Source organism: Panthera tigris, chromosome B1, assembly GCF_018350195.1.
Source record: "Panthera tigris isolate Pti1 chromosome B1, P.tigris_Pti1_mat1.1, whole genome shotgun sequence".
NCBI lineage: Eukaryota > Metazoa > Chordata > Mammalia > Carnivora > Felidae > Panthera > Panthera tigris.
In genome coordinates, this window is record NC_056663.1 from 57,235,086 (window position 1) to 57,307,174 (window position 72,089).

The window sequence follows — 72,089 nt, forward strand, 5'->3', positions numbered from 1 at the left end:
GATATTTAAAAATGAATCTAATTGGTCTGTCTTCTAAACTAACATATTATTGTTATTATATAAAAATATAGCCACAAAATATCTAATTATTCCTTTAGGTTGTGGAAAATTAAAGGTGCTGTTTGTTTTTGAGTTGGCACTAGATTAAATTTCATTGTGGGTAAACTCACTGAATTCAAATCCCCACAATGTGGAGACATAGAATCCCCCTGGATATTTTAGTACTTCTTAGACATGGGCAATTGTACCACACACTGATAGGGAATTTTTGCTTTCACTTCCCCTAGAAACATCTCAGTATTCATATTCAGTGAAAATTAGATCTTTATTCATTTGTCTAATAGACTACTATGACATGAAAGGATAATAAAATTTCTCTTAATTTCCAATAAGGCTAAATCATTACAGCCAGAGTAATTCCCTAGTGGTAAAAGCTCTCCTTAACAGATTTTAGTCAGCCTCCTCTGAGCCCTCTTCTTTATTTTTAATGTTTATTTATTTTTGAGAGAGAGAAACAGAGACAGAGAAAGAGAGAATGAGCAGGGCAGGGGCAGAGAGAGAGAGAGAGGAAGAGAAGATCTGAAGCAGACTCCATGCTGACAGCAGAGAGCCTGATGTGGGGCTCCAACTCATGAGATGTGAGATCATGATCTGGGCCAAAGTCGGACGCTTAAGGGGCTGAGCCACCCAGACATCCCTGAGCCTTCTTCTTGATGAGCCTGCATCTTGACCTGCTGTCCTGCACATGGTCTGTCCAGTTTTTAGCAAAGAATTCTGCTGATCTGGATTAGTAAAAACATCCCCACGTTTGATATCAGGTCAAATTCCATATCCCTTACCCTTGATATATAAATTCTTAGACTACCGTTAGCAAGAAACCTGTCATTTTAGTGAAAATTTCCCTACCCTTGATATCTGATCAAGTTCCTATTAGTAACTTTCTGTCCACTGACCTCCTCACTCTGCTTGTTGTCATGCTGTCTTTGCTTAAGTCAGAGTTGAGCTCAGTTATATAAAGTTTCTTTTACCTAATGCAGTATTTTTAAATAAATCTGCTTTGGAATTTTTAAAAAATAAACTGTTTAACATTTTATTTTATTATTGTTTTTATTTTAGAGAGGGGCGGGGAGAGGGAGACAGAGAGAGAATGTATGCATGTGTGCACCGGGAAGGGACAGAGGGAGAGAGAGAAAGAGAGAGGGAGGGAGAGAGAGAGAGAGAAAATGAATCTTAAGCAGGCTCCAAGCTAAGTGTGGAGCCCAATGTAGGGTTCTATCCCACGACTCTTGGATCTTGACCTGAGCTGAAATCGAGTCTGATGTTCAACCGACTGAGCCACCCAGGTGCCCTCATTTTGGTATTTTTAACAAATATCTGGTGCAAAAAAAATGTATTACACTAGGTTAATCTACTGAGGTACTAGGAAGAATACAGTGCTATCCCCCTTGGGATTTATATTTCAAAAGAGATAAAGTCCAGACTTGGATACATCTTCAGCTTAAAAAAGTGGAAGACACCTAGAGTTTATTTATGTAGGCCTTAAAATGCATATTTGTATCCCAAAATGTTAGGTGAGAACCCAGAATTCTTTCCATCCCATGTCAAAGGAGCAGAGTTTTTTCACTTTTCTCTCCAGAAGAAAAGGGAGACAGTGGTTTCACTCCTGTATATAAATGGTGGTTGGTACTTTTGAAAAGACTAGAGAGCATAATTCTACCCCTTTAGGCCGTATCTTATTGAAATAGATGAGGAGCATAATCAACCAACCCCCTGGCTATTCAGAACCTAATTAAGCTGATCAGCTAATTTTCTTAATAATTTGGCCAGATAGTAAGAATTAAATTAGAGGTAGGTCCTATTCAAGAAAAGGGATAGTCAAGAGAGGATGGAGCAGAGAGGGACAGAGAGACACCGAGAGGGAATGGAAGGGGTAGAGTAGACGTGAGAAGCAAAAAGTAACACAGAGACGATATATATATATGACACATGAACTGTGAGATCATGACTGGAGCTGCAATCAAGAGTCAGGCACTTAACCAACTGAGCCACCTGGACACCCCATTTGAAAGAAAATTCTTAAAATCTTCCCCAACCTAAATTAGCTTCTTCACTTGCTTTTACCTTTAGAAAACTGATCTCTGCACTTATAAAATGGTAAGTAGAAGAGATGCCTTTGATTAAGAATATGTTTCTTTTAGCAGAGTTTTCCTTCCCTTTGCTATAAATTCTGTTTTTGCCTTTTCATGATAATGGATTCCAAGGATTTTATTGATAATGTTTAATACTGGGTCCATTCTTCAGATCATTGATTCATAAATCTTCCTCAATAACAAAATCACCAAGACAACTTTTTTTAAAATATAATTTATTATCAAATTGGCTAACATACAGTGTGTACAATGTGGTCTTGGTTTTAGGGGTAGATTCCCATGGTTCATCACTTACATGCAACACCCAGTGCTTATCCCAACAAGTACCCTCCTCAATGCCCATTACCCATTTTCCCCTCTCCACCAGCCCCCATCAACTGTGTTTGTTCTCTGTATTTAAGAGTCTCTTATGGTTTGCCTCCCTCCCTTTCTGTTTGTAACTATTTTTCCCCTTCCCTTCCCCCATGGTCTTCTGTTAAGTTTCTCAAGTTCCACATATGAGTGAAAACATATGTTATCTTTCTCTGGCTGACTTATTTCACTTAGCATAATACCTTCCAGTTCCATCCACGTTGCTGCAAATGGCATGATTTCATTCTTTCTCATTGCCAAGTAGTATTCCATTATATATATAAACCACATCTTCTTTATCCATTCATCAGTTGATGGATAGGCTCTTTCCATAATTGGGCTATTGTTGAAAGTGCTGCTCTAAACATTGGGGTACATGTGCCCCTATGAATCAGCACTCCTGTATCCTTTGGATAAACTTCTAGTAATGCTATTGCTGGGTTGTTAGGGTAGTTCTATTTTTAATTTTTTTGAGGAAATTTCTCACTGTTTTCCAGAGTGGCTGCACCAGTTTGTGTTCCCACCCACAGTGCAAGAGGGTTCTGTTTCTCCACATCCTCTCCAGCATCTCCTGTTTCCTGAGTTGTTAATTTCAGCCACTCTGACTGGTATGAGGTGGTATCTCAGTGTGGTTTTGAGTTGTATTTCCCTGTTGAGGAGTGACGTTGAGCATCTTTTCATGTGTCTGTTGGCCATCTGAATGTCTTCTTTGGAAAAGTATCTATTCATGTCTTCTGCCCATTTCTTCACTGGATTATTTGATTTTCGGGCATTGAGTTTGGTAAGTTCTTTATAGATTTTGGATACTAACCCTTTATCCCATATGTCACTTGCAAATATCTTTTCCCATTCCATCGGTTGCCTTTTAGTTTTGTTGATTGTTTCATTTGCAGTGCAGAAGCTTTTTATCTTGATGAGGTCCCAATAGTTTATTTTTGCTTTTAATTCCCTTGTCTTTGGAGATGTGTCATGCAAGAAATTGCTGCGGCTGAGGTCAAAGACATTGTTGCCTACTTTCTTCTCTAGGGTTTTGATGGTTTCCTGTCTCACATTCAGGTCCTTCATCCATTTTGAGTTTATTTTTGTGTATGATGTAAGAAAGTGGTCTAGTTTCATTCTTCTGCATGTTGCTGTCCAGTTTTCCCAGCACCATTTGCTAAAAAGAGTACCTTTTTTTCCATTGGATACTCTTTCCTGCTTTGCCAAAGATTAGTTGGCCATACATTTGTGGGTCCAGTTCTGGGTCCTCTATTCTCTTCCATTGGTCTATGTGTCTGTTTTTGTGCCAATACCATACTGTCTTGATGATTACAGCTTTGTAGTAGAGGCTAAAGTCTGGGATTGTGATGCCTCTGCTTTGGTTTTCCTTATGAATATTACTTTGGCTATTCAGGCTCTCTTGTGGTTACATACAAATTTTAGGATTATTTGTTCTAGCTTTGAGAAGAATGCCAGTACAATTTTGACTGAAGAAATTGAATCAGTTATCAAAAATCTCCGAACAAATAGGAGACATGGGACAGATGGCTTCCCAGGGGAATTCTACCAGACATTTAAATCAGAGTTAATATCTATCCTTCTCAAGCTGTTCCAAAAAATAGAAACAGAAGGAAAGCTTCCGGACTCATTCTATGAAGCCAGCATGACCTTGATTCCCAAACCAGACAGTGGTCCCACAAAAAAAGAGAAGTACAGGCCAATTCCCTGATGAACATGGATGCAAAAATCTCAACAAGATACTAGGAAATGGAATTCAACAGCATATAAAAAAAATTATTCATCATGATCAAGTGGGATTCATTCCTGGGCTGTGGAGCTGGTTCAATATTCACCAATCAATGCGATACATCACATTAATAAAAGAAAGGGTAAGAACTATATGATCCTGTCAATAGATGCAGAAAAAGCATTTGGCAAAATATGGCATCATTTCTTAATAAAAACTCTAAGAAAATTGGGATAGAGGGAACATACCTAAACATAAAAGCCATATATGAAAAGCTCAGAGATATTATCCTCAATGTGGAAAAACTGAGAGCTTTCCCCCTGAGATCAGGAACACAATAGGGATGTCCACTCTCACCACTGTCGTTTAACATAGTGTTGGAAGTCCTAGCATCAGCAATCAGACAACAAAATGAAATAAAAGGCATCAAACTTGGCAAAGAAGAAGTCAAACTTTCACTTTTTACATGATGCTCTCCAAGGATAGCTTTTAAAATACATATTATTGAGTCTCATTCCAGTCCAACTAAATCAGTAACTCTGGGGATGGGTTTGGCAATTTTCTATTTTATTTAAATGACTCCAGAATATTCTAGTGAAAAGTTATGTTTCCAGCCACTGTTATACTTTTCATAATAAGATATGTAGTGGTAATACTTGAACACATTAAAGGCAGCAAACAAAACCTGATGGCCAAATCCTACCCCCAGGTATTTTGAGTTAAATGGTCTGGAGTAGAGCCTGGGTACTGGTATTTTTTCAAAGCTCCCCAGGTGATTCTAATGTGCAGCCAGATTTAAGAATCTGTACTCAGGTATGCCGCGGGAGCTCTCATGCTTAGAATGAGCCTTTCTTTGAACTGGAGGATTTTGTTACATTATTATCATCAGAGCTCTATCTCTGTTGTAATCTTTGCACCATTCAGAAGCTTCTGGCACAGGGAAATATCTCAATCAAAATCTCACAGCATCCAGTTACAGAGGCACTCAACTTGGCCCTTGAAAAACGGAGAAGGCCTGTGTGGTGCAGGAATTAATGAATCTTTTTATCAACATATTGTTAAAGGTTCAATATTGTTGAAGGTTCAACATGTGCCTAGTGAATTTATTTGTTCATCAATTAACTCATCCCATAACTATTTATTGAGCATCTATTATATATCATATACTATAATAGATAGTGGGGATATATATTTGAAACTGGTTAGAAAAAAGAGTCATTAAACAATTCCAATAAAAGCTACAAATGAAGAAGGGCAGGTTGACATGAGAGTCTATGTTGAGGATAAATAGCCAAAATTAGGGAATTGAGGACAATTTTCTTGAGTAACTTACATATAAGGATTTGAAGAATGAATTTTCCAGGTGTAGGTAGAAAAACTGGTTTTGATGGCCCAGAGCCAAGGAAAAGAGAATTTATCTTTAGGGTTGAATTGAAACCAGTATGATTCAACATAGTGAGCAAAGGAGAAAAATATATTAGGGAAGAGAGATGGGCAGAGTCAAATTTCAGAGCTGGATAGGTCTTTTTAAGATTTTTTTTTTTACTTCATTCTAACTTTATTTTGAGTTAATTGAGTAGTATAAAACAAGGATGTGAGAACCTATGGTAATTTGGGCCAGGATTATGTCAGTTAAAATGGAAATAGCTGACAAGTTCAAGATAAATTTGATAGGATGGGAAGAACTAGATGATTTGATGGGATGTAGAGAAAATAAGAGGTAGAGGTGTCAGCTGTGAATTCTGGCTGTTGTATGTGGCTAATGGGGCATCACTGTTGACTTGCAGAGGAATTTAAGGTTTGGGAAGGCTCATTAGTTCCATTATGGTTAAGTTTCTATATACATGCATGTGAGAAATTCAGATGGAGATGTTTAGTAGGCCATTTGATGTGTTACCCTAGAGATCAGAAGAGTAACAGTAGCCTAGATACATTTTAAGAAGAGACATTGCATCCCTGGAAGTAGATGACCTGTCAAAGGTAGAAGAGATTATAATAAGAGACAAACCTCAGAAACTTCAACATTGAAAGGTCAAGGAAAAGAGAGACCTCTGGAGACATACAAAGAAAACATCAAACTGGAATTATGGCACTCAAAGGAACAAAGTGTTCTAAGGAGGAAGGAGTAGGTAGAGGCAGAAAATTGTCATGTATGGACTTTCTGAAAAGAGCTGTGAATCCAGGTATGATGGAAGCAGTAAGAGAAATCATTTGACATCCCATGTACCTGTATGAGAAGTGAGGAAAATTTTGCTTTGTTTTGTTTTTAATATCCCAAAGAATACTCTATATATGAGAGGGAAGACAGTTATGAAACAGTGGGTTGAACATAATATCCAGTTTGTTACAGTTGGTCATTTTCATACTCTTTACCAGCTGGTGTAACTTGGGAAATTATCAATCACTAACCTACTATACAACATTGTGCCTATAACTAAGAATATTGTATTGTACAATTAAAATCTGTTAAGGGGCACCTGGGTGGCGTTAGACTCTTGATTTCAGCTCCGGTCATGATCTCCCGCTTCCGGGCCTGAGCTGTCAGTATGAAGTTCACTTGGGATTTTCTTTCCCTCTCTATCCTTCCCCTGCTCATGTGCATGCACATGTGTGCTCTCTCTCACTCTCTCTCTCTCTCTCTCTCTCTCTCTCTCAAAAATAAATAAATATTTAAAAAATCTGTTCAGAGGATAGATCTCTTGCTGTATTCATAACACAAGAAAAAAATAAAATAAAATAAAAATATTTTTTGATCATTGCAATCATATTCTATAGGCCTCATTGTCCTAGGCCTTATATATAAATATGGCTATCATTAATTTAAAAAAATATATTACACAGTGGTATGAAAGATAGAACAAGGCAAAATTCCTTGATGACATGGTCAAATTACTTTAAACATTGCTAAATGAAATGGAAAATGATTAGTTCTGAGATGGACTGTTAAGTGTCCTATGAGGAGATAAATTTTAAGTTGAATTTTAAAGGAAATGATGGATATTTTTTTATGTTTTTAAAAATATTTTGAATGAAAAATCTAACTGCTGCATATAAATTATGTCTGAAAGATTAACTGTGTAGTTACTAATGAATTCACTGATTCAGTGAATTAAGTCACTAGACATCCTAAAATAAAAATAAACTTCATGATTTACAGTTCCAAGATACTATGTGAGTTAAATTATAAGTATCCAAAATAATTGTGTTGATACAAACAACTAAATGTATACAGTCAAGTGTTTATCCTTTCATAGTTTTCCATGTTTAAAAAGAAAAACATAATCTTAAAATGTTTGTTATTTTCATTCCTAGTACCACCAACAAATACTTTGTCAAATTCAAATGAAGCTTTATTAAAAGTATTATATTCTTTATAGATAATTAAAGTAGTAGGTTATAGACTATATTGTATTTTTTTTCTGTAAAAGACATGAAGAATAACATAAATGTTATGGATATTTACCATTGCTTTTTTTTTTTTTTTTAACGTTTATTTATTTTTGAGACAGAGAGAGACAGAGCATGAACAGGGGAGGGTCAGAGAGAGAGGGAGACACAGAATCTGAAACGGGCTCCGGGCTCCGAGCTGTCGGCACAGAGCCCGATGCGGGGCTCGAACTCACAGACCGTGAGATTATGACCCGAGCCGAAGTGGGCCGCTCAACCGACTGAGCCACCCAGGCGCCCCTACCATTACTTTTTCTTGAATAAATTTGGGATGTTGTGGTTTCTCTCAATTTTACTGGCCACCTGCAAATACATTGTTTTCTATTGTACCATGCTTTAGAATTATGTATTAAAACTGAACATTTTTACTACCACTGGTTCAACATTTTCTGGAAGAAAAAAAAAAAGATAATTAATCCAGAAACTACATTTGATCTCAGTGAAGTATAAGTATTAGCTGGGTTTTATTTTTACTTTTACTATTTTTCATAACATTTTCCTCTTTTAAAAAAAAAAAAGTTTGTTTATTTTGAGAGAGCAAGAGCATGTGTGCAGGAGAGGGAATCCCAAGTAGACTCAGAGCACAGTGCAGAGCCAGAGATGGGGCTCAGACTCAATAATTCAACCACCAGAAATAAAAAAATCCATCATCCAACTGATTGAGCCACCTAGGCAACCCTGGGTTTTATTTTAATAGAGATTTTTTAAAAATCCTATTCCATTTCTAATAATTGGATATACCCCATTAACTTATTTGAGTAACTCCTTTGTTTTTAATAATTGAGTCCATTCTTTATATTTCATTTGAAATTTACCACTATTTACTTGAATTTAATAGCAGTTGCCCTTTTTCTTTTCCTGATAGTGTAATTATTTTCCTGAGAAATTCCTAATTTTTACTAAATTCCATTTCCTTCCTAATGAATGTAGTTATCAAATGTGAGTTTTAATGCCATCTTGTGACTAAAATGCAGAAATGTTCGTCATATTGCAGGAAGCCAAGGAAAGTCAGAGAAAGAATAACTTGAAAAATGGAAGGAAATATTCACGTAAGTAAAAGCCTATGATTCTATCACCAACTTAATGGTATATTCCTTAAAAAATCAAAATATTATTATTGAAAAATGTCAGTCCTTCATACAACATATTCTCTAAAATATGCTGTATCAGTTGTCAGAAATTACACAGAATTCCTACATTGCTCTAGCTTTGCCCAGAGTTAAAAATTAATGAACTATAGGGCACGTGGGTGGCTCCGTCAGTTGAGTGCGGGACTCATGATTTCGGCTCAGGCCACTATCTCTCTCAAAATAAATAAACTTAAAAAAAGGATCATTGTGTTAAAAAAAAAAAAGCTAATGAACTATGAAAATGCTATCATATACATTAAGATGGCCATGGAGAATTACTTTATATTTAGACAATCTTTATGTCCTATGATAAGTTTAATCTTATAAAACCAATTCCATGAAAACCTGCGCTGAACTTTAATTTTACTGAGAAAGGTTTGTGGCAGAGATTGACTTTTTGGTCATCTATTTCATTGACACAGAAGTAGACAGCATTTCTTTCCTACCTTTCAGATAGATTTTGCCTAACTAGATGTACTTAGTTAAAATGTGTACAGAAGTGATAGGTTTTAGACCTGGTTCTGAGCAGTAAAATTCACCCATGTGTAAACTTTCTTATCTTTCCTCCTCTGCTGGCCTGATATAGAGGATGGCAAACTTGAGAGTCACATTCTGGAAATGACAGTTCTATAAGATGAAAAAAGGAGTCTGGGTTCATGAAATCTTTCCTAGAGAAAAGACTTGCCTAGTGTCAGGATATCTTATTTAGTCAGATTTTTCTACTAAATTAAAAATTTTGATTTTTAATATAATAATATAATATATATAATATAGAATACAATTAAAATAAAATTTTAATAATAATTTCATAATGAATTGATCTGTAATGAATAAAAATCACTGAATTTTCTATTAAGAATAAAATTTTTGGTAAGCCATTGAAACTTTTGGTTTTATTTGTTAAGGGTAGTCAGTATTATCTTTTAAAACATTTCTTTATTTGGGATTATTGAGTGGCTCAGTCAGTTAAGCACCCGAGTTCAACTCAGGTTATGATCTCACCGCTCATGAGTTCAAGCCCTGTGTTGGGCCCTGTGCTGAGCCTGGAGCTTGCTTCAGAGTCTGTGTCTCCCCTCTCTTTGCCCCTCTCCCACTTACAGCTGTCTCTTTCTCTAAAAAATAAACACTAAAAAAGCTTTTTAAACATTTCTTCATTTTATAAAGTAAGAAAATTTAACATGAGATCTACTCTCTTAATATATTTTAAGTGTATGTAACAGTGGGCACCATATTGTACATGAGATCTTTAGATCTTGTGTGTTTTATTAGCTAACTTGACTAGACTAGGGGATGCATAGATAGCTGGCGATATTACTTTTGGGTATATCTGTGAGGGTGTCTCTAATAAAGAATAGCATCTGAATTAGTAGACTGATGAGCCTCAGCAATGCAGGTGGCATCTCCAATCTGATGAGGGCCTGAATAGCCCAAAAGGTGAAGGAAGGGAGAATTCACTCTCTGCTTCAACTGAGGAATCAAACTTAAGCCCTCAGACATCGATCCTCCTGGTTCTTGGACTTTTGGTCTCAGACCAAGACTTACTGGATTGGCCCCCAGATTCTCAGGCCTTTGTAATTAGGCTGAATTTCACCTCCAGCTTTTATAGCTCTCCAGCTTCAAGATTGCAGACTGTGGGACGTCTGGGCCTCCATAACCGTGTGAGCCAATTCCTGTAATAAATCTGTTATCACTATACCTATATCAAAATAAATTGTCTATATATCCATATCTCTTTTTATATATCTATATTTATCTATCTATTCATCCACACTATTGGTTCTATTTCTGTGGAGAATCCTGACTAACACATCTTATATAACTAAAATTTTATGCCCATTAATTAGCAATTTACCATTTCTTCTTCCTCTTATAACCTCCTTTCTATTCACTGAATCTATGAGTTTTACTACTTTAAGTATCTTATATAAGTAGAATCAGGCAGTATTTGTACTTCTGGAACTGGTTTATTTTATTTAGCATAATGTACTCAGGTACATTCATGTTGTGGCATATTGCAGAATCTCCTTCTTTTTAAAGGATGAGTAAAATTTCATTGTATGTATATACCATGTTTTGTTTATCCCTTCATCTATCAAAGGATATTTGGGTATTTCCATATCTTGGCTATTGTGACTAGTATTGTAATGAATATAGGCATGCTAATATTTCTTTGACTCTGATTTAAATTCTTTTGGATAAATGCCTGCAAGTGGGATTGCTGGATCATATGGTACTTGTATTTCTAATTTTTTAAAGAAACCTCTATACTATTTTCTATAGTAACTGTACCATTTTGCATTCCTACCCACAGTGTACAAGGGTTCCATTTTCTCCAGATCCTTGACAACATTTTTTGTCTTTTTTTTTTAAATAATAGCCTTCCTAGATTTTTTAAACTTTCATTGTAAATCTTGGTCTTTTTAAAGAACATTGTGATTTTCTTGAATTATAGAACAGAATTTAATATGACTAAAAGCGTATAAATGTCCAAATAATGTACAAAAATACCAGATAAAATGCTGTATCATACTTCCTATGTAATTAATTTCAAATAATGTTTATTTCAAAATTTGAAAATGTTCTCAAAAAGCAGACAATTAATTTGTGCTTTTATTACATATTTTTATTATGTTGGTAAAGCCATTAACAACTCACCTCTTTGGTTACTGACCAATTCTCTGATTTGCTAAAATTATAATCATGGTGAATTTGACTTCTTAGTTTCCAAGCTTATAACTCTTATAGATTGGCATTTTATAAAAGTAAATAATATTATTCATAAATACTTTTTAATTGATGTTTATATTTTTTAGAAGTGGTATTCTACTCATCATACTCTATTGCCTCATTATTTAGCCTGAAACTCACTGAAGATAGTGAAGCCTGATCATCCTTATTACCAGCATCTAGTATATTAAATGAATGAATGAATTCCACTATCCAATGATTTTTGGTGAAAAATGTGAAATAGGCTTTATATAAAAATTCTCAAAAGGCAATATTACGCTCTTTTAATCCTCATGTTTTATAGTGAATATAATAAGAACATGCTGAAATAATAACATCAAGCTTTAAAGACTTGATTTTCCAATGTGGCAATATTTCTGGGTAGACTATGTTTCATCTACAGATTGCTACTTCATTGTTTTGATAAGCCCATTGCAGTTTTTCCTTCCCTGTGGCTGCTGGATTCTTTATTTTTTACTTTTGCAAAAGTCCATTCCCAGAAAGAAGACCATATACATGATAACAGAAACTCAGAAAAGACTTTGGAGTAAACAACTAACAGGTATCTACAACATTTTGTAATTCTCAGCTATTCCCAGCTTATTGGTCTCCAAATCTTTTTGATAGTACTCCATCAGGAAACAATATACACTGCCACATAAGATGTTTTAATTTATAAACTATGTTCATACATTAGTATATTAATATAACACTTAATGTTGAGTACCTCAAAATGTAAGTTTAAATGACACAAGACATTTACTACTTTTTTCTTTGTGCACCCACAAATGAACTTTATGGTGCACTTTTTGGAGTGTGCAAACCTCACTTTAAACTTCACCACACAACTGCTTTTATGTTAGTTTTACTTTTAGGTGAATCCTAGATAGCTGGGGGAAAGGGTGAGAGAGAGAGACAGACTGAGAGACTGATTTTCAGTGTGGGGTGAGTCCTCTAAAGCATTAGCTAACTTTTCTTTTATTAGGCAAACTTTTAGCCCTATAATTCTGCAGAATAGATAATATATTGTTTACTGCCTGATGAGTTATTATTAGTAAGGAAAAAGAATGTGTCAAACATATTATGATGTTTATATTATCCAAATTTGTTGTGTTGGGCTTTGGACTTTTATGTACTGCTTATTCATTAATTCTATTATGTTTTAATGACATCAAATGCACTCAGTCAGGACCAGTTCCAGCTTCCTGCAATGGCAGCCATAAAAAATGCATTAAGAAATAAATTGGTATGTCTGTCTGCACCATCTTCAAGATTCATTATGATGTCTGGTTGTTAAAATATAGAGAAACCATTTAATTATATGATATGCTAGTAGCCTGGTGTTAGCCCACAGTAAGATAGCAATATAAAGATTTACCAGCTCATCTAACTAAAGCCAGGAGCCATCATCTAAGAATCCCCAAAGGTCTTAAGTTTAGGAAGACCTCAATTATCTAGAGACTGACTTTTTGGCAATATGCTCCATTCAGAGTGCACAGGACTGACATATAATAGTGATAAAATATCAGGAAGAGAGACAAATGAGAAGCAAAGGAAGACAGCAAAGCATAGGAGATCGAGAGGAATGCAGTGCAGAAGAGTAGAAAAACTGTTCAGAGCTAGGCCAGTTAGCAAGAAGGACCATGAAAGTAGAATATAGAAAGGGCCAAAGTGGGTGTAAAGAAGATAAATATCTCCATAGGACCATGATGCTAACAACCGTCTAACATCTACCCATGATAAACATTCCCCAAAGTACATTAGCAGTAGAAGGGTGATGAATTCTGCTTTCTGCTGGGGCATTTGGGAGAACAACCTAAGCTATTCAATAATAATGAATACGGTATTTAATAATTTTAACGCTTCCTATCTGCAACATGTTATTCTAATGTATGAATGTGTAAAGCAATAATTCCTCTCAACTCTATGAGATAGAAACTACTATGATCATCACTTTAGTGATGAGGAAATGGATACATAGAGAGGTTAAATACCTGACCCATAGATACTGATACTGCAAAACAGCAGAGCAAATTTTGAACGTAAAAGCTAAGCTCCAGAGAACATTGGTCCAAAAAAATATTTGATCAACTTTAATCATGTGCTAGGCACTATTCTATGCATTTTAATACATAAGTGAACAAAAAAGATCCCTGCCATCATGGAGTTCTCTATACTATACTGTCTCAACAGTGTAGAAGTCATTACAGTATTCTAGAATGACATCGATAGTCTCACTAAAATTAGTGCCTAGCAGAAATTAACAATGTGCAATTTTTGTCTCTAATGCAATAGTATATTCCTATATTTTTAGACAAGAATTATTACACTAATGTGTAATTAGTAATAATTAGTAATTTGTAATTATTATTACATTAATGTAATGTATAATGAGCAAAGTCTTAATAGCTCACAAATAATTTTTTAGTCCAAGGACTAAAAAATGCATTTCAGATCATCTCCTCTAACTAGATAACATTCACCTCTATATCATAGCATAAATAATAACTTTTAATGTGAGCAAAATACTAACCTGATTTTCAAACTTATGACCTTGAGGACTGCAATTTTAGTTGATTTCGGTTATATTTTATTTTTTTCAGTTATATTTTATTAAGAAACTTCAGAACTCATTATATTTAATAACATCTAGATGCAGTAAAATGTTAGACTTCAGTTAACAGGAAAAACTAATTATCTGGGAAAGGTCATTCTCCAGTGATATTAAGAGAAACCAGAAATAAGTCCCATTTCCTGAGAGAGGTAAGCATTTTTCTTGACTTCACATATTCACATTGAAGGAAATAAGAAAATCAATCTTTAGAATTAAAATTTTGTCTGACACATAGGTCTTAAATAACTGGGTTTAATGGATCTATACATTAGAACTGAACTTTGAATCTTCCCATTTGTTGCATTCCCTCTAAGCTTACTACCTTAGTCATTATTCATTGAAAAGAAGCACCTTCCTAATTTAACATGTGCTCTCTTTCTTCAGATTCTTCCTAAAACCTGCAGTTGGGGGAAGTGTTGGCAATACTTGCATTGAGGTTTTCTTGCTAAGTGAGCTTCAATTCCTTGTGTTTTATGGCACTTTATTAAATGAAGTTGTAATTTTCCATATATAACCTAAATAATTTATTAGTAAAATAATAAATAGGCATTTAGAGAAGTAGTCCTCAGATTAATGGATATTTTGCTTTCATTCCTTCTTTGCAAAAAATATTTCGGAAACATAGCTTGGCAAAAACAGAGACACACAGCAAATTTTATGACATGAAAATAATTTTAAAATAGTCAAGGAGAGCAAACAACAGATGAAGCGAACTTTGGAATATTTGTTCGGTTTACAGTAAGAATATCATGGTTCCAAAGAGCTTCTAGTCAACTTCTCTATGAAGTGAAATATCTTGCTTTGTTTCAAAGTATATTAATGTATCAATACCAAAAAAGGCACTAACAATTTTACAGCATATAACAACAAAAAGTCAGTTCATGTTGATTTGAGGAGCACATTTCATTAGAGCTAAGAAATACAACGTGCTCCATCCCTACATTCCAGCTTTCAAGCATACATACAGATAATACAGATATGATTTAAAAAAAAAAGAAAACAACTCCTAATAACTCAAAGCAATAAAAAAATGACAGTAATAAGAAACTCTTAATCCCTTTGTATCAAGCAGAAATATTTGCATCCCTTTGAACAGTTTCCAAAGAGTTACCAATTTCCAACACTTAAATAATTCAACCAAGTAATAAAAGTCAGGATACAATCCAGGTGTTTCTAACTCCTGGCCCAGTATTCTTTACTGTCAGCCACGCACTGAATGTGATGAGTGATGTAAAAAGTGAACTCTTTTTGGAAGATTATGAAAGTTAAGAGTCAAACCACTTTTGAGAACTGAGATGGTCCCTGTGAAGGCTTAATTAAAAATCAAGTTACATAGCCAAACACAATGAACACACATCCAACAACAATATGATAGTCTCTCAACAAATATGTATCTTTGTTTCAACAATAAATTATTTCAATTAAGTCAAAGTATATTGTTGTCTTTATCATCCCTTTAAAGTCTCCTTTGCCACCTCAGAAAAAGTTTAGCACCTCCCCTCTTTTCCCAGAATAACTCAAATTCTCTTGGTTCTGTTCCCTCTGGAATACTGTAGCATACTGTACATTAATTATCCACCTGGTTTCTTTATTTTTAATGCTCATTTTGTCGTGGGTAATTGTATTGATTTGCTAGGACTACCATAACAAAATACCACAAAATGAGGCCATACTGGAGTAGGATGACCCCTATTCTAATGTTTATTTATTTTTGAGAGAGAGAGAGAGACAGAGACAGAGAGAGACAGAGTGTAAGAGGGGGAGGGGCAGAGAGAGAGACACACAGAATCCAGGTTCTGAGCTGTAAGCACAGAGTCCGATGCGGGGCTCAAACAACAACCACAAGATCATGACCTGAGCCTAAGCCAGATGCCCAACTGACTGAACCAGCCAGGTGCCCCAGGATGGCCCCTATTCTAATGCTAATTGTACCCTTATAAAAAAGAGGAAATGTTGACATAGATACATAAATATCTGCAACTACCCTATTTCCAAATAAGGTCACTTTCTCAGGTACTGGGGGTTAAGAATTTAATATATGAATTTTGGGAGGACACAGTTCAACCCTTAGCAGTAATATATACTTAAGAAAAAAAATCAAATCATTAAAAATAGTACTCAATGTCAAGGGAGTATTTCCTCCCCGCCAATCTTACACCAGCCGTTTCCTTTCCAAAGACTACGAGTAACACTTTTCTTTCCAGAGATAGTCTACATAAAACTAAGTATGATTATATAAATATTTATGTGCTGGCTTGATGTCAGGTCACTGTTCTTTAATCTCCTCATTTTAAAGTAATTAAGATTTATTTTGAGAAAGAATAATACATGCAACTTTGTGGAAAGTGAAAACATTGAAAATCACCACATTGTCACAACTAATGCTCCAATCTCTTCCTTACAGATACTACCACCTGCATTCTGTACACCATGTTGACCATGGAATACTAATAAACCATTTCACATATAACTAAATGTTTTCTTGTTCTTTTCTTAACCTACTGTAACTATTGACAGTTTGGGACAAAGTTGCATGTGGAAGGGCTGAGTCATCCATTTCAGGGCTAAGTATTTAATTCCTGGTGTGAGACATGACAGTTCTCTCTTTCTCTGCAGTAACTACCAACAGTGCCTGGGATGATGGCTGCGTTATCAGTCCTCACCTAATCCACATCACATGTGAAGTTCGAAGAAAAAGTAAGCCATTATTTTTCAGGCTACAGGAATTTGGGGATTGTTTTGTACACAGCAAAACACACAGCCCAGCCTGTTTTGGCTTAATACACATAATGTGTATTTTTTTTTCATTAAAAAAAAAAATCCAGTTAGCTGAATGGCACTCTCTTCAAGTCTATTCTCTCCAACTTTCTTTTAATTAGTGTTAACATGATGTTTCTTTATCCACTCTTTTACTTTTAACCTATTTTGAAAAAAAAAATTATGTGATTTTCTCACAAGAAACATATAACAAACCTCCCCCCCCCAACTAACAATCCCTTCTTTTTTTTTGTTTATTTATTTATTTTGAGAGGGGAACAGAAGGAGCATAGAGAGAGACAGAGAGAGAGAGAGAGAGAGAGAGAGAGAGAGAGAGAGAGAGAGAGAGAGAAACCCCAAGCAGTCTCCACATTATCAGCATGGAGCCCGACTCGGGGATTAATCCCACAAACCATGAGATCATGACCTGAGCCAATACCAAGAGTGGGACGTTTAACTGATTGAGCCACCCAGGCACCCAACTATCCCTTCTTTTTAATTGGGATAATTACATTTATATTTAGTTTGGTTATTAATATGTTCAAGTTTAAATCTACCAGTTTTCTCTTTGATTCCTATTTTTCTTATATGTTCTTTTTCTCACTCATTCTTTTTCTACCTCCTTTTTTTAAAACTGAATATATATTTTTTATGCAATTGATATTTGTTTTCCATCTACTACATATATTCTGTAATTCCAGTTTTCCTTCTTTGTGAGCTTCATAGTTTGAACTCATTTTTTTTTTAAAGTTTAATTTATTTATTTTGAGAGGGAGGGGAAGGAGCAGAGAGTGTTGTTTCAGGATTTATCAGATCCCATAATATAGCATAGTACTGTTTGATTTATTACACTCTACCTCCGAGTAATATTATGCCACCTCACATATAGTGCAAGAACCTTACAATGGTATATTTGTTTCCTCTTTTGTGACCTTTTTGATATTATCGCCATGCCTTTGCCTGTAATTACTCTTACATATGTTATATATCCCAGAGCACATTTCTTTTTTACAAAGTCCATTATTTTTTAAACATTAATAACATTTCATTTTTACTATTTTCAGGAATCTTCATTCCATTGAGCAGATCTATATTTCCTTTTGGTATCATCTCCTGTTGTCTGAACAACTAGATTTCTCACACTGCAGGATTGGTGTAATCAATTCTTTCAAATTTTACATGGATGGAAGAATTTTACTTTTGCCTTAATATTTGAAATATATTTTCAACAAACAATTTTAGGCTGATGGATTTTCTTTCATTACTTTAGAAATGTTACTCCCCCGTCTTCTGCCATGTGTGGTTTATAAGAAGCCAGCTATTAGCATTTTATTTGCTCCTTTATACTCAATATGCATTTTTCTGTGACTGTGTCTGTGACTTATCATTAATTTTGAGAAATTTGATTATAGTATGCATTTTATTTAAAAAAAATTGGTGTTTATTATTTTTTTTTTTTTTGAGAGAGAGACAGACAGACAGAACACGAGCAGGGCAGAGAAAGGGAGACACAGAATCAGAAGCAGGTTCCAGGCTCCAAGCTGTCAGCACAGAGCCTCATATGGGGGCCGAACTCATGAACTGTGAGATCATGACCTGAGCCAAAGTCAGTGGCTTAACTGACTGAGCCACCCAGGCAGTGTATAGTATGCATGTTATAGTTTTCTTCACGTTTGTTTTGGGTTTCATTGAACTTCTTGGATCTGTGAGTTTGTAGCTTTCATCAAATGTGATACAATTGCCATTATTTTTCAAAAAATTTTAAATCTACCCATTCTTTATATTTGCTTTGGGACTCAAATTTCTCATATTTTAGGCCACTTGAGGTTGTTTCACAGCTCACTTATGTTCTATTTTTACTTTATTTTTTTTCTCATTGTGTTTCATTTTGTGCAGTTTCTATTTCCATGCCTCAAATTTTTACATCTTTACTTCTGCTTATGTATTATTTGCCATTAATCTCATACTCACCCCTGACAATGACTCTTTCTTTGACCAAATCTAGGGGGGGCTTCTCTCAGCCCTCTTCTCAACTGGGCCTCCACCTTGACCTATAGAAACTGCAGACTCTCAGCACAAATGATTTTGTTAATCCCTCTCCCCCCCACCCCCAAGCACACCCATTAAAAGACTTCAACAAATTCTAACATAGTTTCTAACAGCTCAAGGCCACATTCATAGGATGTTCCTTCCTCACCTTAAAGTGACTGCCTGAGAAAACTCAAGGCTTCCAGAGAAATTTACTGTTTATTGCAGCCAACACCTGAAGGTAGGGCCCTGTCTCCCATTCTCTGTGAGAGGGTAGGAGGAGCCTAACTTTGATAAGTACCACTTAGCAAACTCAAATGGATTTTACTTGGACCAACACTTCCTTTCCATTTTTATAAATTTCCCGACTCTGCTTAAGCCCCCACAGTTCCCATTCTCTCTTTAAAATGCCTAGTCACTTTTGTACAAATCCAAGCTGAGTTCAGTCCACATTGGACCCTCTTACCTATTTCAATAGTATATTACTATATATTACTATACTACTAAAATCTCTTCTGTTTTAACTAGTGTCCACTTTTTATTTTTGACACCATGTTCAGTCTTTCCTCCAGCTTCATGAACATGTGGAGTACATTTAAATCACTCTTTTATTGTCCTCTGTGGTAATTCTTGCTTAAGTATTTGCTGTGTGGGCCATAACAGTCTTAAGATAGGGCTAACTTTTGCACCACTACTTAGGCAATGACATTCTGTTTAATCTAGGCCATTTGAATTAGGTGTTTCCACTCTATTTGATGGGAACACAAACTATTCCCAGTTGTGTCTTAGCCCAAAGGCTTTTTGCCTCTGCTTGTTTTCCCAAGAAATGCTCTCCCCAGCCTTGGATGGTTTCCTCACAGAGATACACTGATTCCTTATTCACCTGGAGCTTTGGCAAAAGACAATGGGCAAAACAAGAGCTCCCTCTCTTCAGCTTTGTCCTACCTGACACCTTGCCTAGTGAGTTCTAGTATCTGCAGAATCCAGATTTATCACCTCACCTCTGGGAGAACTTCAGGCTCCACCTGGATTTCACCTACCTGTGACACCACAGAGATACTAGCTCGAGAAGGTAAGATGGGGGCTATTATATGCTTCCCTTCATTTGTTTCCCTATTTCATGATTCAAGGTCCTGCACTGTATTTTTTCTAAGTCTGGTAAACTATTATATCAATTTTGTGCAATTCTTTTTTATATGCCAGAAGGTAAACATGGTACCTATTTTTCTATCTTACCTAGAAGCAAAAGTACCCCTCAACCCAATCTGAATTGAAATTGAAGCTTGTAATTTCCCTTTATTATATCCCCAACCCCCAAAATATTTGACAATAAACCCTCTAAAATACTTACTGAATCAATTAATAAATGAATCAAGGAATAAATAAATGTCCCATATGGAGAAAGATGAGATCATATTTCCCCCAAGTTTGTACACATGTAAATGTGCTGCTCTGCTGAAATCTTCAGTCTCCAAAGATGCTCCCATTGTCACACATACACATAGACAATTTGTTTCTAATTCATACACATTGTTCTTTTCCCTTACTGCGGGAGTTTTGTGATCATAAATTACATTCACCCTCTCATAAGTTGCACAATCTACTGTGGACTGGATTCTGGTTGTTTTCTGTCCCCAATCATTTGGCCGATTTTATTCTATTTTATGTAAGACATGACTTCCTAATTGTTGAATCAAATACCTATTTTAATGCTTGTTCATGCTGATGTTGTTTGAGAAATCTGAAACTGTGAATCACCCCTCACCCCCCTTTTTTAGGTTTTTATTTTAATCACCTGGTGCTCATCACAACAGGTGCTCTCTTTATCCCCTTCACCTCTTTCACCTATTCCCAGCTGCCCTCGCTTCAGGTAACCATCAGTTCTCTATAATTAAGAGTCTGTTTTTTTGTTTCTCTCTTTTTCCCTTTGTTTGTTTGTTTTGTTGCTTAAATGTCACATATTAGTGAAGTCATGTGGTATTTGTCTTTCTCTGACTTATTTCACTTAGCATTATACTCTCTAGCTCCCGCCATGAATCATTACCTGCTTGATAAAAAAATTCTGTTTCTTTGGCTCTTAATTTTCAGTGCTACCCTTTGTACAATGCTGACACACCACTCATTGGAATTGACTTTGCATTCTAATATGCTAAAAAAGCTAAAGCATGATTTTACTTCTCAATTTTCTTATTCTGTCCTCTTACCAATCTTTGTAGTGCTCTAAGATATAGTTCACAGATCTTATTTTCTAAGTTTTTTTTTTTTTATCTATAATTACTCTTTCTAGGTAACTCCATATAAATCTAATGGCTTTTAGGAATGATAATTGATACAATGATAATTCTGAAATTTAGATCTACATATTCCACCTTCTCAGTGAGTTCTGGAATTTTTTTATCTGATTTCCCACTAGACATTAAGAATTGGCCATCTAGTACACAGTAAAAAATACAGTATGTCAATTCTTCTCCAGTGCACATGGAACATTCTCCAGAATAGACCACATACTGGGGCACATATCAGCCCTCAGCAAATACAAAAATATCGAGATCATACCATGCATAGTTTCAGACCACAATGCTATGAAACTCGAAATCAACCACAAGAAAAAATTTGGAAAGGTAAAAAATACTTGCAGACTAAAGAACCTCCTACTAAAGAATGAATGGGCCAACCAAGAAGTTAAGGAGGAAATTACAAAGTATATGGAAGTCAATGAAGATGATAATACCACAACCCAAAACCTCTGGGACACAACAAAGGCAGTCATAAGAGGAAAGTATATAGCAATCCGGGCCTTCCTAAAGAAGGAAGAAAGATCTCAGATACAAACCTAACCTTATGCCTTAAAGAACTGGAAAAAGAATAACAAATAAAACCCAAAACCAGCAGAAGTCAGGAAATAATAAAGATTAGAGCAAGAATTAATGCTATTGAAACCAAACAGTAGAACAGATCAATGAAACCAGAAGCTAGTTCTTTGAAAGAATTAACAAAATTGATAAACCACTATCCAGTTTGATCAAAAAGAAAAAAGAAAGGACTCAAATAAATCAAGAATGAAAGAGGAGAGCAGAAACACAGCAGAAACAAAACAATAAGAACATATTATGAGAAATTATATGCCAATAAAACAATAAAAACAATAATAAGAGAATATTATGAATAGTTATATGCCAATAAAATGGGTAATCTGGAAGAAATGGGCAAATTCCTAGAAACATATACACTACCAAAACTGAAATGGGAAGAAATAGAAAATTTGAACAGACCCATAAACAGTAAAGAAATTGAAATAGTAATCAAAAATCTGCCAAAAAGCAAGAGCCCAGGGCCAGATGACTTTCCAGGGGAATTCTACCAAACATTTAAGGAAGAGTTAACACCTATTCCTTTGAAGCTGTTCCAAAAAATAGAAATGGAAGGAAAACTTCCAAACTTTCCTCAACTTTCTATGATGACAGCATTACCTGGATTCCAAAACCAGAGACCCCACTAAAAAGGAGAACTATAGCCCAGTTTCCCTGATGAACATGGATGCAAAAATCCTCAACAAGATATTAGCCAACTGGATCCAACAATACATTAAAAAAATTATTCACCACGACCAAGTGGGATTTGTACCTGGGATGCAGGCCTGGTTCAATATCCGAAAAACAATTAACGTGATTCATCAAGTCAATAAAAGAAAGGACAAGAACCATATGATCCTCTCAATAGATGCAGAGAAAGTATTTGACAAAATACAGCATCCTTTCATGACAAAAACCCTCAAGAAAGTAGGGATAGAAGGATCATACCTCGACATCATAAAAGCCATATATGAATGACCCAATGCTAATATCATCCTCAATGGGAAAAAAACTTAGAGCTTTTCCCTTAAGGTCGGGAACAAGACAGGAATGTCCACTCTCGCCGCTGTTATTCAACATAGTATTGGAAGTCTTAGCCTCTGCAATCAGACAACACAAATAAATAAAAGGCATCCAAATCATCCAGGAGAGGGTCAAACACTCACTCTTCGCAGATGGCATGATACTCTAAATGGAATACCTAAAAGATCCCACCAAAAAAACTGCTAGAGCTGATTCATGAATTCAGCAAAGTTGTAGGATATAAAATCAATGCATAGAAATCGGTTGCATTCCTATTCACCAATAATGAAACAACAGAAGGAGAAATCAAGGAATTCATCCCTTTTACAGTTGCATAACAAACCATAAAATACCTAGGAATAAATCTAACCAATGAGGTAAAATATCTGTACACTGAAAACTATAGAGGATTATGAAAGAAATTGAAGAAGACATTAAAAAATGGATAAAAGATTCCATGCTTCTGGATAGGAAGAACAAATATTGTTAAAATGTCAATACTACCCAAAGCAATCTACATATTCAATGCAATCCCTATCAAAATAACACCAGCATTCTTCACAGAGCTAGAACAAATAATCCTACAATTTGTATGGAACCAGAAAAGACCCCAAATAGCCAAAGCAATCCTGAAAAAGAAAAACAAAGCAGGAGGCATCACAATCCCAGACTTCAAGCTATAGTACAAAGCTGCAATCATCTAGACAGTATGGTACTGGCACAAGAACAGACACTCAGATCAATGGGACAGAATAGAGAACCCAGAAATGGACCCACAAACGTATGGCGAACTAACCTTTGACAAAGCCGGAAAGAATATCCAGTGCAATAAAGACAGTCTTTTCAGCAAGTGGTGCTGGGAAACCTGGAAAGCGACATGAAGAATGAACCTGGACCACTTTCTTACACCATACACAAAATAAACTCAAAATGGATGAAGGACCTAAATGTAAGACAGGAAGCCATCAAAATCCTCGAGGAGAAAGCAGGCAAAAACCTCTTTGATCTTGGCCACAGCAACTTCTTACTCAACACGTCTCTGGAGGCAAGGGAAACAAAAGCAAAAATGAACTACTGGGACCTCATCAAAATAAAAAGCTTCTGCGCAGCAAAGGAAACAATCAGCAAAACTAAAAGGCAACCATCAGAATGGGGAAGATATTTGCAAACGACATATCAGATAAAGGGTTAGTATCCAAAATCTATAAAGAACTTATCAAACTCAACACCCAAAAAACAAATAATCCAGTGAAGAAATGGGCAAAAGACAGAAATAGACACTTCTCCAAAGAAGACATCCAGATGGCCAACCAACACATGAAAAAATGCTCAACATCACTCATCATCAGGGAAATACAAATCAAAACCACAATGAGATACCACCTTACACCTCTCAGAATGGCTAACACTAACAACTCAGACAACAACAGATGTTGGTGAGGATGTGGAGAAAGAGGATCTCTTTTGCATTGTTGGTGGGAATGCAAGCTGGTGCAGCCACTCTGGAAAACAGTATGGAGGTTCCTCAAAAAATGAAGAATAGAACTACCCAATGACCCAGCAATTGCAGTACTAGGTATTTATCCATGGGATACAGGTGTGCTGTTTCGAAGGGACACATGCACCCCCATGTTTATAGCAGCACTATCAACAATAGCCAAAGTATGGAAAGAGCCCAAATGTCCATCGATGGATGAATGGATAAAGAAGATGTGGTATATACATACAATGGAGTATTATTGGCAATCAAAAAGAATGAAATCTTTCCATTTGCAACTACGTGGATGGAACTGGAGATTATTATGCCAAGCAAAATTAGTCAAAGAAAGACAAATATCATATGACTTCAGTCATATGAGGAATTTAAGATACTAAACAGATGAATGTAAGGGAAGGGAAACAAAAAGAATATAAAAACACGGAGGGGGACAAAACAAAAGAGACTCTTGAATTTGGAGAACAAACAGAGGGTTACTAGAAGGGTTGTGGGAGGGGGGGATTGGCTAAATGGGTAAGGGGCAGTAAGGAATCTATTCCTGAAATCATTTTTGCACTATATGCTAGCTAATTTTGATGTAAATTAAAAAAAAATGTAAAAAGAATAAAAAAATATTGGAAAACAAAAAGACAGTATCAGATTCCATCCATCTGTAAATTTAAAAAATTTACTAACCCAGTAAAATTTTTGAACAAAGTATAGCTTTTATTTTTATGAATCCTTTTATTTCATAGCTCATATTCTATTAATAAACAAGGTTTAAAAATAAATTTCAGCAGCACCTGGGTGGCTTAGTGAGGTTAAACATCTAACTTCAGCTGAGGTCATGATCTCTTGGTTCATGGATTCGAGCCCTGCATCTGGCTCTGTTCTGACAGCTCAGAGTCTGGAGCCTGCTTTGGATCCTCTGTCTCCCTCTCTCTCTGCCCTTCCCCTGCTCATGCCTTTTCTCTCTCTCTCTCTCTCAAAAAAAAAACAACATTAGAAAATAATAAAATAAATAAATTTCAAATCTGTCCACTTCTCAGAATCTGAAATCTAACACTCTTCCAGGAAATCATTTTCCACCTAGATTATCACAACTCCTCTCTAATGATTCTTTTCCTTTTATTCCTAATTTATGCTTTTTAAAAATATCCTCTACATAGCAAAGAGTAATGAACCTTGTATTTAACTTCTAAATTGGGGGTGCTTGGGTGGTTCAGTCTGTTAAGTGTCCAACTTCAGCTCACGTCATAATCTCATGGTTAATGGGTTCAAGCCCCACATCAAGCTCAGTGCTGACAGCTCAGAGCCTGAAGCCTGCTTCAGATTCTGTGTCTCCCTCTCTGCTCCTTTCCCGCTCAGTCTGTCTCTCTCTCAAAAATAAAATAAGCATTAAAAAATTACCTTGTAAATTGGATTATATTACTCTCCTTCTCAAAATCATCCAATAGATTTTTTATTGCATATTTGATTTAGTTTTTGTAGAGTGTATTAGTTTTCTAGCACTTTGGTAAGAAATTACCGCAAACTCCATAGCTTAAACAACAGAAATGCATCGCCTCATATTTCTGGAAGCTAGAAGACTGAAATTAAGGTGTTAGCAGGGTTGGTTCCTTCTGAAAGCTCTGAGGGAAGAATAGGTTCCAGGCCTCTTTCCTTGGCTTATTCATTGATGGCCATCTTCTCCCTGTATCCCTTCACATCATCTTCCTTAGATGTGTCCAAATTCCTTTTTTATAAGGACAACAGTCATGTTGAAATAATTAGGGCCCACCTTAATGAATCAACTTCAACTTGATTACCTTTGTAATGACCTATCTCCAAATAAGGTCACCTTCTGAGGTGACCATATATATATATGGTATTACACAAACTTTTCCTTGCCTATCTCACTAAATTCTTGCTCTTCCTTTCTCTCCCCTTCTTACTCTGTTTTAGACATAATGAACTTTGTTGCTGCTGCCTCTATTGTTTTTCATACCAGGCAGTTCATTTCCATTTCATTATCTTACATACAATATTTACTTTTCCAGGAATACTTGATTCCCATATCTTTACTTTGTTATTGCAGTTAGGTTCCTGACCAAACATCTCTTCTTCAGGTATACCTCTCATGATGCTGTAACCTAAGGAGTTCCCTTATCATTTTCTATCTCCCTTCACTACTTTATTCATTGTTAGGGTTGTTATGTCTATCTGATATGACATGTGTTATTTATTTATGTTTCTCTTAACCCACTAAAACATAACTCCATGGTAAAAGGTCTGTACATTTTATGTGTTTTGTATTGTACTTTTTATAATCCCAGAGATGAAAACAGCTCCTGGTACATGTATGTGGCATTCGTTCATTCACTTATTTATTCTCAAGAAATTCAAAACACAAAAAACTTTGTTCTCAGTTTTAATAATAAGTTGGCTTCAGATCTGAAATTGAGATACCATTTTTATTACACCAAATTGGCAATATTAATGGTAATTCTCAGTGCTGGCGATAGTTTTGTAAATGGGAACTCTACTGGACTTTATGCTAAGGTGGACATTTTGGTGATATAGTCCCTCCCCACCGTATTCATGACGGATATATTCCAAGACCCCCAGTGGATATCTGAAACTACACAGATTACCAAACCCTATTTATACTATGTTTTTCCTATACATACATACCTATGATAAAGTTAAATTTATAAATTAGGTATAGTGAGATATTAATAATAGTTAATAATAAAATAGAACAGGATAGCAACATTCTATAATAAAAGTTACATATATGTGAGGGATCTCTCTCTTGGTTGGCGCATTTAGTCCATTTACATTCAGTGTTATTATAGAAAGATATGGGTTTAGAGGCATTGTGATGTCCATAGGTTTCATGCTTGTAGCGATGTCTCTGGTACTTTGTCTCACAGGTTCCCCCTTAGGATCTCTTGTAGGGCTGGTTTAGTGGTCACGAATTCCTTCAGTTTTTGTTTGTTTGGGAAGACCTTTATCTCTCCTTCCATTCTAAATGACAGACTTGCTGGATAGAGGATTCTTGGCTGCATATTTTTTTCTGTTCATCATATTGAAGATCTCCTGCCATTCCTTTCTGGCCTGCCAAGTTTCAGTAGAGAGATCGGTCAAGAGTCTTATAGGTCTCCCTTTATATGTTAGAGCACATTTATCTCTAGCTGCTTTCAGAATTTTCTCTTTATCCTTGTATTTTGCCAGTTTCACTATGATATGTCATGCAGAAGATCGATTTAAGTTACCTCTGAAGGGAGTTCTCTGTGCCTCTTGGATTTCAATGCCTGTTTCCTTCCCCAGATCAGGGAAGTTCTCAGCTATTATTTCTTCAAGTACACCTTCAGCACCTTTCCCTCTCTCTTCCTCCTCTGGAATACCAATTATGTGTAGATTATTTCTCTTTAGTGCATCACTTAGTTCTCTAATTTTCCCCTCATACTCCTGGATTTTTTTTTATCTCTCTTTTTCTCAGCTTCTTCTTTTTCCATAATTTTATCTTCTAGTTCACCTATTCTCTCCTCTGCCTCTTCAATCTGAGCCGTAGTTGTCTCCATTTTATTTTGCAACTCGTTGATAGCATTTTTAGCTCCTCCTGGCTGTTCCTTAGTCCCTTGATCTCTGTAGCAAGAGATTCTCTGCTGTCCTTTATACTGTTTTCAAGCCCAGCGATTAATTTTATGACTATTATTCTAAATTCACTTTCTGTTATATTGTTTAAATCATTTTTGATCAGTTCGTTAGCTGTTGTTATTTCCTGGACGTTTTTCTGAGGGGAATTCTTCTGCTTCGTCATTTTGGATAGTCCCTGGAGTGCTGCGGAACTGCAGGGCACTTCCCCTGTGCTGTCTTGAATAACTTGAGTTGGTGGGCGGGGCCACAGTCAGACCTGATGTCTGCCCCCAGCCCACCGCTGGGGCCACAGTCAGACTGGTGTGTGCCTTCTCTTCCCCTCTCCTAGGGGCGGGATTCACTGTGGGGTGGCGTGGCCCATCTGGGCTACTTGCACACTGCCAGGCTTGTGGTGCTGGGGATCTGGTGTATTAGCTGGGGTGGATCAGCAAGGTGCACGGGGGGGTGGGGGGGGTGGGGAGGGGGGGTGGGGGGGTGGGGGGGCGGGCAGAGGGGCAGGCTCAGCTCGCTTTTCCTTCAGAGATCTGCTTCGGGAGGGGCCCTGCGGCACCAGGAGGGAGTCAGACCCGCTGGAGGGACGGATCCACAGAAGCACAGTGTTGGGTGTTTGCGTGGTGCAAGCAAGTTCCCTGGCAGGAACCGGTTCCCTTTGGGATTTTGGATGGGGGATGGGCGAGGGAGATGGCGCTGGAGAGCGCCTTTGTTCCCTGCCAAGCTGAGCTCTGTCGTCCAGGGCTCAACAACTCTCCCTCCCGTTGTCCTCCAGCCCTCCTGTTCTCTGAGCAGAGCTGTTTGCTTATAACCTTCCAGATGTCAAGTCCCGCTTGCTGTCTGAACACACTCCCTCCGGCCCCTCCACTTTTGCAAGCCAGACTGGGGGCTCTGCTTGGCTGGCAGGCCGCCCCTCCGCCCCGGCTCCCTCCCGCCAGTCCATGGAGCACGGACCGCCTCTCTGCCCTTCCTACCCTCTTCCTTGGGCCTCTCGTCTGTGCTTGGCTCCTGAGACTCCATTCTCCTAGTCTTCTGGTGGTTTTCTGGGTTATTTAGGCAGGTGTAGGTAGAATCTAAGTGATCAGCAGGACCCACGTTGAGCCCAGCATCCTCCTACCCCGCCATCTTCCCAGGATCCGATCTCTCTCTTAACATTCCTTATTACATTGTGGCCACCCTTCTTGTGATGATGTGAGATGACAAAATGTCTTCATGATGAAGTGAGGTGAATGACATAGCACTGTGACATAATCTTAGACTACTACTGATCTATTGACCATACATCAGAAGGAGGATCATTTGCTTCTGGACTGTACGTGACTGTGGGTAACTGAAACTGCAGATAAGGAGGGACCACTGTGCCCATTTAGAAACATGAGAATGTTTACAGCTTTGCACTTAGTCATTTTAGAGTTAATCATATATCATGAGTAAATAACAAAGTCTGCAGAAACAGATGTAGGTCCACAATTAATTCAACACTTTTAATTCTAGTCATAACAAAGCTTGAAACAAATCTAAAAGACTAAAGGGTTTCAATTATAACTGTATACAGTTGTATACAATAAACACCCCTTCTGCATTGCCATAAGCAAGTGGAAACTTAATTTTTCTAACTTAACTAGACGTCCAAAGGGAAGCACTTCAACAATCTCATAAGGGACCAAAGCTACTTGTGTATTCCTGCTATTCCATCCTTAGTACCTTGACTATCATTATTATGTTAGTTACAACATGTTTGCTAATGGCTGTCTCCCCCAGGAGTTGAATCATTGTTATAGGAAAGAAAAGAAAGCAAGAAAGAAAAGCTTTTTCCATCAAGAAAGCAAAGATTTCTCAGAAACCTTCAGTTTACTCAGTATTTTGTCATATATCCACACCTAGAATGTCTGGGAAACACTAGAGGCACACAACTTTGAGAAATTCATAGGGTATATGCATGGATACTTTATGGGCAATGATCATTTTTTTGGTTGACACTGAGAAACAGATTTTGAAAAGTGGAATTGTGTACAAGAAACAGTGATACTGCCTTCAGGTTTGATATCTGTATGGATAGAGTGGTGAGAAAGCAGAACTGAGAGGGTTTTATTTTTTGAACTGTGGTGCAGTCATAACAGAGGTATGAGTTTGTTCTATACTCAGTTCTAGAGCTGGCATAATCCCTTTGAATTGTGCCATATCAAGGGGCTGGTACTTATACTCCATATTAGACAGTCATTAGATGAAAACTGCCCCCAGGAAAATTGAATTTTGATGAAGCAAGTCTCTTGAGTTGAAGGTACCATCCAGACAGGAGCACAGCTAAGAGCATTCAGTCATTAACATGGGCAGATATGGGGAACTAAGTGCTTAGTCATGAGGGAGTGGTCTGTTTGGGACACCACAGATCTACTTTGCTAAACAGATTATGAATATTCAAATAGGAAAATGCAGACTTCAATACAATATTTTTGAAGAATTTTAAATGGCATAGAGAAATGCACAAAAAAGTAAAGACACTCTTATAAAACTATATGTGGTATGATTACCAGTGTACATTATGTTTGTGTATCTGTGTGCTTGAGAATAAGAGATTGAACACTGCCAATATCCATGCTCTGAAATCTTTACCAATATGCATGTTTATCCACATTTAACAACAGTGATTTGAAATTCACACATATAAGTACTTTGGTTGCCATAAAATGGAATTTCATTGGCTCCAGAAGAGACTTGTATATATTTGATATACTTTATTATCTCCCTGCTCTTTGTCTTTTTTAAAATATTTATTTATTTTTGAGAAAGAGAAAGAGACAGAGAGAGAGAGAATGAGCAGGGGGAGGGCAGAGAGAGAGGGGGACAGAGGATCCTAACCAGGCTCCATGCTTTCAGCAGAGAGCCCAATGTGGGGCTCAAATTCACAAACCGTGAGATCATGACCTGAGCCAAAGTCAGACACTTAACCAACGGAGCCACCCAGGCACCCCTGGATTCAGTGTCTTTATAATTGCAATGACATATGAATGATTCCTGGTTTAAAAATCATTATCTTTCGCAGAGAAGAACCAAAATAAATATCTAATTTTCATTGTACTATTATATAATATATAATATCATTTGACTGTTTTAACCTGTTCCTTTTTTACTATATACTTCTAGTTGAGAATACTTAAAAAATATTTCTGTGATATAGAATTTTGTAATCCTCAATTATGTACTTATTTTAGCAGCCTGGCCCTACATGCCTGTTTAACTCTTCATTGTTTGTTCATGGTGGTGAGATCCTTTTATCTCCTGTAAGCATTTAATAAACAAACAAAAGCCCATTGCAGAACTTTCTGGAGTATCCATATTGATTTATTCTTCTCGTTGGGACCAATTATGACTGCATTGCCAGAATATATTTCGAAGTCCTCCTAGCTCTACTAAACTGTTTTATGTATTTATTTTTGTAATCTCTGATCATATATATGTTCCAAATGTTGGTACATGCCTATATCGTTATCATTGCTGCATATCTTTTCTTTTCTCTGGAGCAAAAGACCCTTCTCCATGGTTCTACTTTCAAAGATATTCATTTTGAATAATGGATTTTCCTTCTGTTATGTGAGGTTATCTTCCTATATTCCCTATTCTATTGATCAAACTGTATCCTTTCTTTAAGTTATATATTTCTAATACCCTTTCTACCAAACATTGGTGCGAGATCTATTATATTAAACCGTGTGATTTATTGCTCACTAACCCATACTTGTGCATTACAGGTAGATAGGAAGACTTTAAAGAGGTCTCATGCTCTTCCCACTAATTTTATAAACTACAAGAAACTTCAATTATTTAATTTTGTCAAAGAAATTGAATTAGTTGGGATTCAGTTTGGCTTCAATGACTACTAGAAAGCTATGGAGTAACAGTGGCTCAGATAAGATACAAGTTTATTTCTTTCCATTCTAAAAGAACCATAAGGTAGGCAGTAAGGAATGTGGTTATCTTGCCATTGTTCTAGTCTTGGTACCATGCTGTTGTCCTATGTGAGAGCTCAAGTAAGTCATCTCCACTTTCCAGGGAGGTAACATGAAGGTAGAAGGATGAAAAAAATCTATCTTTCTATTAAATTCTAGTTTAAATCAGTATGGTACAGATCCAGAAAGCTGCATGGATCAAATATATCATTAGTGGGGGCACCTGGGTGGCTCAGTCGGGTGAGCGTCCAACTTTGTCTCAGGTCATGATCTCAGGGCTCATGGGTTCAAGCCCCGCCTCAGGCTCCATGCTGACAGCTCAGAGCCTGGAGCCTTCTTCAGATTCTGTGTCTCCCTGTCTCTCTGCCCCTCCCCCACTCACATTCTGTCTCTATCTCTCAAAAATAAATAAACATTAAAAATATATACATATAGGGGCACCTGGGTGGCTCAGTTGGTTAAGCGTCCGACTTCGGCTCAGGGCATGATCTCACAGTTGGTGGGATTGAGCCTGGCGTCAGGCTCTGTGCTGACAGCTCAGAGCTTAGAGCCTGCTTCTAATTCTGTGTCTCCTCCTCTGTCTGCCCCTCCCATGCTCATGCTCTGTCTCTCTCTGTCTCTCAATAATAAATAGACGTTAAAAATTAAAAAAAAAAATATATATATATATATATATACATACATACATATATCATTAATGAACTGCCATAAGACATTGTAACTACAAGCTAAATTAAGAGATGTAATCTTGCCAACACCACAGAAGCCCTTTCCTTGAAAACTCTAAATCATAACTCTCTCTCCCTTTCTAAGAGTGATCACATCTGAATTTTATTGTAAAACTTCCTTATTTTTCCATAGAGGTTTATCACTTAAATGAATACTGCTAAGCTAAGCTCATCATAATTTACTTTTTCATAATGTCATATTAGTTTCTTTTAACCTGTGTAATTTATTCCATTCTTATTTTTAATGTTTTGCTTGCAATGTGTTTGTTGAAGAGCCCTGATGACGTCTTGTAATGTATCTTATACATATAATTTTGCCAATTGCATTTAACTTATATAGTTTAACATGTTCATCTGTCCTGAGTTACATATAAATTGTTATTTTAATCTAGAGACTGAGTCTGATTCAGAAATGATGGTTTACCACAATTGGCAAGGAGGTGATGCGTTCCTTAGGAAGCACACAGTGGTCATTGATGCTTGAAGCATATGGTTAAATTAACTTATTAGGAGTTGCAAATGGTGATATTACAATTCCATTATTTTACCTTTATTTATTTTCTGGAATACTTGTATAAAGAGAAATTGTATCTCATCCACTATTTGATTATTCAGAGGTAAAATCCGAATCTAAGAGACAAGATAAATGCTAAATAATTTTATTTACTAGTCTTAAAAAATGTTTGTTTATGTAGCATAATACAGAGGTAACAATCTGGTATTATTTTGAGGGTTGAGTGGGTATCAATGTTAACTAATGAATTAAAACATATTTGACTTGTTTTTGATGCTCACATTTTCTACTCTTTGGCCCATGGGAACTCTTACAGTTGCTTCTCAAATCCTGTGGGCCTTTAGCAAATGTTACATGATAGTTTCCATTCTTTTTTTTTTTTAATTGTTTACATTTCTTTATTTTTGAGGGAGAGAGAGAGACACAGCACAAGTGGGGGAGGGGAACAGAGAGAAGGAGACAGAATCCAAAGCAGGCTCCAGGCTCCAGGCTCCAAGCTGTCAGCACAGAGCCCAATGTAGGGCTTGAACTCACAAACTGTGAGATCATGACCTGAGCCGAAGTCGGACGCTTAACCGACTGAGCCACCCAGGCACCCCTAGTTTCCATTCTATTCCCAAATGATTCAGAGTGTCTTGTATATCCCTTGCTTTATTCTTAAAATCAGTCATTTTCCCCCAAGAAACCCTGATTTTCTTTAGTGGAAGTTGAATTACAATATCGGTATAAGGCTTCTATGGATTGATGTCTACTGGATTGTTTACAATTCTAGGCCTTTGTAGTGGAATCTCATGAAAACAAAATTTTATGTTCATTTAAAGTTCATTACTATAGGGTATTTCCTTAATTTCTTAAATCTTCAATCTGTATATATATTGTTTTAATTACAAACAGAGTATCTGGTTTTGAAAGAACATTATAGAGGTAATTGGAATACCACATAATTACTCTTAGGTTTTATATCATATTGCAGGCAAATGATTTTCAGATAGCAATACTTTCATAAACATCAATAATTTGATTACTGACCTATATTCTTCTCATTGTCACTTCAGTTTCTTAGTTCTACATTGTCAGAGGAGATAGCTAAATATACCCTTCCTAGTATAACTCAGGTAATCTTAGTTCTATGTGTAAATGTATATATTTGATGTTCACCACCAGTCTTTTTTTTTTTTTTTAAGGTTTATTCATTTATTTTGAGAGGGAGGGCAGAAAGAGAGGAAAGAGAGCATCCCAAGCAGGCTTCATGCTCTCAGCACAGAGCCAGATGTGGGGCTCAGTTCCACAAACCGTGAGATCATGACCTGAGCTGAAATCAAGGGTCAGTGTCTTAACCAACTGAGCAACCCAGGCGCCCCTACCACCAGTCTTTATGTTAATGTATTTTCAGTTGTTCTGAATGTCTGATGTCCAGTATGAAAACATTTGTATTATAAAACTAAATTCATAGACACAATATTTCCTGGGTTCTTGCCCAATGAAAATTGACCTTTAGACTTTAGACTTCAAAATCTGTTTGACTGTTTTAAATCCTTGATTTTTAAATCTTTCCTTGATTATCTTAAATGCGTTATGTCATATTCTTCTGACCAAAAGCTTTGTTTACAAAGGGATTAATGGCAAACTGATTTTATGTCCTTTATTAGTGACTTGGTTTTCCTATCTGTATAATGAAAGGATTTAGGATTTATTCTTATACTCTTCAATACTAAACAATTTTGCCAGAATTAATTTCAGTATTGAGTACTTCAGGAAGATTTCCCCCTTTAACATAGTGCACCCTTTCAAAATGTGGTATATGTAATATGTATGCATATATGTATGTATCTATTTATGTGTAAGCTATCCCTGAATTGTAGTTTATAGTGTTCCTTTTCATTTGCTTCATTATTTAAAAAATAATCTGGTTATATATCTATTAAAACTTTTTTGTTTATCATCTTCTGTCACTCTTGAAGCTTCTATTTAAAATTCACCTACTGGGGGCCCGGGGTGGCTCAGCTGGTTAAGCATCTGACTCTTGATCTCAGCTCAGGTCATGATGTTATAGTTCATGAGATGGAGCCCTGCATCAGGCTCTGTACTGATGTGGAGCCTGCTTGGGATTCTCTCCCTCCCCCTCTCTCTGCCCTTCTCCCAGCCCCCTCTTTCAAAATAAATATATAAACTTTAGAAAATAAAATAAAATTCACCTACTTTTCACCTTCTGTTAATCTGCATAATTATCATTTCGGAAATGATTTTTTTCCTGTATTTCTAATTGTTTCCTGAAATTTAATAAAACATTTTTGGTGTTTCTTTTCATTTTATTTTTTGTAATATTTTCTTAATACTTTAAATCTCACTTTGAGGTACTAGATTATTATTTCCATCTATTTTATGCACATATTTTTCTGGATTATTTCATTTTATTTTTTTTTAAGTTTTGTTTATTTATTTTTGAAAGAGAGAGAGAGAGAATGAACTTGCAGGAGAGGGGAAGAGAGAAAGGTGGATAGAAAGAGGATCCCAAGCAGGTTCTGCACTCTCAGCACAGAGCCAGAAGTGGGGCTTGAGGTCATTAGCCATGAGATCATGACCTGAGCCAAAATCCAGAGTCAGACACTTAACTGAACCAGCCAGGCACCCTTGGAATGGTTCATTTTATATAGGAATTCTATTATAATGTTTTCTTCTTATGAGTACTTTGTGTGGGAGTTTTACTTGATAGTTTTGTTTCTTCATTGTTTTTGAACTAAGTTTTTCTGAATAAGGACTTTCATCCCTCCCTCCCTCCTTCTTCACTCCCTCCCTTCCTTCCTTCCTTTCTTTCGTTTCCCCTTCCTTCCTTCCTTCCTTCCTTCCCTCCTTCCTTCCTTCTTTCCTCCAGAGTTCCTTCTTCTGTGTCTTTTGTAAAGTCCAAAAGTATGGTGGTGACTTCTAATTTCAGTTTGAACATGTAAAGTATTTGGGTGCCATTATTCCTGATACTCCCATTTTTGCCATAAGAAAAAGGAACAAACTAAATTTCAGTGACTTTTTTTGGATATGTCAAAGTACTGAGGTCATAGGGCAAAATTTCAGCATGAAATCTGGGGAAACAGGTGCATCCAGAAATCTGCTAACCTAGGTCAGGAGTAACTAGAGCCATAAAATGGTAGAAACATTTATATTGTTTATCAACAATAACAAAATTATGGAAAGAGCCATCAACTGGACAATATCTACTGGATAAATATCCATTGTCCATCAACTGATGAATGGATAAAGAAGAGGTGGGGGGCGCCTGGGTGGCTCAGTCGTTTAAGCGGCCGACTTCGGCTCAGGTCATGATCTCGCGGTCCGTGAGTTCGAGCCCCGCGTCGGGCTCCGTGCTGACAGCTCAGAGCCTGGAGCCTGCTTCAGATTCTGTGTCTCCCTCTCTCTGACCCTCCCCCATTCATGCTCTGTCTCTCTCTGTCTCAAAAATAAATAAAAAACGTTAAAAAAAAAAAAAAAGGAGAGGTGGAATACTACTTAGTGATCAAAAAGAATGAAATCTTGCCACTTGCAACAACATGGATGGAACCAGGGTATTATGCTAAAGAGAAGTAAAGTCAGACAGAGAAAAAAATACCATATGGTTTCACTCATCTGTGGAATTTAAGAAACAAAATGGATGAACATAGGGGAAGGGAAGCAAGATAAAAGACAGAGAGGGAGGCAAACCATACGAGACTCTTAAATACAGAGAACAAATGAAGGTTGCTGGAGGTGAGATAGGTTGGGGGATGGGTTTAATGGGTGATGGGCATTGAGGAAAGTACTTTTGGCATGAGCACTGGGTGTCATATGTAAGAGATGAATCACTGGACTCTACACCTGAAACCAAGACTACTCTGTATATTAACTAACTTGAATTTAAATAAAAAAAAAAATGGTAGAAACTTAAGTACTCATGTTGGTGAATTGATGAAGGCTGAGTGAACCTAGTATGGTAACTAGGATGAGAACAAGAGACGCTTGGGAGCTGCAATGTTAGCTACAGACCCTATAGTTTCACGAACTTTCCCTCCAAGACATTCATCAAGTTTTCATGATGGGGATCTGAGAAAGATTCCCTCCTGTCTCTGGCGTGGGGAAAGAGTAGCCATAATACAATACTCCTGGAGTATTCTCCATTAAAAAAAAAAAAAAAAGCCTTATTCTGGAGAGTAAAGGATTTGACAGAGCCTTATCTATTGATAAGTGAAACCCTCCCCACTGTAGCCCTCCTCACACTGTCTGACTTACCTAAGAGAAAAATTGAAAAACAACACCACAGTCACCAGAGGTCAAGGCTTTAAGGTTTGGAAATGCTATAGCCAGGGAAGGGAATAGGAGGCAGGAAGAAAAACTGGTTGCTTGGTTTAGATCTTCTATATCCTTTCTCCAGAAAATTCTCCTGCTTCAATCAGGCTTTCTCTACTGTGAGTTGGCCAACTCTAGGCTGGTATTGCTAAAGGGTCAGACCTTTCTTCCTCTTTTGAAAGCTGGTTGGTCAGAACAAAGCATGGCATCTCCATTGCTCTCCTCTAAGCAGTAAATTTGACACAGCATGCTCAGATCCTTAGAGTAAGGCAGGTGGACTGCAGTTTTTTGGCTCTAACATTAAAGTTCCCAATGTCTAGTTATTTGTATTAATCCATAAAACATAAATAAAGAATCAAACTTGGAGAAGCAAATTAGAAGCAGGATAAAGAAGCTTCTTGCATGGTCAGGATGAGAAACATTAAATTTTTTTGTCCCTTTGCTGCATATTATGTAATACAAATATCTATAAAGCATCCATGTATACCACTTGATTTTTTAAAATTTTTTTCAATGTTTATTTATTTTTGAGAGACACAGAGACAGAGCTTGAGCAGGGGAGGGGTAGAGAGAGAGGGAGACACAGAATCTGAAGCAGGCTCCAGACTGAGCTGTCAGCACAGAGCCTGACGCGGGGCTCGAACCCACGAACTGTAAGATCATGACCTGAGCTGAAGTTGGACGCCCAACCAACTAAGCCACCCAGGCACTCCTATACCACTTGATTTTTAACTTTCATGGCCTTGTGACTCAAAAAAATTGAGGTCCTAAAGTCCACGATAAGGAGCCATAACAAAGACAGGATTCAAATATAGGAAAAAGACTTCCTGTATCCAAGAATTTTAGACATTACAAAGTTGAACATTGTTTGCTACTATTATTGAATTTCTCACTATACTTGCCAGAGGGGTCTTTAAATGGATAAATTATATACCATATATCATATGCTTAAATACCATACATACGATAGAGCATAAGTATGTATGGTACAAGGTTCTAATTTGACATTTAAATATATGTAGTATTACTAGGGTGCCCTAATTATGTTGTTTTTCTTTTTTAATGTTGTTTTGAGTAGCCATCAGAGAACACTAGGGAATAGTGGAGGGAATAACCTTGAATTCATGTGGTTTTCCAAATTTATACTGAATTTAGCACTCAGTGCAAGAAAAATGATTTTCAGTTGAAACAGAAATTGAAAGTTTTTTGTATAACAACAACAAAAAAAACACTTTTTCTAGGATTTTTCCCCTTATTTTTTCCTAATTTCTCTATTTCCCTTTATTTATAATACTGGTTTCAATGCTAGACAACTAGCATTGAATGGCACCCTAGTGAAAATAAACAAAATATTTTGCCCTCATTTATCTTTGAAGTTTTGCAAAAGCCTTTGGTGGCATTAGCAACTAAGTTTATAAAAACATAACTTCACTGAATAAAAATTCTAAGGTTTGGGGTTTGCTTATTTTCTAAAGTTCATCACTGACGGTTTCTAGTATTTGATATTGTATGTACCCTAATAATTATTTGGAATCTTTAAAATGGAGGTCTATTTGAGACTTAACATTGAATTAATGCAAAGTTAGCTATCCATAAAGAACAACAGGCAAACCCATGGTCGTCCTCACTGCAGTAATCCTAATTCTAACCATATATTCAGAATTTCTCCAACTAAAAAACTGAGTAAAACAAGGGAGCAAAAGAGACCAAGGTCTTTTTTACTCACAAAGGAAAAGTTTTGATCTCAGAATTTACTTTCTTTGTTAGTGAGACTTTAACTTGCAAAGGATTTTGCTTCTTAGGTTTTTTTTTTCTTTTTTTTCAATTTTTTAAATGTGTATTTAATGTTGAGAGAGAGTGAGACAGAGCATGAGCAGGGGAGAGGAAGAGAGAGAGAGGGAGACAGAATCCGAAGCAGGTTCCAGGCTCTGAGCTGTCAGCACAGAGCCCAAAGCAGGGCTGGAACTCATGAACTGTGAGAACATGACCTGAGTTGAAGTTAGCCTCTTAACCCACTGAGCCACCCAGGCACCCTTGCTTCATAGGTTTTAATCTTATTCTAGGATCTGGGGGCATTTTGTAGCTGCTGTAGTAGTTCTACAGTGTCAATGTGCATTTTCATTAGATGGTCCTTATTGTAGCATTTGATATTGTAAAACCTATCATGAACATATTGTATCATATGGCATATCATAATATGAACTGAAAAATATAACAGGAAATGAAGTTACAGGTTTGGAAATGGTGTAGTCTTCAGGTTAATAGGATTAATATTTTGTCCAGATGCATTTCAGAGATTTTTAAGGCAAAATCTAATGCGGTTGATGGAATCTCAGTACTATATAAAAACAAGTTATTGTTTTACCAGTGTGGATTTAAAAGGGTAGGACTAGGACTAATGCCTCTGCTTCCAGACAGAGCCATAACCCTGGTTAATCACAGGTTTCACGTTTAATCTCAATAGATAATTGAGACAAACAAAAAGTAGGGAACTTAGAAAAATAATTTTTCTTCATTCCTAATATTATTTTTTATGTTGAACAAACTCAATAATGCCTGGCCTCTCTTTACCCTTTTACTAAATTGGACCAATTTATTTGATTGATAAGTTTGGGAAAAATAAGCGGTACATGACTTGTATCTCTTCCAAGTAGACTGACCATAAGGTCAAGGACCTTTTCCAAGGAACTTCTCTGTAGGCATTCCTGCCCTAGTCCATAAAATATTTAAATTGGTAAATAAGAAATAATTCTGGCTTTTATGGAAAGAATCCCAAGTCTTTGCAAATTCTACATCTCATCCCAAAACTATGACTGCCGTGTCCAAGTTATGAGTTGTATGTGTGTATGTGTGTTTCTTGAGAAACGACTAAAAATCGCCAAGATCAGAAAATTAGAAAATCATAATTAGGGCAAGGAAGATCAGCAGTGTAATTATTATAAAAGTGACATTTGGAAAAGCAAGAGGAGTTGGGCCATTACCCTATTGCCTATGTAAATAGAACTGTGAGCAACAGATTTTCTTCCCAGTTTGATTCCTAAGAATTTTTATTTAAATGAAGTCATTGAACTTCTTACTCTGGTAGGATGAAGCTATGGTAGTACTTAGACGGAAAATTATAGCACTAAGGATTAGGTAGAAAAAAGAAGCAGCCAATGGTCTCAATTCTCAGCTTAATTTCTTTAGAACAAATTAAATGCAAAGCATAAAGATATGAGAAAAAAATGAAATAGAAAACATAGGAGAAAATCAATTGTGGATTAGGTTGTTAGTTAGGTTCTAACAGGCTACCTGGAAGCCAGCAAAGAGGAAGTCATGGCCAGTTATCAGGAAAGTTGGAGGCCTGTCCTGGCAGCCGGATCTAACCAGACAGGCCCAAGATGGTGAAACCCCTGACCAAATATGAAAGAAAGGAATCTTTCACCCCCTTGTTAATAACTGCCTACAAAAGACAGAAACCCAAACCCCAGGGTGTGAAGCTCTCTTTTTTTCTCTTGACCTTGTCAGCTCTCACATCTCCAGAGTATACTTTTGCTTTAGTAAACTTTGCCACTTGTGTTGCTGTTGTCCACTGTGTTGTATCTGTTCCTGAATTCTTTCTCCTGATGAGACCAAGAACCTTTGGTGATATCTTTGGGATGGGCTGAATCAAGATCTCAGGGCCCAGGGTCTCCCCAGTTCACCAGCAACACAATGAAATCGAAAGCTCGTTCTTAATGTAACCATGTAACCAAATATTAATCAACAAATAATGTATAGTTAAAAAACTACTCAGAAAGAATCCTCCAGATCACGATGGCTTTATTGATGAACTTTCCAAAAACAAAACAAAACAAAACAAAAACCCCCAAAAAACAAAACAAAACAAAAAACAAAAAAAACTGGATTAAATAAAATATTATCAAACTCTTGAGAAAAATTTAAGCAGAGTAAATCTGCCCAACTCATCTCTGAAAAAACAAAAGTAGACAAAAATATTAATGAAAAAAACCAGTATAGACCAATATCCCTCATGAACATAAATAAAAACACTCTTTGTAACATCTCATAATATTTAAAATACTTAGAATATCCAAAAATATGTGAAAAATACTGTATTCTGACCAAATGGAGTTGTCATCAGCAAATGCAAGAATGACTTAAATTTTATAAAAACAATAGATAGGGAAGCCTGGGTGGCTCAGTCAGTTAAGCCTCTGACTTCAGAAGGTTTGTGAGTTTAAGGTCTGCATCAGGCTCTCTGCTGTCAATACAGAACCTGCTTAGTGTCCTCTGTCCCCCTCTCTCTTTGCCTCTGCCCTAGCTTGTGCTTTCTCTCAAACACAAATATTAAAACAAAAACAAAAACACACAATAAATATATTTCATCATTAACAGACTGAAAAAATAAAATTATGGGATTATTTCAAAGATGATGGTGAAAACACTGTTTCACAAAATCCAACAACTATTCCTGATTAAAACTCTTTTCAAACGAAAAATAGAATGAACCATCTTCAACCTGATAAAGGCATACACACAAAATCTACAGCTGACACATTTAGTGGCAAAATACTGTATGCTTTTTCCCTAAGATCAGGAACAAGGCAAAAATCTCTGCTCTCCCCACTTCGATTCAACATTATGCCAGGGTTGTATTCAGTGCACTAGGCAAGAATAAGAAATAAAGGATATCCAGATTATAGTTTTATTGTATCTTAATATATCTTTATTTTGCATTACTTCTTGAAGAATATGTGCTTGATACAGAGTATTATGTTGACAGATTTACTTTTACCACCTCAGAAAGTAGTTCTGTTGATTTCTGGCTTCTAAAGTTCTTGATAAGAAATTAGCAAATACCGAAATTATTGTTTTCCTGTTGTGTTCTATTTCTGCTTTTTAAGATCTTATCCTTTGTTTTCATTAGTTTGAGTATTATGACACAAAGCATGGATGTCTTCATATGTTTTTTGTTCTGGGAATTTGATGACCTTCATAAATATGTAAATTTCTTTTTTCATTAAATTAGGAAAATTCTGACATTGTTCTTCCAAGTTTTCTTCTGCGGTGTTCTCACTCTAGAATTCAAAGTGTGTGCGTGTTCACTGTTTTGATACTGTTTAATAATTCCCTGTGTGGTTGTTTACTTTTCTAGATTCCTTAAATAGTATAATTTCTATTGGTCTTTCATCAAATTTATTAAGTCTCTTCTCTGTTATCGCCATTCATTTATTGTACATCCCAATGCTATTTTTTTTTTGCTATTTTTTAAATTTGAAAAATTTGCTACTTTTTAAAATTTGCTATTTTTAAAATTATCTCTAGAATTTCCACTGGATTCTTTTTCATAGTTACTGTTTCTCCCCTGAGACTTCCTACTCTTTAAGAACTGAGAACATGGGGCGCCTGGGTGGCTCAGTCGGTTAAGCGTCCGACTTCAGCTCAGGTCACCATCTCACGGTCCGTGAGTTCGAGCCCCGTGTCGGGCTCTGGGCTGGTGGCTCAGAGCCTGGAGCCTGCTTCCGGTTCTGTGTCTCCCTCTCTCTCTGCCCCTTCCCCGTTCATGCTCTGTCTCTCTCTGTCTCAAAAATAAATAAAACGTTAAAAAAAAAATTAAAAAAAAAAAAAAGAACTGAGAACATATTTTTCTTTACTTCATCAAAAATACATATTATACTTGCTTTAAAATCCTTGTATGCTAATTGCTAATTTCAATATTGAGCTTTTGATTTTATTTTCTGTTGACAATGGGTTCCTTTCTTTAGTTCTTGAAATGTTGATTAATTTGGGATTTTTATCTTCCCTCTGGTTAAAAGGAATAAACAAGTTTCTGTATTTTGTTCAGAATAGTTATTAACTGCATGAGGATTACTCTGAAGCTTACCCCAGCATACTAGAAGAAAAATGACCATATATTTGTATTTACTCATTCTGTTTTTATTATTATTATTTCTTTAAATACACAAAGTATTTACCATTACATGCACATTTAACTTTGTTATTTTTCATTCCTTCTTGAATCTACAAGTTCTCTTCTGGAAATATTTTTCTTCTGAATATAATATTATGATATTTTCTTTAATGTAAATTTGCTGGTAACAATTTCTCTCCATTTTTGCTTTTCTGACCATGTCTTTTTTTTTTTTTTCCATCTTAATGCTTGTTGGTTGTTTTAGCTAGCTATACATTCTATGTTAAAACTTAGTTTTTTGAGTACATTAGCAATAATATTTCATTGTCTTCAGACATAACATTGTTTTAGTTGAGAAAAACATTGTCAGTCTTATTGACCCTTTGAAAATAAAATTTCTGTTAAAGTTTTACTCTTGCATATATATATTTAAATATATTGTCTAACTCTGATATGTTTAGGTATGCTTTTCTTTGTTTCTATTTTTCTTTTACCTGCTTGGTGTATGTAGGAGTGTCTTAAATCTGTGCTTTGTTATCTTTTGCAATTTTGGAAGCCATGGCCTTTTCAATTATTTTAATCCATCTCTCCAGTCCTCGTCTGTGATTTCCTTTACACATCACTTTGACTTTTATGTTATAATCCTTATGTCCCTTAGGTTATTTTCTATATTTTATATTTTCTCTATATCTGGACTTTTAAATATTTTTTCCTCATCTGTCTTCCATCTTATTACTTTTGTTTTTTTGCCATGGCTAGGCCCTATCTCCATCCTTTGAATTTACAATTTTTTTAATTTTTTAGTTCTAGAGTTCCGTTTTTTTATATATTCTGCTTATTTGCCAATGTTATTGTGGGATCCAAGGAATTTAACAAAAATCCCCTACCCCTGGACAAGCAGAGCAAGACTGACTCCATTTTGTGCTACACCCACCATCTCACGTATAACCCCCACATGACCTACTTATTGCTTAAGACACTCGCCCCCCCCCCCCCCCCCCCCGCAGTCAAGCTGCTGAGCACACCCTTACCAGAAACCGGCTCATATAGGAATACGGAACCCCTAACCGCCAAAGAATGTAAACCCCGCCTTTTGCCCGCCAAACTTGAGCGCCAATTCTGACCAGAGTGATAGGCTAGTTCAAACAGTTACTATAGGGTAAACTGTAATTCAATTGGCCACGTGCGTGTGGACTGACATGAATGTGCAACTTTCTGTGTGTGTTACAATCTCACTGGCCACTGGCCCCTATAAAACTGCTACACCTCTTAACCTAGGGGTCCAAGTCCCTGCTCCACTGTGTCGGGTATACTTGGGCCCAAGCTCGAGCTTGCAAATAAACCCTCGTGCGTTTGGATTGGTATCGGCTCCTTGGTGGTCTCTTGGATTCGAAATCGGGGGCATTACATTATCAGACTTGTTTTATAGGTCCATGCATATTTTAAGGTCTATTCTAAATACCTCAATTTACTGGGTACACTTTGTGTCTGTTTTTGATTATTTTTGTCTCTTTTGATCATGTTTTCATGTTTCCTCATATGCCTGTTTTTGTTTTTTGTTTTTTGTAAAGCAACCTTAATATTATATGTGAAAAAATATATATAGACATAATTCAGGGGCTAATATAGTATTATTTATCATTAAAGAATTTATCTTTGCTATACATAGGGAGCTGGAGCTAGTAACAATTCCAGAATGCTTTAATCCAGTCAGGCCTTCCGTCTTTACAAGGGCTGATTTATTTATTGTTCATTCTTACTCCTCTTTTATAGCCTTTCTGGGTCACAAAACAAAGTCGGAGGGTGGGAGTGCTTTCCAAGTTTTTTTTTGAAGGTGGGCCCTGGATTTCAATTTACCTTCTTGGTCCTGTGAGGTTTTTTTTTTTGTTTTTTTTTTTAATGTTTATTTATTTTTGAGACAGAGAGAGGCAACGGGAAAGGGAGACAGAGGGTCTAAAGGGAGCTCTGTGCTGACAACAGAAAGCCACATGTGGGGCTGGAACTCATGAACTGTGAGATCATGTCCTGAGCTGAAGTCAGACCTTACCTGACTAAGCCACCCAGACACTCTAATCCTGTGAGATTTTTTTTTTAACGTTTATTTATTTTTGAGAGAGAGAGAGAGAGAGAGAGACACCAGGAGAGGGGCAGAGAGAGAGGGAGACACAGAATCTGAAGCAGGCTCCAGGCTCTGAGCTGTCAGAACAGAGCCCCATGCAGGGCTCGAACTCATGAACTGCAAGATTATGACCCCAGCTGACGTTGGACGCCTAACTGACTGAGCCACCCAGGCTCCCCCCAGTCCTGTGGTATTTTGGATATGTATTTTAAGTTTTTCAATTCTTTAGCCACCTCTGGAGGAATATGCCTTTGGCTTTAGCACATATGACACCAAATGTGAGATTTACCATTTTATGCTTCCTTCTTTCTTTTGGTTCTTGCTTCATAGATTTTCACTGCTTTATCAGTTCTCCAGTGCCTCAGACATATTTTTTTTTAATATTTAAAACAGCTTTTCCAATTATTTTCAATAGTACAGATTTTGAATTGCCTTGCCTACCGATACCAAAGGCAGGACATATAGTAAGTTGAAAAAAAAAAAAAAAAGTTGAATTTACTGTTTGACACATGATTCATTGATACATTTCTTGCCACCAAATTCCTGTTCTTTTTTATAATTATTTTTAAGTTTATTTTTTTTGAGAAAGGGAAAGAGATAGAGCAAGTGGGGGAAGGAGAGAGAATCCCAAGCAGGCTCCACACTGTCAGCATGGGAGCTGGATCTCACAAACCAGGAGATCATGACCTGAGCTGAAATCAAGACATGCTTAACCAACTGAGCCATGTAGGTGCCCCCCAAATTCATGTTCTCATACTTTCAGGTATCTTCAATTAGGAACGTTTTCTATGACAATTACCTACTGATTAACTTCAACTCAGCAGCTGGGACATATGGAGTGTTTAGGAAAATGCTTAATATATTGCTCTCACTCTCTCTCTCCCCATATATATTATATATACATGTATATATGTGCATTTATTATATATATGTATATATATATTTATACATATATATATATTATGTTCATATATACACATACGTAAATTTAGGTTGCTAATCCAGACTTCAAATTAGCCAGACTGAGTTTATCACCTGCTAATTTTTTGACATTGAACAATTTACCTAATATCTCTATGCCTTAGATTTTTCAGCTGTTGAATGCCAAAAATAATATATTCTTAGAAAATTTCAGTGAGTTAAATATGAAAGCAATAACAACCTTGAGTATTAATATGGTCCAAATATTCCTTCATCAGTTTAAGGTCATTTCATTTATTTTTTAGCCTTATATATTTTGTCCTTTCCAGTGATTTTCTTGAATAACAGTAGCCTTTATCACTGTCAGTCAAGAATTTCACATACATATATATATATTTTTTTTTAATTTTTGCCAATAGTCTCATGTCAGATATGAATAAATTGACCATCAGATAGGTTTCGGGATATAAAGTTATATAGTCAGTGTTTTTTATTTTTTCTTCTCTTCAATAAATGCCTATGAAAATAGGGCACAGGGTGTGCACAGATAAAACCCAAACATAGGCAAAAATCAGCAGCTTTGACTGAATACAATAAATATCTCAGAGGATAAATAAAAACAGACCACAGATGTCACCAATAAAAGGTAGAAAGAATACTAAGAGAGGAAGAAGTACAAGAATACAGAGCCAATTTAGTTAATAAAGTTGACCTTTTTCACCAGTCTGTGAAATAGTAATTATCTATCTGTAATAATAGTAATAAGTACATATAAACCACTTACTATGTCCAGATGTTCTATGTACTCTGATATAATGATTCATAACTTTCCCAATTCCCCCTTTTTCTTCAGCAACTTATCCCCACTAGTATCATCCAGAAAGTATATTAAGTAGCATGAAAATACATGCTCCTTAGTATTCACCAGCCACATTTGGATAACTGCTATATACAGCCTAAATTTTCTTAGTCTTTGGCTGTAAAAGAAGTTCAATGAGGACCCCTCATTGACAAATCAATCACAGTGCTATGTCCTTTCTCCCCCTGAAATATCTCCCATAAACACACATCACCATTCATCATTTCTCTGTGGATTATAAGCATCACTCACAAGGAATAAAGCAACAGAATTGTGTATGCTCTCCTTGCCTTCAATCTTGTTTTTTAAAATAGATCTTCACAAAGAAGCCAGAGTGAAATATTTAATAAGGATTAATAACTTCATTCTCTTGCTTAAAAGAAATCAATGCCTTTTCATAAGTATCAGAATAGATACAAACTCATGCCATAACTTGTGAGAATCCCTTCTAAGAGACTTCCATTACCAGTATTTCTAGCTTCAACTTAGGCTATTCTTGACCTCACCCTTTTTATTCCTGAGATATTTGACTTTTGCCAGTCCATTTTATCTCTCAGGCTTATACTTAGATGAGGCGTATGCTAATTCTTCTGCCTGGAATACCCTTCACCAACCTTCCTACCTCCCTCTGACCATGTCTGTCTTCTAACCAGCTACAGGTTTCATTTTACACATGAGGCCTTTCCTGGATAATTTCTCAGGAAATAAGTGACTTCTGCATCCGTATTTACTTTCCTGCTGTAACACAATGTTGCATAACATAATCTGTCTTTCTGATTCACTTTCATACCAGCAAGTGTTGCAGTGGTTAGCATACAGATGATAATTAAAATTAGATTATTGGTGGGGTGTCTGGGTGGCTCAGTCGGTTAAGCATCTGACTTCAGCTCAGGTCATGATCTCACGGTTTGTGAGTTTGAGCCCCATGTCAGGCTCTGTGCTGTCAACTCAGAGCCTGGAGCCTGCTTCAGGTTCTGTGTCTCCCTCTCTCTCTTCCCCTCCTCGGCTTGCACTCTGTCTCTCTCTCCCTCAAAATAAATAAATTAAAAAAAATTTTAATTAGATTATTGTTGAAATGATTTTTAATATAGACTCTGAAGTCACTCATAAACTCCATGTATTTGACCTGCAACTAAGAGGATACTTACTTCTTTACTTACCCTTCAGTGTTCAGTTACACCAGAACATGTTGCCATTGTAATTATAAATATATCTTAATATATTTTAATATAAGTAAATTTAATATAAATGTATTTAATATAAACAAATAAATAATATAAATTTAATATAAATTTATTTTATATTTATAATTATAAATATATTTCTTCCTTTCTTTGGTAGTTGATTAACAATATCAGGCATTAGTGCAATCAGGGAGTTTGGGGACCTCAATTTGAGGAGAAGAATGAGATATCAGGAATGTCCCTCACTTCAACTTATACTGTGCAATATCAAGATAACATTCATAGGGCATTCTAAGAACCAGTGTATTGTATCTGGAAAAAAAGAGCAAGGGAAAAATAGATATGGTACCTCTGTTCAAAGAGCTCACCTACTAGACAGAGAAATTGACATTAAACCAATAACTACACTAATGAATCTACACATACAAACTGAGATGTCCTGAAAATATGAATCATGGTCTTATGGGAGCTTAGGACAAGGGCTATGATGTAAACTACTGTTAGGAAAGAAAGCTTAGGATAAAATTAGAAGGACATAAAATTTAATTGAAGAATAGGTGGATAGTATTCCAGATGGAGTAACAGAATATGCAAAGACTCTGAATCAGGGAGAATCACTGCACAGTAGTGGTGCTAAAAGAACATCAATGAGGGGAAATGCAGAATCAAAGAGCTTATCAGCATCGGGAGAGATTTTATTTAACCTTTATCCTAAGAGCATATGAAACCCATTGGTACATTAAAAAAGTTTTTTAATGTTTACTTATTATTTTTGAGAGAGAGAGAGACAGAGCATGAGTGGGGGAGGAGCAAAGAGAGAAGGCGACAAAGAATCCAAAGCAGACTCCAGGCTCTGAACTGTCAGCACAGAGCCTGACATGGGGCTTGAACTCACAAACTGTGAGATCATGACCTGAGTCAAAGTCAGACACTGAACAGACTGAGTCACCCAGGTGCCCCCATTAGTATATTTTAAAGATAAATATGGCATAATCAGATTTGGATTTTGAGGCAAATCATTTATTTTTAGGTGTGACTTGATATCTCAAAAAAAAAATCACTTTTTCTTTTAGCTCCTTACCCCTTCTCATTCTAGTTTGGGGAGACACATTAAATTACTGGAAGAACAAATAGAAGCATCATATTCTATTAAATCCTCCGGTGCTGAGTTGACTGGAAAGAAACATTAAAAAATTAAAATAAATTCTCCCCTCATAGGCTTCACACACTGTCCCTTTGACACTCAGTTTCGTGTTGTTGTTGTTGTTTTAAGTTATGAATCCTTTGAGAATAGAATAGAATCTTTACAACTAGGCATACACACAAGTATGATATTTGAAGGAGGAAATCCTAATTTAATATAATAGGAAGAAACAAGTTTCAAGACATCTTTAATTAAAAAAAAAAAAAAAAAAGAGTCAGAGGTCAGTGTTTTGTGTCAGAATTCAAAACAACTGTAATAACCAGAAACTAGATAGCAGTAGAAACACTATTCCTTGGGGAAAGTATACACACTGAAAATAGAAATGCTTGGATATAAACATAACATTTAAACAGGATTACAGAAACAATATGATCAACTGTATACAGTGTTTTAGTTTAAAGCAAAATCTTTTAGCATTTGCATTCTGCCTTCTATACTTCAAAGTACTGTCATGATATTACCAGTCTCTTAAGATTTTAAATCACACAAAATCATCTGGATGTTTAAAAAGCAAATACAGAAAAACAAATTTAATGTTCCTTATCTCAAATAAATGAGTCCGACCTAAAAAAGAATGTAATTTATGGATTTTCTGAGAATAAAAAACAAAGAGCTTAAGTATAGTCTAATGTTTGTAAAGTTTAGTAATTATTTCCTACATGTTATATTTTGTAGTTTATTTATAATTGTGAAATTTTGTAAGTCATGTATTTCAGAGCAATAATAAGGTGAAATCTAAATGTAATAACATGATATACTTCATGTTGCTGGTAAGGAAGAAAATCTATTGTTTCATCACACTTGTTAAATAGGAAGAATACAGGCTATAGAATTAGAATTAACACTGAGTTCAATTTCTGTTACCTTGGAAATGTTTTTTCACCTCTCTAGTTCTAAGTTCCTTCAGTGCTAATCATACTTCCTTTAAAGTTTTACAATGAATATTAAATTATATATATAGATGAATAAGATATGTTTTACTCATAGGAAGAGTATGAGTACTCCCAACTTGGGTAACTTGAAGAGAGGTTTTATGAAGAATTATTGGCAAAGAATTGGCTAGGATTTAGGAAAACCACATGACATAGGGCAGTAATCCACTGCTAGCACCCACAAGAGAAAGAAAGAATAGGTTGAAAGGCCCATGTAATAGGAGACTTGACCTTCAGTGGAGGATGTAGCCCACTGGAGGAATCTTGCATGAAGGGAGTCATCTATTAATATACTGACTTCGCTCTCCTATTTTTTTCTTCCTCTCTGGATCTTCTGTCAAGGCTTTCCTTTGACTTTAAAGCTTCTTCCTTTGACACATTGTTGGAAGCAGAGAGACAAAGAATTCACTGATACAACCTTTGTAGTTTAGCCTTCTGGGACACAGAGTAAGGTTGGGTACAGAAAACAATGGAAGCATATGAAAGAAATCAGCTTAGGGGCGCCTGGGTGGCTCGGTCGGTTAAGTGTCCGACTTCGGCTCAGGTCAGGTCATGATCTCAAGGTCCGTGAGTTCGAGCCCCGCATCGGGCTCTGTGCTGACAGCTCAGAGCCTGGAGCCTGTTTCAGATTCTGTGTCTCCCTCTCTCTCTGCCCCTCCCCTGTTCATGCTCTGTCTCTGTCTCAAAAATAAATAAATGTTAAAAAAAAAAATTAAAAAAAAAGAAATCAGCTTAGTAAATATTAATAGATTTTTTAAAGGAAATTTTCTGGTTACTAGAAATAAGTCATAAAAGCATATATTTGATAAGTTTTCACAGAGTGAATATCAATTAATTCAAGAAACAAAGGGACACCTGAGTGGCTCAGTCGGTTGAGCATCCAACTTTTGGTTTTGGCTCAGGTCATGATCTCACAGTTCATGAGTTTGAGCCCCACACTGGGCTTTTTCTTTTAGCTCTTTACCCCTTCTCATTCTAGTTTGAGGACACAAATTAAATTACTGGAAGAACAAATAGAAGGATCATATTCTATGAGATCCTCCAGTGCTGAGTTGACTGGAAAGAGACATTAAAAAATTAAAATAAATTCTCCCCTCAAAGGGGGAGAACATTGCAGTGACAGTGTGGAGCCTGCTGGAGATTCTCTCTCTCCTCTCTCTCTGTACCAACCTCACTTGTGATTTCTCTCTCTCAAAATAAATAAAATTTAAAAAATTAAAAAAAAGAAACAAATTCAGAAAACAAATGTATCAGCAATGAGAATATTGGGCAATGTGTAGATCAAAAACATTGGAAGTTATTTTTCTTGAGCTGTGACCAGCCATCGAGCCTCTCAAAACTGAAAGTAATTGCACCTTGTTTACTGATGTGGAGCCCCCTTTCTCCTTCAGTGCCTCCTTATCCCTTTTACCACTTACCTTGAATTCAGCTGCTTTAAGGAGAAAGGTCATTAGGAATGGGGCTGAGGTCGATCCATGTTCAAGGATAATTAAAGGACGTATGTACTTGTCCAAATATACAGGAATTTGTGAGAGAGAAGAAATTCAAACTTTTATGACTCCATTGGATATAGTAACTCAAATTGCTATTGTATCCAGTCTCAGGAGGGAGGTCATCTGAATTCAACCTATGGGGCTTGCTCAAGGTTCACAATGAGGAAAGCAGTTAAGATAACTTAATGGGTGGAGTTCTTTGGGCCAGTTCAATGTACTTCTGTTATTACTTCTATGTGTAAATATATAATAGAAATTAATGCCTTACAAGCTTGTTCTTGATCCCAAAAGGCACAGATAGGATATGCTGAATTGGTTAGATTCACAGGTTGAGAAGTACTCCTAGGATGTGTAAATCAATACTAATGCTTCCTCCTATTCCCTCCCAGAGAGTCTAACAGGAACAATTTGGGAAGATGGGGAATCACAGCTCTAATTAAAAACTTAAAGACAGAAGAGTCAAGAAGAGATATCTCCATGCAATAGCCACGTATGCCATTTTAAAAGAGCAACAGGAGCTGTAGGTTTGCAGAGATCATCACCAACTGTCCCAGCTGTTCCAGATATTGAGTGTAACTGAATGCACTATGCAGACTACTGATACTTGGTATGCTCTCTTAGACAATGCTCCGGCCATATTTTCTATACCACTGGTATCCAAGAACCAAGACTAATATATATTTCTGTGGCATGGAATTCCAATGTTTTTAGTCCTCTCCAAGAGGTATCTAAACATCCCTGCCATTTGCCGCCAGTGCATTGGTCAGAATATAGGACACCTCTCATGTCCAATGTTTTTACTATATAGATAATGTCCTGACTGACAAGCCAGAACTTCAGTCTGAAGGTCCTGATGTGATATTAGCACACATCTACTAGCAGGAGTGGCTTATAAACCCTGACAGAATTCAGGAGTTTGCTTGCCAAATAAAATATCTTGGGACTGTGTCTGTGGATTCCAAATGTTAGGGCCTTTCAGCAGTCCAGGAAAAAAACTCTGTGACCCCCACCACCAAAAAGGAGACCTACCTGATTGAACTATTTGAGAATTGGAGGCTTCATTCAGCATTCTTCTTAGTCTTCTCTATTGGCTGACCTGTAAATTAGCATCCTTTGAGTGGACCCAGGCCTAGAGCCTTCATTGGAAGCTGTCCAGCAAGCCGTGGCATGCACACTCTACCTTTGTAGCCCCTGTAAATTAAGTAACACTTTGGGCTAAAAGTCTGTAGCTTTCTCTTCAATCTAGGATTACTCCACTGAAAATGTGGCTGCTATCCCAGCCCGTTTTTTACTAATACACCAATTCCAAAAGGCTCTGACTTTGTTGTATCAACTAAGTACTATGGAGTACCCTCTGGCAAAAAGCTACAAGGTTGCTGGAGGGAAGTTAACTAAATCAAGTTAGTTAACATACAATGTAGTGCTGATTTTAGGGGTAGAACCCAGTGGTTCATCACTTACTTATAACACTCAGTGCTCATCCAACAAGTGCCCTCCTTAATGCCCATCACCCATTTACCCCATCCCCCTACTCACCTCCCCTCTAGCAATCTCAGTTTGTTCTCTGTATTTAAGAGTCTCTTATGGTTTGCCTCACTCTCTGATTTTATCTTATTTTTCTTTCCCTTCCCCTATGTTCATCTGTTCAGTTTCTTAAATTCCACATGTGAGTGAAATATAGTATTTGTCTTTCTCTGCCTGACTTATTTCACTTAGCAAAATACATTCTAGCTCCATCTAAGTTGTTGCAAATGGCAAGATTGCATTCTTTTTGATCGCCCATTTGTATTCCTATATATCTATATCTATATCTATATCTATATCTATATCTATATCTATATCTATATCTATATATATCTCACATCTAGTTTATCCATTCACCAGTCTATGGCAATACCTCCCTGAAAGCACTTGATCTCATCTGATCTTTATAAAGTATTTTTTAAAGAGAAATGGGTAAAATATCAATTAAGAAAAAAATAGTAGTTGGGCACCTGGGTGGCTCAGTCTAAGCATTCAATTTCACTCAGGTCATGATCTCACAGTTCATGGGTTCAGGCCCCGTGTCAGGCTCTGTGCTGACAGCTCGGAGCCTGGAGCCTGCTTCAGATTCTGTGCCTCCCTCTCTCTCTGCCTCTTCCCTGCTCACACTCTGTGTCTCACTCTCTCAAAAATAAATAAACATTAAAAAACATTAGAAATAAAGAAAGAAAGAAAGAAAGAAAGAAAGAAAGAAAGAAAGAAAGAAAGAAAGAACAGTAGATAATTCCCCAACCATGTCGTAAAATGTTTTTTGGAGCAATAGTAAGTAAATAAAGTAGTTTATAGTGCAAAATGAGAGTCAGATTAATCACATGGATTTTAAGGTATTTGGTATATAAGTGACATTTCAACTGAAAAAAAGGAATCAAAAGATAATTAATTTTTTCTTAATTAGAAAAATGTAAATGTCAACAAACTCTTTTTATCTATTGGTCAACTAAAATAGTTAAATCCCTGTATATTTTAGGATGTGAAAAAATATATTCTCATACATTACTTACAGGTTTTAAAAATATATAAAATTTTACACTTATTTAAATATATCTCTAGAAAAATTCTTGATTATGGGTATCAGTATTACAACCCCAAAAGAGATTAGTGTTATTACAACTAATTCTACTACTTCCAAGAACTGATAAAAGAAAATTACTAGTTAAAATATAAATAGATATGCACAAAAAGTGACCATACGGATATTGCTTATTATATTAAAAGTCTCCTTTTTAGGGGCCCCTGGGTGGCTCAGTTGGTGAAGTGTCCGACTCTTGGTTTTTGCTCAGGTAATAATCTCACAGTTCAAGTGTTTGATCCCTGCATTGGGCTCCACGCTGACAGTGTGGTGCCTGCTTGGGATTCTCTCTCTCTCCCTCTCCCTCTGTTTCTCCTTTCCTTGCTCTGTATTTCTCAAAATAAATAACAAACTTTAAAAACAGTCTCCTTTTTAAAGGAGTTTGATTATTTTTTATTAAAAATGGAATAAGTCAAAATATTTATTTAGTTGTATCTTCAATATTTTAGGAATTTCTTAATGCTTTATAAAGAAAAATGTTTCAATTACATGAATATAATTTTTTATAAAAATGTATACATATAGACATACATGTGAGATATAATATACAAAAAAGTTTTAATTGGTTTTCCCTAGAAGAATTATGGGTGATGTATTTCTTATATAATTCATTTCCTCACATAATTTTTTTATATCATCTTTTAAACTTAGGGGTGCCTGGGTGGCTCAGTTGGTTAAGCACCCAACTTTGGCTCAGGTCATGATCTCACAACTTGTGAATTTGAGCCCCTCATCTGGCTCTGTGCTGACAGCTCAGATCCTGGAACCTGCTTCAGATTCTCTCTCTCGCTCTCTCTCTGTCCCTGCTCTACTCATGCTCTGTCTCCTGCTTTCTCTGGCTCTCAAAAATAAACATTTAAAAAATTAAAAAAAAATAAACTTAGAGCATGAATTAAAATTTAGGAATCTAAAAAATTTGTTCATAATATTTAAAAAAATTTTTTTTAACGTTTATTCATTTTTGAGAGACAGAGAGAGACAGAGCATGAATGGGGAAGGGGAGAGAGAGAGGGAGACACAGAATCTGAAGCAGGCTCCAGGCTCTGAGCTATCACGACGCGGGGCTCGAACTCACGAACTGTGAGATCATGACCTGAGCTGAAGTTGGATGCTCAACTGACTGAGCCACCCAGGCGCCCCCATAATATTTTTAAAATAACTCTGAAATACTTTTTCCCAGGTGATTATGAGTTAATTATAAGCCAAAAGATATTTTCAAGAAGCTGTTTATGACTTCTCCTATAGATGATAAACTGTGTTACATAAAAGTTGAAGTAAGAATATCCATATGGACTCATTCAATTTTAAATTTTAAATTTTAAATTCTGAGTCTGTAGTTAATTTTGATATATATATGGTATGTGTGATACATACATATATGTGTATATATACATGTTTATATATGATTATATAAACACAAAATTATATTTAGTACAGATGTATTTGATTAGACAGGATTATTGTTAGTCATTCACCTTCATTTGCTTCCTTGACAAAATTTATTTGTATTAAATCATTGAAAGTATGAAACATCTTCTTGAATTTAAATTTATCTTTCCATGTTTCCAATCATAATATATTCAGTTACTTTTCAAAAGATAGAATGCAAACTTCATTAAGTCAGATGATTTGTTTTCTTTACTTTTTTGTTAGCTCCAGTACCTAGAATGTATTGGCATATAGTAGGTCCTCAGTAAATATTTGTGAAATAACATTTGATAATGCAGATTAGGCTACCAGGCATAAAGATAAAAATAAGGTAATTGATGATATTTCACATATCTGCATTATACTATTTTACATTTCTAATTTGAAATCATAACGTATCAAGAACTTTGTTATTTTTAACTATATTTTCATTAGAAATGCCTTACAGCATTTGAACAGTGCTCTGATTTGTTTATATTTAACATCAGCTTCAAAATTCTACATTAAAGCACAATATTGTTTCAACTTCTTGACCTTTGGTAAAATGCCAAGTTTGACTCCACTAAGAATATGATCAATAGTTGTCATACACATAGATTATAAAGCTAGGAAAAAAGAAACAAGAAAATCAGTGATACTGTGGTGAATCACAGCTTATTGACTGCAGCTGAGTCACATCATAAAACTGTCATTCAGTCCAGGAAAGAAAAACTCATGTATTGCTTCTAATTTTTCTCTGAGCATAGTTTGTGGTACAAAACCCTGTGACAACATTCTGTTATTTGCCATTTGATGTCAAATGGTCCTTTTGTGTTTGTACTGCTTGAGAAATTTTCATTGAGCTTTTTAAAGTAAATACACATTTAAAACTCCTGAACCCTTTTTGTATTTATAAAAAATGAAATATATTAATATGTTAACCATCATTAAAATGCATATCAAATTTCTAGGGATAAAGAATTCTTGTTATTCTTGACTATTACCCTCTGTATTAGGCTCTGTATTTAGAGACAGAGCTTTTAAGAAGGCATTTAAGGTTAAATGAGGTCATAAGGGTGGGGCCCTAATCCATAGGACTGGTGTTCTTTTAAGAAGAGGAAGAAGTACTAAAGGTCCCTGTCTCTTCATGCATGCACAGATAAGAAAGACACTACGTGAGAACATGGAGAGAAAATGGCCATCTGTAAGCCAAGGAGAGAGACCTCACCAGAAACCAACCCTGCTGGTAGCTTGATCTTGGACTTCCAACCTCCAGAACTGTAAGAAAATACATTTCTGTTGTATAAGTTACCCAGTCTGTAGTATTCTGTTTTGGCAACCCTAACAGCAGTACTATGGGACATATATTCAAATCAATAATATTATCTTATTGCTCTTTTATTATTCTAATGTAATGAGGGGTGGAATTTCACTAATGTCAAGTTCTAGTCAAGTGTGTATTCTCAGATTTTTATTATCCCCAAATACCACTAACTCCAGGTGTCAAAAACTCGCAAACCACTGTTTCTGTCTGGTCTTGTTCACAAGTGCACCCTGTTCATGGTGGAGTATGCCAACTGAAACTCATTACATTTTCTGGATGGAGGCATGCTTCCTTCTGCTAGCTCTCCACTAGAAGTGACTAATTAAAATCGCATAGCTAAGAGTGTGTCTCCAGATCATAGGAGGCACCATTGGCCTCCCATGTGGTTCCCTTAGCAGGCCATGTGAAGTATTCAGGCATCTCTTCATGTTAACACTTTGATCTTTCCCAAGTCTCCTGGGTCTGTTTCTTCCACTATGCATTTACTTTATATTAATATAACTTGAATGCCAATAAGTAATTTTCTCATGCAAAGTTGCTGTCATTCTGGCTGGGTAGAAACAAGTGTTATAAGTAAAAAGAACACAGTAGAGGGAGAAATCCTTTCAGGATAGCAGAGAAAAATTAATGTTGACACCTACTCATTCACAGAGCCAAAAGATTTCAAGATGAAGGACAGAAAACTCTAATGACAAGATCTATTAAACTTGCACACTGATGGTGTAAAGTCAGTAAGTCACAGCTAAAAGAACCTGCTCCCACCAATGGAATAAAAATACTGGTATTTGGCAGCATAGTCACTCAAGGAAAAGAAACAAAGGTAAACAGGAAATGTTTAATAGGAGAGCAGATCTTTTGACATCCTATTATAGAAAAAGATTCCTTTAGGACACATGCAAAGGTTCAGTCAATGTTATTTAAATAAACTTGAAATGAATCAGATCAAAAAGGGAGTAAATTTATACATGTGTGTGTATATATATAATATATAATATTATATATATACATACATAAATATATGTATATACATGTATATATATGTAATTGCTTCACAGATGGAGAACCAACACTTACTAGAAGACATGTAACTTTCTGAATGTTAAGAGGGGTTTATTTTATGAGTTGCAAGATTCCATTGAGATGTGACATTCTATAATTAGAAACCAAACCTCCACTGTGATTTAAATTCAGTTTCATTAAAACAGGACATGGCTGGCTCCCCAACTATTTTTGTTTTCCTTCATATCATAATAGATGGCATATATAAAAATGTATACCCAATAAAACATTATGTACAATCAACAGCTTATTTCAACTATAACATAATCACCAACAGTGTAAAAAAAAAAAAAAAAAAAGTTACCTCTATGTTAGAGGCATCACTGTATTTCCCTCATATCATACTCACTCTTCTTTCCCCTTAAAGAAAACATCCATTCTGATTTTCATTCTTATTACTTTCTTGCTGATTTTTACAATCTTTTTTTTCCTTAAAAATGTGTCTGAAATGAATAGAATTCTACAATATGGGCATCTTATGGCTGGTTTTAGCACGATATTACACTTTAGAGAATCACCCGTGTTGTTCTGGGCACATGCGCAAGTAAGTACCTCTAATGGGTACATAATTAGAAGTGGATTTTTCTGTGTCGTAAGATAAGAGTATCACCAAATATGGGAAATACACATTTCCACTGTTTACCAAAATGGTCAGTCCAAATTTGATACCCAGTAATTGTAGATGGGTCTCTGTTGTATTACATCTCCCCTGTTTTAGTAATTGTGTTTGGTGTGTAGTGGTATTGCTTTGTGGATTTATTTTTCATTTCCTTTATTATTACTGAAACTGTACATCTCTCTTTGACTAAGGAGGTCAAGCATATTTCCATTTTTCCATCTGGAAATCCTCCTTCATGAAGAACATGTATATGTTTCTTACTCATGATTCTTTTGGGTAGGTTGATTTGAATGAGTCCTTAATAATTTATTTCCTTAGATGGTGTTTGTTGATTACATGTGTGAGAATTATTAATTTTTACTTTTGGCTTGCTTTTCACTTATTTTTTTTAAGTCTTTTTATTTATTTTGAGAGAGAGAGTGAGTTGGGGAGGGGCAGAAGGAGAGGGAGAGAGAGAGAATCCCAACCAAGGTCCACAGTGCCAGTGCAAAGCCGTATGTAGGACTTGAACTCATGAACCATGAGATGGTGACCAGAGCCCAAATTGGACACTTAACCAACTGAGCCACCCCTTGTCTTTTCACTTATTTAATGGTATCTTTTGATAAAGAGAAATTCTCGTTTTTAATACAATATAATTAATCATATTTTCCTTTATGGGTGATCATTGCATGTCTGGTTTAAAAATATTTTTTAACCCTGGAAAGATATTATTCTATATTATATTGTAGAATCTTTGTGTTGACTTCATAGTCAATCTCTACTCACCTAAGTTTTGTGATTGTTGAGATAGGGGTCAAGTTTATTTATTTTCTTTCTTTCTTTTTTTTGGGGGGGCAGGGGAATAGGAGCATCTTTCATCAGTACATTTAAAGATTTGTCTTCCCTCACTGTTGTGTAATGCTACCTTATGTTTATGTATCCATTTGTATAAACCTGGGCTCTGTTTTATTTCAACTTTACTTATCAATTCTTGGGCCAATACATATTGCCTCAATTGCTCAAATTCTAAAATACATCTCAATATCATTTATTGCCAATTATCCCTCTTATTTTTCCTCCAAAATATTTTGGCTACTCTTCATCTTTTCTATTTCTATAATTGTATTAAAACCAATTGGCACTCAAAACAAACAAAAAACTCCACGTAGTATTGTGATTGAATTGGAATTCTTGCAGATCAGGGAGAACTGACAGCATTAAATATTGAATAGTTCAATCAATGACTATTATATATAGTATATGTCTCCACATTAATTTCTCTCAATTATGAAAGATATATCTTTGTTACCATTTTAGAAATATAGCTGATTTTCCTAAGTAAACTTTTAATATTTTCCACATTAATATTTTCTTTAGGATTTAAAAACCTATATCTATAAAGAGATTTGTCTAAGAGTCTCTTTCTTTTTATATCTTAAAAAGATTTTTATATCAAAATTTTCCTTGTTTTATAAAATGGATAAAAAAGTGTTTCTACTTTTTATATTAACTTTAATAAATACCAAATAGGCAATATATCTTTCTGAGATGTGTGATAGGATTAGCTGGTGAAGCCGCATGAGCCTGAAATTATCTTTGAGGAAAGGCTTATAATTGTGAAATTTAATATTTTTAATAAGTATAAGATATATAATTTTTATCTTTTTGTGTGTCCTTGAGCAATGCCTTTAATTTGTCAAATTTACTGGCTTAAAATTGTTAATAATCTTTATTTTATATTTAAAATATCTGTAGAAACTATCACTCCCCCTAATTTTACTGCTGAAGTTTATTGTTTGTGTGTCTTTTTATTTCTGTTCAATCTCATTAAGAATTTATTGAATTTCCTTTAAGAATCAACATTAGGCTCTGTTAATATTCTTTATTTCATAATTATTTTCTATCTTATTTATTTTCTTTGTAAATTTCCTTCAGTCTTTTTTTAATAAAAATGGATTTGGCCTAATATAAAGGGAAATCAACCTCATATCAGAAGTCATACACAATATTAGGCTTTACTCGTCTATGTTTGTTGAAGATGGTATATAGTCATCAGTTTTGTAGTTCCTTGTAGTGTTTTAAAATCTAGATTGGCAGTTTTACTGGCTTCCATTTCTGTGTGTGTACTCATTATTGTTGCCCCTCTAAATGTAAATCTCTTTCATATCCTTTTACAATTTTCTCTTCACTCATAATGGTTTTCCTTCTCTTTCCTTTGCTTGGGATTAAGAGTAGTACCTTGATGCCTTCCCTCAGTTTGGAAAATTCCCAGACACCATGTCTTCAAATACTGCTTCTCTTTCCTCTTTGTATAGGAATCTATTTAAATGTTTGTGATACTCTCTGCCTTATGCCATGTGAACCTAATTCACGTTTCTATCCATTTATCTTTCTATAATTTCACGTAGATATTTTCTTCTAAAAACAATTCCCTGTTCAGTTGTTGTGGCAGTACAAACAGCCCCCAAATGTCCCTGGAACCCCTGAATACATGATATTACATGGCAAAAGGGACTTTGCAGATGGAAATAAAGTAATGGACCTCAACATAAGGACATTATCTTGGATCATCTTGGTGGGTTAAATCTAATCCCTTAAAGCAGAAAATTTTCTCTGGCCAAGATAGGAGAGACTAAGTAGAAGAGAGATGTTGTTAAGGAAGTCAAGGGATTGAAAGTATAAGAAGGATTTGATCCTCCATTGCAGGCTCTGAAAGGTAGGGAACCACATGGGCCAGACAGAGGTCTCTAGTACGTGAGGGCAGCACCCCTCTGACAGCCAGCAAGGAAACAGTGTCCTCAGTTCCGTGTCCGTAAGGAATGGAATTTGACCAACAACCTAAAATTAGTTTGGAAGTGAATTCACCCCAGAGCTTCCAAAAAAAAAGGCATCCCAGCCATGCTCTGATTTTGTCTCACAAAACTAAGCAGAAGACCCATTTGAATCATGCTGTACCCAGACCTCTGGTCTATAGAGCTCTGAAATCATAACTGGGTGTTATTTTAAAGTAAAAAAATGGGAGTGCCTGGGTGGCTCAGTCAGTTGAGTGTCCGACTTGGGCTCAGGTCATGATCTCATAGTTTGTGGGTTTGCGCCCTTCCTTGGGCTCTGTGCTCACAGCTTGCTCAGAGCCTGAAGCCTGCTTCAGATTCTGTGTCTCTCCTCTCTGCCCCTATCCCACTCACGCTGTGTCTCTCTCTGTCTCTCAAAAATAAATGAATGTAAAACAAAATTTTTTTGAAGAAAAATTTTTTAAAAAGTCACAAAAATGGCAGTAATTTGTTATGAATGCCTGAAAAATTGATACATTTGTATTAGTCTGCCGTTAAACCTGTCTACTGTCTTCCTAATATCAGTGACTATTTTCTTCCCTGTGTGTCAGTTTCTGTTATCTGTGGTTTCTGCTCCTTCTGTTTCAGGTTGGCTTACTCCTTTTTTTTTTTTAACCTGTTTATTTGTGCATATTTTGCTAAACATTGTATTTTCAAAATTATTGTAGAAATAATTTGACTTTATGTTTAAATGGAATGATGCTATTTTCTTCCAAAGTTTTTCTTTTGCTTGCATGGGTGCCTTGTGACATTGCTCTTTAGGATTTCTTTCATCTAATTTTGGGAGTTGATGTTACTTGCAGCTAAAATGCAATCTCTGTGACTTTTTGTGCAATTTCTTGTTTAACTTAACTCCTAAGGTGCAGTCTTTCTGATGTCACTAGAATCACACAGGCCTTGGATATCCATCCTTACCCCTTTTTGTTCACTGAGGCTTTCAAATGGGCCCCTTGGCTTCTCAGCCTCAAAGCCATTCACTCTGGGGTCGATATATACCCTACAAGGAATAAAGTTTATAGATGCCAGACTTCTTCTCTAGGATTTCTTCTGGATCCTAGATCAGTAATTCTTCATTATCTTGCTATGTCTCTAATGACTTCTAGAAAACTTTTCTTATATTTTGTACAGATTTTTTGAATTTGGAAGCAAAAATATTAGTCCACAATAAGTCTTATGTCAAAATTTGAAAGCAAAAGGATTTTATTTTCCCAACCACTTAATTTGAAATCCTACATGAACTATAATTTAAGTAAATAAATATATTTATATGCTATTTGATATGTGACAGTCAGTTTTAAAGTTTTGACTCCAGAGCCAAAGTATTTGAGTACAAATCCCAGTTCTGTATTTATTTATGTGCAACTTTGAGCAACTTATTTAGCTTCTCTGTGAGTCAGGTATCTCCTTGGTAAAACAGCAATAACAGTGGTACTCCTTTCATAAGGTAATGATGACGTTTAAATCAGTTAATGCAGGAATAACAATTACAGCATTTCCTGTTACCTAGTAAGAATTTAGTTAAAAATTTCTCTAAGTTTTATTAGTTGTTTCTAGCAAGAAGAAAGGTATTATTTTTCAGCCACCAAATTGCCCAGATTTCCTAATTATAAACAACTACTTAGCCAGTGTTGATGTTTTTTGATGTTATAACTCTCTCTTCCTCCTCTCTAGTACAAAAGTAAAATTTTAATGAATGTATCTTCTGTACAATTTGATGGAGAATGACTTATAGTAAATATAATTGTATTTTCCTTGCCATTGATTGACTTACATGTGGGCTTGCAATGCAGTTCTGCCCCATATATAGTTGTGAGTACTTGAAAGCCTTCTTGGAAATGAAGGACTCCAAAAGGAGTAGATACTCTTCTGTTGTTGTAAGAAGCACCTGACTGTGGAGGTGCCTGAGTGTCTGTGGGTTAAGCGTCCTCGGGCTCTTAATTTCAGCTCAGGTCATGATATCATGGGTTTGTGAGTTCAAGCCCCACATCGGGCTCTGTACTGGTGGTACAGAGTGTGCTTGGGATTCTCTCTCTCTCTCCCTCTCTCTGCTCCTCCCCCACTTGTGCATGTATGTTCTCTATATATATATCAAAATAAATAAACTTAAAAAGAAATAAAAAAAAAAAAAAGAAGCATCTGACTGTGATGCTTGGAAAACACAGCAGCCATCTGGTAATCTTTAAAGAAGTTAAGCTGAATTCAGAGAACAGAACATAGAGACAAGAGGAAACTGGGGCCTTGATGATATCTCTGTGCTACATAATTCAACAATTTTATAGCCACTCTATGCTGGCTATGTGAGAAAATATCATAATAAGATATACCAAGTTAATCTGAGGTGCAGCCAAAGTTATCCTCCCTGATAACATCACATCCTCAGTCCTTTCCTCTGCATGAACACCCTGTTAATCTATCTCCTGTAGTGCCTAGAAGGGTCAACATTACCATGTTTTCTGTTTAAAAAGCATGCTAAAATCGGGGGTGAGGGCATTGAAAGGTAATTTTCCTTTATAGCATATTTTTATACTAAAACAGGGACCACTATAGAAATATATCTATTGATGTCAGATAATCAGCATTCACATAATAACTGCTGCATACTTGAAAACAATTATTCCCTTTCTCTCAGCCTTCCCTTGCTGGACTAACTTCAGTTTCTTTAATCTTTGTTCATAAATCATCCTGCTTTAATCTTTTTTTTTTTCTGTCTTTATATTGGACACTTTCCATCTTGTCTACATTCATCTTAAAAGGTGAGCATCAGGAGTGCCTGGGTGGCTCAGTCGGTTGAGTGTCTGACTTCGGCTGAGGTCATGATCTTGTGGTCTGTGAGTCTGAGCCCCGCATAGGGCTCTGTGCTGACAGCTCAGAGCCTGGAGCCTGCTTTGGATTCTGTGTCTCCCTCTCTCTCTGCCCCTCCCTGACTTGTGCTCTGTTTCTGTCTCTGTCTCTGTCTCTCTCTCTCTCTGTCAAAAATAAATAAACTTAAAAAAAAAAAAAGGTGAGCATCAGAAGAGAGGAACAAAAAATAATCAAAATAATATCTGTGACCAATTTCACAGTAATCCCAGCTTGCCAAGAGAAAACAAAAGTGCATTGCCCATTTTTGGTATATGTTGAGGAAGAAAGAGTGATCAGGCTTTCTATGAATTAAAGTATCTACTTACCTGTGACAGAGGAAACTGGAGTTGAGTTTCAGTCAAGAATTTTGGTATGAGGACTGAGGTTATGCAGGTGAATGGCCTTTAAAACAGAACATTGGAATTAAGGAGGGATCTCTTTGAAGTGAGATTAAACAAGGGTTAAATGGCTTTAGGTCTATTATCAAATATCTTTTGTTCTGCATTACGAGGCACAGTTTAAACATTTGCTATCAAGGTAATCAGTGATAAACAGATCAAGGCATTCATTTGCTTATTTTATTATATTTGGAGAAAGTAAGAGGAGATTAAAATTTAATTGAAAAGCTATCTAAGAAAATTTCCATCTCCCAAATTTCAATAATATTGTCATTCTGATGTGGAATGTGTTATTTATTTTATCTCTGATATGGACATAACTTATTAGTATGTGTCTTCTTAATATGTTTACAATTCCCAATGGACAATGATAAATTGTATTTATTAATATGGGAGGAACGAGTCTGAGGAGTTTTTTTTTAACATATATTTTGTCAGATATGTATTTATCAGTTTTTTATAAGTGCATGATAACAGTGAAAGGGTAATTTGTATACACATAATTGAATAGTCAATGCAAAACAAAAATTGTCCAAATAGAACTAAGACAACATTTGAGAATGGTTTAAATGGAAATATTTTTATTTTGTAATATGATGAACCAAGTAACAAAAAGTATTCTAATATTTTGTAATGTAACACCTTCATAATAATCAGCTAACATGCTGGAGAGACAGTTTGGTGAGTTTGGGCTCCTAATCATTTTATGTTTTTGCAGTGGATACATTTGATACCCTGATGAGGCCAAGTGACCACTCTCAGAATAGTGATAATAATAACTAATAATAATAATAATAGCAGCAACATATGTATATATATATATATATATATATATATATATATATATATAAACTAACATACAAAATTATGAAGGCAACTAAATTAATTGAAATAAATGTCGAAGACAACTGTGTGATATTAGAGCATATATGGATCTTTAATAAGGCATTAAATAGTGAGGTACAGCTATGGTTCTGTACCACTAATTTTAAGTTAGTGGTAAAGATATATAATATTTGATATTTCTGCAGTATTGTGAAGTCATATGAAATTATCTATGATTTCTATTGGTGACAAAATTATAGACACTCATAATATTTATGTGATATGTTGTCTTGATTCACTAATAGAAAAATACTAAATTTTAATGAGACACTAGTAAAAATAAAGATATAATTTATCATTCAAATTCCCAGGCCTACCAGTTTCTGTCTGTAGACATTTTAGGAATCCATAATTTCAATAATTAGACTCCCATGGATAAACCAGAACTTTTGACAAACCTGGACTAAAACCTGGCTTTCCCAGTTAATTATGTAAAACTTTGAAAGAGGACTTCCATATAACTAAATTTAATTTTATAACCTAAAAAAATAGAAAGCAGAACAATATCTATCTTTCCAGGATTTGGTGTTTGTTTGTTTTGTTTTGTAGCTGAGCTCTCTCATAATACGTTTTGTATACTCTATAAACCCTGCTAGACTTCTTGGATTCAAAACTATACATTTTAGACTTTTTGGACTTTTAAAACGCATAGCTAGTTTAATCAATGTATTTAAAAACCTGGTGGGGAGTGGCCGGTTGGCTCAGTTGGTTAGAGCGTGGTGCTAATAAAAACCTGGTGAGTATATGTGTCTGTTTCTATCTAAATGTATCTAAGTTCTATCTCCAGTAATACTGTATAGTAAGTATAATTTTATTATTTTACATTTTTAACTCATTTAGTCATTCTTCTTACCCTTTTAGAACAGCCTTTTCTTCTCTTTGTTCATCTTCCTAGCAGTACTACCCAGAGCCAAATCCTTTCTGAGTTTGGCCTTGATGGCAGGCAACAGTTCAGACCTTTTCTTTGGTTTCTGCCAATGCTACTGACCCTTTCACATACCTCCATCCGTTGTTACCTGAACTTTGAACTACCCGCCCAGGCTTTTCTGCCCTTCCCCCTGTGTATGAGATTTATATAGCTGCTGTAACTAATTACCACAATCCTAGTGGCTTAAAACAAAACAAAAATGTATCGTCTTGCAATTCTGGAGGTAGAATTCCAAGATGAATCTTTCAGGACTAAACTCATGGTGCTGGCAGAGCTGCGTTCCTTTCTGGAGGCTCTCAGGGAGAATCGATATTCTTGTCTTTGCCATCTACTAGAGCATTCCTGGATTCCTTGGTTCATAGCCAGCAGTGACTGCTTGAATCTTTTTCATATTGAATTGCTCTGAGTCTGATTCTTCTGCTCTCCTTTCCCATGTTTAAAGAGCTTCTTAAAAAAAAAAAAATTCTTAATGTTTGCTTAGTTTTGAGAGAGACAGAGGCAGAGTGCAAACGGGAGAGGGGCAGAGAGAGAGGGAGACACAGAATCCGAAGCAGCCTCCAGGCTCTGAGCTGTCAGCACAGAGCCCTATGCGGGGCTTGGACTCATGGACCACGAGATCCTTACCTGAGCCTAAGTCGGACACTTAAATGACTGAGCCACCCAGATGCCCCCAGCGTTTTCGGTTATATTGGGCTCATCATCCAGGTAAACTAGGATAGTCTCCCTCTCTTGAAGTCAGCTGATTAGCAACCTTAATGCCATCTGCTACCTTAATTCCCCTTTGCCATATAACAGAATATTCCCAGGTTCTAGTCATGAGAATGTAGACATCTTTGGGAGGCTTACTCTTTACCATACCAGGTAATAAGGGATGCTTGTTAATGGGTAAACAGAGGTCAAGGAGTTCATATGTTTCTTTTTTGCAGAAATATTTTTAAGGAATTTTCAAAGAACAGTGCTCTCACCCAAAACAGTGACTTGCATAGGTGTAATTTCAAGCTTTACAATAAGACAATGGAGGAAGTGTTCAGGAGCAGTCTGGCATTGTCAGGTTTCTAAATCACACTTGAAAGGTGGCCTTCTATTCTACATGCATGATATGCTCTGCATAAATAATAATAAAATGCTGTGTTTTAAGTTTAATGTAGTATGGGAAGATGTCTGTGTGTCCTTGATAAAGCACTAGAGGAAGGCACATATGGAAATCTATAATCATGATTTACATGTAGGGAGTAAAATTGCAGTTGTATGTTGCAGTGTTTTATTCATTCTAATCATAATACTTTTATTTTTACACATTTGATGTGTGAAATTTGAATGTAAGTCTAATATTTGTGTTAATTTCAAAATAGAGAAATAATATCAGCTATGTTATAATAGAATATATAGGTTAAAAACCATTTTGTAAGGGTGCCTGGGTGGCTCAATTGGTTAAGTGTCTGACTTCAGCTCAGGTCATGATCTCACTGTTTGTGAGTTCAAGCCCTGGATCAGCTCTCTGCTGCCAGCTCAGAGCCTGGAGCCTGTTTCAGATTCTATGTCTCCCTGTCTCTCTGCATCTCCCCCACTCATGCTCTTTGTCTTTCTCTCTCAAAAATAAATAAAAATTAAAAAAAATATAGGAAAAAAAAAAACACTTTGTGTTGGTATCCACAACTTCCAAACTTTTGCTGCTTGAATCTAATACTGATCTTTGCAATACACAGATGTCAGTCATTGGAATAATCTTTCTTTCTAAAAATACAAATCTTTGCAGAGTTTTGTACCCTTTTCCTCATGTATCAATAAGCTTATGTGACTCTTCATATTCTATGGGTCAGTTTAGAGTATTGATGTTATAAGACTATTTGATTGAGTGCCTGGGTAGCTCAGTTGGTTGAGCCTCATGATCTCACTTTTCATGAATTTGAGCCCCACATAGGGCTCTACACTGACAGTGTGGAACCTGCTTGGGATTTTCTTTCTCTCCCTCTCTCTCTGCCCCTCCACTACTTGTGCTGTCTCAAAGTAATAAATAAGCTTTAAAAAATTAAAATTATTTGACTGAAAAATATTATTTGGCTATAATATATATATCAGTTAGATGTAACCATGAATGCTATAAAACTAACCATCACAAAATCTCAGTGACATACAATACACTTACATGGCTAGCTAGCTGAGGGTTGGATAGGCAACTACCACTCAAAAGGCTGGGGATGGGCTGTTTGTCCACTGACCTAGGCTGCCTTCAGCGGGGTGATGGAAAGACTCAGCTCTGCTTCACTTACCTCTCCAGACAGATAAAGCTTTGTGGAGATAGCAGAGTCCCAGAGGGCAAGGCCCAGTACACAAACCTATTTCAAGCCTCTGTTTGCATAGTGTCTAATCACAAACCATTGACCAAAGCAAACAAGCCATAAGGCTGAGCCCAGTGTGAAAAGGTGGAGAATGTCTTCTGCCCATGATGAAAAGACACTAAAAAGTTACAATTGAGCATCATGGACAGAGGAAAGACTAAAGAACTAAGCCCTTCAGTGAACTCTTATTTAGCTTAGAGAACTTATGACTCACAATTGGTTCTTCAGATAAAAATTCTAAGTATGTAATTTAATCAGCTCAACAGCTTTCTATGAACATACTCCATGAGTTGTCAGGTACTTCTAAGCATATTTTGACAAATTAGAGTTGGTTTATCTCTTAACTGAAACCTAGGAAACCCATTTTAAAGAGACAGAGGAGAAGTAAATTCATGATATGTTATGTGGAACCATCAATCAGTGTCTCAGACATCTCAGAATTAAGCCATTTTAGGAAACAGTTTTTGTGGTTATATGGTTATATTATTATTAGAGAATGACTTTAGAAGTAGTGAAAAGATAATCCACCCAAATAAGATTACTCCTTATTACTCAAATTGGGAAAACTTGAGTAATAAAATTACTTCTTATTACTCAAATTAGGAAAACTTGAGTGTGTTCAAGAAGCTTTGGTTCATTTCATTATATTCTAATTGTAACTTGAACTATTTTAATTGCAGTAATTCATATATAGCACAGATTTTGGAATAGAAAAACCATAAATAAAACCTATTTAGAATGTCACAATCAACTCAAAAAGCAAATGCTAGAGCCATTTCATTGGTTTTTTTTTTTTCTTTTAGCATTTATTCACTATTGAGAGACAGAGAGAGAGAGAGAGAGAGAGAGAGAGAGAGAGTGTTAGCGAGCACAAGCATGAGAGGGGCAGAGAGAGAAGGAGACACAGAATCTGAAGCAGGCTCCAGGCTCTGAGCTGTCAGCACAGAGCCCAACGCGGGGCTCGAACTCACAGACTGTGAGATCATGACCTGAGCCAAAGTCAGAGACTCAACCAACTGAGCCACCCAGGTGCCCCTTGGGCCATTTCTAATAGGAATGTTAACTTATAGATCAGTGAGATAGCCAAGTTTCTTAATTTCAATAAGAATATAGCTAAATGGACCTTAAATAAGGAAAACTGAGCGAAGGGAGTTGTATTATTGTTTATGATACCCTAAATTTGTGGGGTTAGGACAATGATTTTGTACTTATAGATACCTCTTGTGTATCTAGTATATACCTCATATTTACTGAGCACTTGTAATAAGCCAGGCATTGTCAAAATAAAATAATAAGCAATAGCGAAGCTATGAAGTAGGTGTTCTTTTTATTATACTGTTGAAGAAACTTAGTACAGGTTAACCACCTGCCCATGATCAAATTGGGAATGCAAGGCCAGGATTCCAACCCAGAGGTCTAGCTCCAGATTTAGCATTCTTTACCACTGTGTGACACTGAATTCCACATATGCTTTCTAGCAGTGCCAAGGAGCATTCATAGCATGTCCAGGCTGAGTGCCAGAGAATTCTACCTAATATTAACCCCTCACTTTTTTAGCACCACTCCTTTGTGCCTCCATCAAAACCAACAACCAGAGCCTAAACCTAAGACACTTTTCTGTAAAGCCAATGTAGATTATTCTTTTATATTAATGAGAAAAGGTCAAAGAAGGGGAAGAATTTAGGATTCTATAAAAAGTTGTCTCGGGGTATTTCAGTGGCTCAATCGGTTAAGCATTCTTAATTTCAGCTCAGGTCACGATCTCATGGTTTGTGGGTTTGATCCCCAAATTGAGCTCTGTGCTGACAGTATGGAGTCTGCTTTGGTTTCTCTCTCTCTCTGCCTCTCCTGCACACACTCTCTCTCAAAATAAATAAATAAACTTTAAATAAATAAATAAATAAATAAATATGGTCTTTATATACAGTTCTTTATATAAAGAACTATATATATCTTTATATCTATATCTATATATCTTTATATATATACCTGTATATATATATAAATATATATATAAATATATATATATAAGTATATATATATGTATATGTATATATATATAAGTATATGTATATACTTATATATACATATATGTATATGTATATATATATATATAAGTATATGTATATACTTATATATATAGTCTTCATTCTTAAACAAAAGTGTTGCTCCTAGATCTAAGCAGAAAACATGATATGAAAATTTGTCCAAATTAAACCTTTGGATTTTAGAAATAAAAAACATTTCATTGTTGACATACAAATAAAAAACTTACTATCTCAATTGACCATGAGTGGGGCTCAAAGACAAGCAATTAACTTAAGTATAATTAATTATCTTCACAGTGCAAAAGTAGGGTAACATTTAACATTCATAGTTTCAAACCAAGACAATAGTTCTATAAAAATTTAAATGCAAGAATTTTTTCCAAAGCATAAATGAAGTTAATTATTAAAATTGTAAAGTTATGTACATTTGTCATTGGAACCTTCAGTCTCTCTTTACTGTATCCATTTTCCTCTCTTCACACACTAGTCCCATCCCTCTGTTTCAGATATATCAGCCCTGTGATCTTTTCTTTTTTCAATATGTTTCCTTATGAATCTATGAATTTAGAAATTTTCAGTTTATAGAATGGCAGATTAGGCAATTCAAGTCATTTTTATCAACTACAAATTACTGAAAAACAAATCAATAATCAAAATATTTGATACATTAATTTTTAAAAATCTTAAAGGCATGGATGTAATGACAAGGGAGTAAAAGTTTACTTATTTAAAAGTGAAAATTTAAGGGAACACTAAAGTAAGCACAAATACCACTTTTTGCCCCAATGGCATTTACA